This window comes from Apium graveolens, chromosome 1, assembly GCF_009905375.1.
Source record: "Apium graveolens cultivar Ventura chromosome 1, ASM990537v1, whole genome shotgun sequence".
Taxonomy (NCBI): Eukaryota; Viridiplantae; Streptophyta; class Magnoliopsida; order Apiales; family Apiaceae; genus Apium; species Apium graveolens.
The window spans coordinates 82,955,788-83,027,876 of NC_133647.1; positions in this window are offsets into that span (position 1 = coordinate 82,955,788).

Genomic DNA, 72,089 nt, shown 5'->3' on the forward strand with positions numbered 1-72,089 from the left:
ATTCAACCCCCTTCTACAGTATGTGTGACCTAACAAGTGGTATCAGAACAATCTGTTAACACACAAACAGTTTAAGATCCAAAAACAATCATGTTTGAAGAAGAACAAACTCCAACCAAGCCCATCAAAACTGAAGAACCTCCAAAGACTCAAATCCATAGTCGATATGAGACTATTAGAGTTCCCATACTGAAACCATCCGAATATCCCATATGGAAGGTGAGGATGTTTATGTTTCTGGAAGCTACTGATCCAGAATATCTTGACAGAATCAATGAAGGACCACACAAGCCAACCAAACTCTCTATTGTAGTTGCAAGTGAACCAGCAAAGTTTGTACCAAATGAGAAGAGTGATTACACTGCTGAAGATATCTCATCAATTGCTAAGGATGCTAAGGTACGACACTTGCTGCATAGTGCCATTGATAATGTAATGTCAAACAGGGTAATTAATGAAGGGTTTTTAGCACATAAACGCAACGAAAACATAAATTTAAATCTTAAAAAAAACGAAACCCTCCTTAGGATCCATGCAAAAAATAATATTTAATTCGTAGTTCAGTATGTTTACCTTAAGAAGCTTTATATTAATGGAAAGATGGAGGTCTTTAATGGCGATCCAAAAATGATGAACGGAGATCCTTAGCAGCTGCTCCTCAAGTGTGAAGCACTCCACCGGTATCCACCAAGAAAATAATGTTATGAAAGAGGAGGAGATAGAGAGAATTAGGGTTTTGTAAATCTTTTTGGTTGAGGCAAAATTAGGGTCTATAATAGTATATTTATAGGCAAAATTTTTAGCTAAAATTTTTCCCATAAAATATCATTATTATTAACCCTTTATTATTGTCACTAATAATTAAAACACCTTTTAATTATTAATCCTTTTTTTAAACACTTTAGAAATAATTCTCTCACTTGATTTAATTTCCAAAAATTAAATTCTTAATTAATAATATTAAGAACTTTTTCTTAATTAATTTATAATCAATTAAATCTCATTTAATCAATTATTAAATTTGCCAATTAATTATTTATTTCATAAATAAATAATTATCAGCCATTATTAATTAATTTCTCCACCATTAAATCATTCTCTTTTATGGTGTGACCCTATAGGTTCAATATTAAGCCGGTAGTAGAAATAAATAATAATAAAACTATTTTATCATTATTTATATAAATTATCTAATTCATTAAATATGATTAATTAATTAATCATATTTATTCTACATCGTGAGGGATACTTCTCAGCATATCGCGACTATCCGGATAATACGAATTCACTACTTAGAATACCAATAACCTATTCAGTGAGTAGTTACCGTACAATTAATTCCTTCTATCCTGCAATGTCACGATTAAATACAAGGCATGGAACTTGTGTCAAGCCTATCTTATTTAATCACTTGCTTTCCCATTCACTATGCTTAGTTCTATTTAATGTAAATTCGAAACTCCTTTCTAATTTCATTCACTCTGGCCAGAGATTCCTGAACTGACATAAGTGGATCAACATTGAACATTCTCTTCCTACACTGGAAGGGGTAGATCCTTTATTGATCATACACTATCTTCGTGTACAAATTCCTATACCCAGTAGAGCCCTTATAATTGTCCCTTGAGACTAAGAACTAAACCAAAGCATAGTTCAGTGTACACAAGATGACTATGATGACCTCAAGTCTAAGGATACTTGTACAACTATCACTATGTGAACAACTGCTGACACGTGAGTGAACTCCATCAGTTGTTCAGCTGTGTGAGTCATGTTCAGTGAACTTATTCTATAATAAGCACCTACATACTAGCTATAGTGTCACCACACAAATGTCTATGAGAACAGACATCCTTTATAATGAAGCAAGCATTGTATGTACCGATCTTTGCGGATTATTAATTACCAGTTAGTAATCCTACGACCAGAAACTATATAAGTTTAGAGTTATCATCTTTTAGGTCTCATTATTATGATCTCATCACAATCCATGAAAAGCTTTACTCTAAACTGTGGTATATCTTATTTAAACATTTAAATAGATAGAGCCCGCAATAAAAACAAACAAGTCTTTTATTAATATCAATGAAATCAAAACATATTACATAAAAGTTATTCCTAAATCCTTATACATGATTGGACTTAAGACATATCTCTTTCAATCTCCCACTTGTACTAAAGCCAATCACTTTGGTATCTAATACCCATCTTGTCTTTATGACGATCAAAGTGACTCTGAGAAAGTGGCTTTGTGAGTGGGTCTGCTATGTTGTTATGTGTGTCAACTCTCTCGACGTTGACATCTCCTCTATTTTCAACTCAGATTCACCACCAAAAACAAGAAAAATGTCCTGAGTCCTTCGCAAGTACTTAAGGATGTTTTTCACTGCTTTCCAGTAGTCTTCACCTGGATTGGACTGATATCTGCTCGTCACACTAATTGAATATGCAACATCAGGCCTTGTACACAACATCGCGTACATGATAGATCCCATTGCTGAAGCATAAGGAATCTTACTCATACGCTCTCTTTCCTCAGGTGTCTTAGGAGACATTTTTTCGGAAAGGGACACACTATAGCTCATCGGTATGAGACCTCTTTTGGAGTTTTCCATGCTAAACCTTTTAAGCACTTTCTGTACCCTGGGTAAGACCTATCATTATTCTAGATCTATCTCTATAGATCTTCATACCGAGAATATAGGATGCTTCTTCCAAGTCCTTCATGGTGAAGTTCTTTGATAGCCATACTTTGACTGATTGTAGCATCGGTATATCATTTCCTATAAGAAGTATGTCTTCCACATACAATACAAGAAATGTTACCGCTCCCCCACTAACCTTCTTGTAGACACATGGTTCATCTATGTTTTTGATAAAACCAAACTCTTTGATTGTCTCATCAAAACGGATGTTCCATCTACGAGAAGCTTGCCTTAAACCATATATGGTTCACAGCAGCTTACACACTAGGTGTTCATTTCCCTTGGAAAGAAAACCCTCTGGCTGTGCCATATACACTTTCTCCTCAAGTTCCCATTGAGGAAGGCCGTTTTCACGTCCATTTGCCAGATCTCATAGTCGTAGTAAGCAGCAATCGCAAGCAAAATTCGAATTGATTTTAACAGGGCTACAGGCGAAAAAGTTTCATCAAAGTCAATCCCTTGCCTTTGTTTGAATCCTTTTGCCACGAGCCTGGCCTTATAGGTCTCCACCTGGCCATCTACTCCAATCTTTCTTTTGTATACCCACTTGCACCCAATAGGCTTAACACCTTCAAGCGCCTCAACCAGAGTCCATACTTGGTTGGTATACATAGATTCCATTTCGGATTTCATGGCACTATACCATTTCTCTGAGTCAACACTACTCATAGCTTCATTATAGGTCACAAGGTCGCCATCATCAATGATTGTCAACCCGTAGTCATTCTCAATGAAAATGCCATAATACGTCTCAGGTTGGCGAGACACTCTCCCTGTCCTACGAATGGGTTGTTTCACAGAAGGTTGTTCAGTTTGAACAGGTTTTTCCACTTGATCCGTAGTAGTTTGTGCTTCTTGAACTTCATCAAGTTCAATTTTGCTCCCACTGTTTCCTTCAAGGATAAACTCCTTTTCCAAGAAGGTAGCATGTCTGGAGACAAACACCCGATGATCGGTGTAAAAGTAATACTCCAAAGTCTCTTTAGGATATCCCACAGAATTACATTTTACGGATCGAGATTTCAGCTTATCTGGGTCAACTTTCTTGACCTAAGCTGGACATCCCCAAATCTTAACGTATTTAAGACTCGGTTTTCTTTCTTTCCATATATCATATGGTGTTTGAGGAACAGATTTGGAAGGCACCTTATTCAGTAAATATGCTGAGGTTTCCAATGCATAACCCCATAGGAATACTGGAAGATTCGCATAGCTCATCATGGACCGAACCATGTCTAACAAAGTTCAATTTCTCCTGTCAGATACCCCATTTAACTGTGGAGTATATGGAGGAGTCCACTGGGAGACTATACCATTTTTTTTGAGATAATCTAGAAACTCTCCATTCAAGTATTCACCACCTCGATCTGATCGAAGAGTTATAATACTGTGTTTGGTTTGTTTCTCCACTTCATGTTTATATTCTTTGAACTTTTCAGAGGCTTCAGACTTGTGTTTCATCAAATACACATATCCGAATCTAGATCTATCATCTATGCAAGTAATGAAGTACGAAAATCCACCCATGGCTTGCGTAGACATTGGTCCACATACATCTGTGTGTACCAATCCTAGCAAATCTGCAACCCTCTCTCCATGTCCACTAAATGGAGATTTGGTCATTTTACCTAATAGACAAGACTCGCATGTAGGATATGATTGAAAATCAAAGGGGTCAAGTAACCCTTCCTTATGCAATGTCCGCAGTCTATTTTCACTAATATGACCTAGCCTACAGTGCCATAAATAGGTCAGATTTTCATCATCTCGTTTTTTTTTATTAGTTTGTTCAATCTGAAGTAAATCATGCTCTACGTCACATACATACAGACCATTATTTAAAATGCCACGTCCAAAAAGAATATTATCTCTAAAGATAGAACATTCATTATTCTTAATAATAAATGAAAAACCATCCACATCCAACATAGGAATAGAAACAATATTCCTCACAATAGAGGGAACGTAATAACAATTATTCAAATTAAAAATCTTGTTCGTAGGCATATATAAACTAAATGATCCTACAGATATGGCCGCAACCCTTGCTCCATTGCCCATACGTAGAATCACCTCATCTTTTTCAAGAGTCCTACTTCCCTTTAGTCCTTGCAACGAATTGCAAATATGAGAACCACAGGAGGTATCTAATACCCAAGTAGAAATTTGACCTAGTGACATATTAACTTCGAACATGAACATGCCTAAATCAGAAGCGGTAGTCTTACTACCCTTCTTCTTCTTCAATTCTGCAAGGTAAACCTTGCAGTTCCTCTTCCAGTGCCCCAACTTGTTACAGTGAAAACAAACAGCTAAATTAGGACCAGTCAACTTGTGAGCATCTAGTATGCTCCGGAGTGATAGTGCAGAAGACATGGCGAATATAGTAAATCTGTAAATGATAAACACATAACAACACTTAGCAAATATTCAATTTCATTTCAAAATACTATATTAATCGGGTCTTTATTCATAAGTGTCTCCCACTAGTTTATCTAATTTTTTCAACCCCCTAAGTGAAAATTAAGCATTCATAATGCTAGTGGAAATAGGGATCCTACATTCCATCACACAACCTCGGCTGTGGCACGAAACGTCATGTGATGTTCAATAGGCAGACAACTTTTGTCAATTACATCTTATGTTGTTCCCTAATATAAGTTTAGCCTCTTGAATAATTGAGTCACGGCTGTGGCACGACAAACTCAATATTCTAAGTCAAGTCTAACCCAACATTTCGTATAATTGAATCAGTCTCCAACGGCCCATGGTTGTAGCACGTACCTACCTTTAGATTCTAATTCAATGTACACATCTCTATGTAATAGACAAGTCTTTCTTATTTCGAAATCAAAGCCCTCGGCTGTAGCACGAAACGACAGTGATTTAAAAATAAGAACCACTTTCTACCATGTTGGAAGGCTATGACCGACACAAGCCCGTTGTGTCATTGGCCAATTACTACTTGATATTATTTAATTTTAGAGGGATTATATTACGTTACAATCATAATCATATTATAAAGAGATTTTTCCTTTTAAATTAAATATTTCAAATCAATAATCAATAATCAGATGATTCCCAGATCGGGTGGAGCATTGTCAAGATGCATCACTTAATAACCCTTTCTTACAGATAGAAATCTGTTGTTGACAGAATCATCCTTTCTCTCAATATTGAAAATTCATATTCAATTACGTGTTTCATAAACACAAGAATCTCATGATCGTATTCATAATATTTATTGTTAAGGCAAGAAATGATTCATATTCTAGATTTTCTAGAGCACGCCTTATATTGATTTAAGTTCACCTAAATCTATCATCGCATGGTAAACATAGGCATATATCTCATATATAAAATTAAATAAACAAGTAAATATAAAGTGCAATAAAGTAAATGTGTTTGGTTATGGCCCCATCCTATGTGATCTTTATCAAGCTCATGATAAAGATCAAGGTCAATCTAATATGGTGACGGAAATAAATACAACTACTTATTACATAAGTCTTCTTCTTTGTTTAGACTTCTTGTATGCCTCGTCTTCTTTTTTGTATCACCTCTATTGGATAGCCTTCTTGAGTCTTCAATTACATTACATTATTGAAAGTAAAACTAATCTAATGAACTTACAAGAATAACTCGAGTTACATTCGAGATTTATGATTACAAAGATTGACGACATACAAGTCGTATTTAAAACCAAAACCAAAACCATTACACTAAGGTCGAATGGCCATAACCATCCACCATGCTCATACAACACATAAAAGCATGTTAAAACACATAATCTGATCTTAACATATCATATTATCCATGATCTAATCATAAAAAGAAAATATGACAAAAATCAGAAAAATCAGAATCATATCAGAAAAACAAGAATCACTATTTACGGGCAGTAAACGACGTCAAACGCCTTACAGACAAGTCGTTGATTGTGTTTGCTATCAGTTTTGTTCAGACACTCGTTTACCTATGGAATATGGTATTCATTTGCGTAAATCGGACACCAGACCCAGATTTCAGCAAATCTGCAGCAGCCAATTCAGAATCTGTATCTAATATGATTCTCATAATTAGAACAAACATAAATCATGTATATATCAGTATATATACAGATTACATAATCATCTTATTATTATACAACTCACATGAATATCATATATTCAAAACCATACATATATAAGAATATTATATCAACATCAAATCATGGTGAATCACGTACATGCTCATTTATCGAAAATAGTTAAACACATAAACGAATTAAAAACTTTTCGCAAGTAGCTCTGATGCCATTGAAGGGTTTTTAGCACATAAACGCAACGAAAACGTAAATTTAAATCTTAAAAAAATTAAACCCTCCGCAGGATCCATGCGAAAAATAATATTTAATTCGTAGTTCAGTATGTTTACCTTAAGAAGCTTTACGTTAATGGAAAGATGGAGGTCTTTAATGACGATCCAAAAACGATGAACGGAGATCCTTAGCAGCTGCTCCTCAAGTGTGAAGCACTCCACCGGTATCCACCAAGAAAACAATGTAATGAAGGAGGAGGAGATGGAGAGAATTAGGGTTTTGTAAATCTTTTTGGTTGAGGCAAAAATAGGGTCTATAATAGTATATTTATAGGCAAAAATTTTAGCTGAAAATTTTCCCATAAAATATTATTATTATTAACCCTTTAATATTCTCACTAATCATTAAAACACCTTTTAATTATTAATCCTTTTTAAACACTTTAGAAATAATTCTCTCACTTGATTTAATTTCCAAAAATTAAATTCTTAATTAATAATATTAAAAACTTTTTCTTAATTAATTTATAATCAATTAAATCTCATTTAATCAACTATTAAATTTGCCAATTCATTATTTATTTCATAAATAAATAATTATCAGCCATTATTAATTAATTTCTCCACCATTAAATCATTCTCTTTTATGGTGTGACCCTATAGGTTCAATATTAAGCCGGTAGTAGAAATAAATAATAATAAAACTATTTTATCATTATTTATATAAATTCTCTAATTCATTAAATATGATTAATTAATTAATCATATTTATTCTACATCGTGAGGGATACTTCTTAACATATCGCGACTATCCGGATAATTCGAATTCACTGCTTAGAATACCAAGAACTTATTCAGTGAGTAGTTACCGTACAATTAATTCCTTCTACCCTGCAATATCACGATTAAATACAAGACATGGAACTTGTGTCAATTCTATCATATTTAATCACTTGCTTTCCCATTCACTATGTTTAGTTCTATTTAATGTAAATTAGAAACTCCTTTCTAATTTCATTCACTCTGGCCAGAGATTCCTGAACTAACATAAGTGGATCAGCATTGAACATTCTCTTCCTACACTGGAAGGGGTAGATCCTTTATTGATCATACACTATTTTTGTGTATAAATTCCTATACCCAGTAGAGCCCTTATAATTGTCCCTTGAGACTAAGAACTAAACCAAAGCATAGTTCAGTGTACACAAGATGACTATAATGACCTCAAGTCTAAGGATACTTGTACAACTATCACTATGTGAACAACTGCTGACACGTGAGTGAACTCCATCAGTTGTTCAGCTGTGTGAGTCATGTTCAGTGAACTTATTCTATAATAAGCACCTACATACTAGCTATAGTGTCACCACACAAATGTCTATGAGAACAGACATCCTTCATAATGAAGCAAGCATAGTATGTACCAATCTTTGCGGATTATTAATTACCAGTTAGTAATCCTATGACCAGAAACTATATAAGTTTAGAGCTATCATCTTTTAGGTCTCATTATTATGATCTCATCACAATCCATAAAAAGCTTTACTCTAAATTGTGGTATATCTTATTTAAACATTTAAATAGATAGAGCCCGCAATAAAAACAAACAAGTCTTTTATTAATATCAATGAAATCGAAACATATTACATAAAAGTTATTCCTAAATCCTCATACATGATTGGACTTAGGACATATCTCTTTCAATCTCCCACTTGTACTAAAGCCAATCACTCTGGTATCTAATACCCATCTTGTCTTTATGAAGATCAAAGTGACTCTGAGAAAGTGGCTTTGTGAGTGGGTCTGCTACGTTGTTATGTGTGTCAACTCTCTCGACGTTGACATCTCCTCTATTTTCAACTCAGATTCACCACCAAAAACAAGAAAAATGTCCCGAGTCCTTCGCAAGTACTTAAGGATGTTTTTCACTGCTTTCCAGTGGTCTTCACTTGGATTGGACTGATATCTGCTCGTCACACTAATTGAATATGCAACATCAGGCCTTGTACACAACATCGCGTACATGATAGATCCTATTGCTGAAGCATAAAGAATCTTACTTATACGCTCTCTTTCCTCAGGTGTCTTAGGAAACATTTTTTCAGAAAGGGACACTCCACAGCTCATCGGTATGAGACCACTTTTGGAGTTTTCCATGCTAAACCTTTTAAGCACTTTCTGTACCCTGGGTAAGACCTATCATTCTTCTAGATCTATCTCTATAGATCTTCATACCGAGAATGTAGGATGCTTCTCCCAAGTCCTTCATGGTGAAGTTCTTTGATAGCCATACTTTGACTGATTGTAGCATCGGTATATCATTTCCTATAAGAAGTATGTCTTCCACATACAATACAAGAAATGTTACCGCGCCCCCACTAACCTTCTTGTAGACACATGGTTCATCTATGTTTTTGATAAAACCAAACTCTTTGATTGTCTCATCAAAACGGATGTTCCATCTACGAGAAGCTTGCCTTAAACCATATATGGTTCGCAGCAGCTTACACACTAGGTGTTCATTTCCCTTGGAAAGAAAACCCTCTGGCTGTGCCATATACACTTTCTCCTCAAGTTCCCATTGAGGAAGACCGTTTTCACGTCCATTTGCCAGATCTCATAGTCGTAGTAAGCAGCAATCGCAAGCAAAATTCAAATTGATTTTAACAGGGCTATAGTCAAAAAAGTTTCATCAAAGTCAATCCCTTGCCTTTGTTTGAATCCTTTTGCCACGAGCCTGGCCTTATAGGTCTCCACCTGGCCATCTACTCCAATCTTTCTTTTGTATACCCACTTGCACCCAATAGGCTTAACATCTTCAGGCGCCTCAACCAGAGTCCATACTTGGTTGGTATACATAGATTCCATTTCGGATTCCATGGCACTATGCCATTTCTCTGAGTCAACACTACTAATAGCCTCATTATAGGTCACAGGATCGTCATCATCAATGATTGACAACTCATTGTCATTCTCAATGACAAGGCCATAATACCTCTCAGGTTGGCGAGACACTCTCCCTGTCCTACGAATGGGTTGTTCCACAGAAGGTTGTTCAGTCTGAACAGGTGTTTCCACTTGATCCGTAGTAGTTTGTGCTTCTTGAACTTCATCAAGTTCAATTTTGCTCCCACTGTTTCCTTCAAGGATAAACTCCTTTTCCAAGAAGGTAGCATGTCTGGAGACAAACACCCGATGATCGGTGTAAAAGTAATACCCCAAAGTCTCTTTAGGATATCCCACAAAATTACATTTTACGGATCGAGATTCCAGCTTATCTGGGTCAACTTTCTTGACCTAAGCTGGACATCCCCAAATCTTAACGTGTTTAAGACTCGGTTTTCTTTCTTTCCATATCTCATATGGTGTTTGAGGAACAGATTTGGAAGGCACCTTATTCGGTAAATATGCTGAGGTTTTCAATGCATAACCCCATAGGAATACTGGAAGATTCGCATAGCTCATCATGGACCGAACCATGTCTAACAAAGTTCGATTTCTCCTTTCAGATACCCCATTTAACTGTGGAGTATATGGAGGAGTCCACTGGGAGACTATACCATTTTTTTGAGATAATCTAGAAACTCTCCATTCAAGTATTCACCACCTCGATCTGATCGAAGAGTTATAATCTGTGTTTGGTTTGTTTCTCCACTTCATGTTTATATTCTTTGAACTTTTCAGAGGCTTGAGACTTGTGTTTCATCAAATACACATATCCAAATCTAGATCTATCATCTATGCAAGTAATGAAGTATGAAAATCCACGCATGGCTTGCGTAGACATTGGTCCACATACATCTGTGTGTACCAATCCTAGCAAATCTGCAACCCTCTCTCCATGTCCACTAAATGGAGATTTAGTCATTTTACCCAATAGACAAGACTCGCATGTAGGATATGATTCAAAATCAAAGGGGTCAAGTAACCCTTCCTTATGCAATGTCCGCAGTCTATTTTCACTAATATGACCTAGCCTACAGTGCCATAAATAGGTCAAATTTTCATCATCTCGTTTTCTTTTATTAGTTTGTTCAATCTGAAGTAAATCATGTTCTACGTCACATACATACAAACCATTATTTAAAATGCCACGTCCAAAAAGAATATTATCTCTAAGGATAGAACATTCATTATTCTTAATAATAAATGAAAAACCATCCACATCCAATATAGGAATAGAAACAATATTCCTCACAATAGAGGGAACGTAATAACAATTATTCAAAATAATAATCTTGCCCGTAGGCATATATAAACTAAATGATCCTACAGATATGGCCGCAACCCTTGCTCCATTGCCCATACATAGAATCACCTCATCTTTTTCAAGAGTCCTACTTCCCTTTAGTCCTTGCAACGAATTGCAAATATGAGAACCACAGGCGGTATCTAATACCCAAGTAGAAATTTGACCTAGTGACATATTAACTTCGAACATGAACATGCCTAAATCAGAAGCGGTAGTCTTACTACCCTTCTTCTTCTTCAATTCTGCAAGGTAAACCTTGCAGTTCCTCTTCCAGTTCCCCAACTTGTTACAGTGAAAACAAACAGCTAAATTAGGACCAGTCAACTTGTGAGCATCTAGTATGCTCCGGAGTGATAGTGCAGAACACATGACGTATATAGTAAATCTGTAAATGATAAACACATAACAACACTTAGCAAATATTCAATTTCATTTCAAAATACTATATGAATCGGGTCTTAATTCATAAGTGTCTCCCACTAGTTTATTTAATTTTTTCAACCCCCTAAGTGAAAATTAAGCATTCATAATGCTAGTGGGAATAAGGATCCTACATTCCATCACAAAACCTCGGCTGTGGCACGAAACGTCATGTGATGTTCAATAGGCAGACAACTTTTGTCAATTACATCTTATGTTGTTCCCTAATATAAGTTTAGCCTCTTGAATAATTGAGTCACGGCTGTGGCACGACAAACTCAATATTCTAAGTCAAGTCTAACCCAACATTTCGTATAATTGAATCAGTCTCCAACGGCCCATGGCTGTAGCACGTACCGACCTTTAGATTCTAATTCAATGTACACATCTCTATGTAATAGACAAGTATTTCTTATTTCGAAATCAAAGCCCTCGGCTGTAGCACGAAATGACAGTGATTTAAAAATAAGAACCACTTTCTACCATGTTGGAAGGCTATGACCGACACAAGCCCGTTGTGTCATTGGCCAATTACTACTTGATATTATTTAATTTTAGAGGGATTATATTACGTTACAATCATAATCATATTATAAAGAGATTTTTCCTTTTAAATTAAATATTTCAAATCAATAATCGATAATCAGATGATTCCCAGATCGGGTGGAGCATTGTCAAGATGCGTCACTTAATAACCCTTTCTTACAGATAGAAATCTGTTGTTGACAGAATCATCCTTTCTCTCAATATTGAAAATTCATATTCAATTACGTGTTTCATAAACACAAGAATCTCATGATCGTATTCATAATATTTATTGTTAAGGCAAGAAACGATTCATATTCTAGATTTTTTAGAGCACGCCTTATATTGATTTAAGTTCACCTAAATCTATCATCGCATGGTAAACATAGGCATATATCTCATATATAAAATTAAATAAACAAGTAAATGTAAAGTGCAATAAAGTAAATGTGTTTGGTTATGGCCCCATCCTATTTGATCTTTGTCAAGCTCATGATAAAGATCAAGGTCAATCTAATATGGTGATGGAAATAAATACAACTACTTATTACATAAGTCTTCTTCTTTGTTTAGACTTCTTGTATGCCTCGTCTTCTTCTTTGTATCACCTCTATTGGATAGCCTTCTTGAGTCTTCAATTACATTACATTATTGAAAGTAAAACTAATCTAATGAACTTACAAGAATAACTCGAGTTACATTCAAGATTTATGATTACAAAGATTGACGACATACAAGTCGTATTTAAAACCAAAACCAAATCCATTACACTAAGGTCGAAAGGCCATAACCATCCACCATGCTCATACAACACATAAAAGCATGTTAAAACACATAATCTGATCTTAACATATCATATTATCCATGATCTAATCATAAAAAGAAAATATGACAAAAATCAGAAAAATCAGAATCATATCAGAAAAACAAGAATCACTGTTTAAGGGCAGTAAACGACGTCAAACGCCTTACAGACAAGTCGTTGATAGCTTATGCTATCAGTTTTGTTCGGACGCTCGTTTACCTATGGAATATGGTATTCATTTGCGTAAATCGGACGCCAGACCCAGATTTCAGCAAATCCGCAGCAGCCAATTCAGAATCCGTATCTAATATGATTCTCATAATTAGAACAAACATAAATCATGTATATATCAGTATATATACAGATTACATAATCATCTTATGATTATACAACTCACATGAATATCATATATTCAAAACCATACATATATAAGAATATTATATCAACATCAAATCATGGTGAATCACGTACATGCTCATTTATCGAAAATAGTTAAACACATAAACGAATTAAAAACTTTTCGCAAGTAGCTCTGAGGCCATTGAAGGGTTTTTAGCACATAAACGCAACGAAAACGTAAATTTAAATCTTAAAAAAAATTAAACCCTCCGCAGGATCCATGCGAAAAATAATATTTAATTCGTAGTTCAGTATGTTTACCTTAAGAAGCTTTACGTTAAAGGAAAGATGGAGATCTTTAATGATGATCCAAAAATGATGAACGGAGATCCTTAGCAGCTGCTCCTCAAGTGTGAAGCACTCCACCGGTATCCACCAAGAAAACGATGTAATGTAGGAGGAGGAGATGGAGAGAATTAGGGTTTTGTAAATCTTTTTGGTTGAGGCAAAAATAGGGTCTATAATAGTATATTTATAGGCAAAATTTTTAGCTGAAAATTTTCCCATAAAATATCATTATTATTAACCCTTTATTATTCTCACTAATAATTAAAACACCTTTTAATTATTAATCCTTTTTTTAAACACTTTAGAAATAATTCTCTCACTTGATTTAATTTCCAAAAATTAAATTCTTAATTAATAATATTAAGAACTTTTTCTTAATTAATTTATAATCAATTAAATCTCATTTAATCAATTATTAAATTTTCCAATTAATTATTTATTTCATAAATAAATAATTATCAGCCATTATTAATTAATTTCTCCATCATTAAATCATTCTCTTTTATGGTGTGACCCTATAGGTTCAATATTAAACCGGTAGTAGAAATAAATAATAATAAAACTATTTTATCATTATTTATATAAATTCTCTAATTCATTAAATATGATTAATTAATTAATCATATTTATTCTACATCGTGAGGGATACTTCTCAGCATATCGCGACTATCCGGATAATTCGAATTCACTGCTTAGAATACCAAGAACCTATTCAGTGAGTAGTTACCGTACAATTAATTCCTTCTACCCTGCAATATCACGATTAAATACAAGACATGGAACTTGTGTCAAGCCTATCTTATTTAATCACTTGCTTTCCCATTCACTATGCTTAGTTCTATTTAATGTAAATTAGAAACTCCTTTCTAATTTCATTCACTCTGGCCAGAGATTCCTGAACTAACATAAGTGGATCAGCATTGAACATTCTCTTCCTACACTGGAAGGGGTAGATCCTTTATTGATCATACACTATCTTCGTGTACAAATTCCTATACCCAGTAGAGCCCTTATAATTGTCCCTTGAGACTAAGAACTAAACCAAAGCATAGTTCAGTGTACACAAGATGACTATGATGACCTCAAGTCTAAGGATACTTGTACAACTATCACTATGTGAACAACTGCTGACACGTGAGTGAACTCCATCAGTTGTTCAGCTGTGTGAGTCATGTTCAATGAACTTATTCTATATAAGCACCTACATACTAGCTATAGTGTCACCACACAAATGTCTATGAGAACAGACATCCTTCATAATGAAGCAAGCATAGTATGTACCGATCTTAGCGGATTATTAATTACCAGTTAGTAATCCTACGACCAGGAACTATTTAAGTTTAGAGTTATCATCTTTTAGGTCTCATTATTGTGATCTCATCACAATCCATAAAAAGCTTTACTCTAAACTGTGGAATATCTTATTTAAACATTTAAATAGATAGAGCCCGCAATAAAAACAAAACAAGTCTTTTATTAATATCAATGAAATCAAAACAGATTACATAAAAGTTATTCCTAAATCCTCATACATGATTGGACTTCAGACATATCTCTTTCAATTAACTGCAAGACTGTAAAGGAGATATGGGATGCCTTGGAGACAAGGTTCCAGGGAACTGATTCAATTAAGAAAAACAGGAAGACTATACTCACTCAAGAGTATGAACACTTTGACTCAAAGCCCGATGAGTCATTAACTGGTTTATATGACAGATTTGTCAAACTCTTGAATGATTTGTCACTAGTTGACAAGGAATATGATCTTGAAGATTCAAATCTTAAATTCCTGTTATCTCTTCCTGAATGTTAGGATTTGAAGGCCACCACTATAAGAGATAATTATGCTCTTGAAGAAACAACTCTTGATGAAATTTATGGGATGCTCAAGACTCATGAACTTGAGATGGAACAAAGAAGCAAGAGGAATGGAAGAAAGTCAAGGACAGTTGCTCTTAAGGCTGAGGAGGAATTCCCCAAAGCAGCTGCCTCAAGGAAAGGCAAGGGAAAAGCTCTCATCACAAAGTCTGATACTGAATCATCAAGTTCTGATACTGATGATGACTCAGAAACTGAAAGCTTACCTGAGATGGATCCTGATGAAGAGATGATGAAGCTGTGTGCTCTTATAGTGAAAGGAATCACAAGGATTACATATAGGAAATTCAGAAAGGGAAAGAAGTTTTCCAGGAAAGGTGCAAGTTCTGATAAGAAGAGTTTCAGAAAATCTGAAGGGAAAGGAGGAAAGTCTGACAGAGGAGATTACACAAATGTCAAATGCTACAACTATGGTGAGAAAGGCCACATATCTCCTGATTACAAGAAAGTGAGGAGTGAAAAAGGAAAGGCTCTTGTCACAAAGAAGAAAAGCTGGACAGACACTTCAGATTCTAAAAGTGAGGTGAACTATGCCTTGATGGCAAATGCTGATAGCAGTTCTGATGCTGCTGAGTTAAAGGGAAACGGGAAAAACATCCTAGTTCTGGACAGTGGATGTTCAGGACATATGACTGGAAATAAAGCCCTGCTATCAGACTTTGTGGAGAAAGCTGGCCCAAGTGTTTCTTATGGAGATGGCAACATGGGAAAAACTTTGGGATATGGCAATATCAATCTGGGGAATGTCATAATTGAAAAAGTAGCTCTGGTCTTAGGACTTAAACACAATCTGCTCAGTGTTAGTCAAATCTGTGACATAGGTTATCATGTAGATTTTTTGAAGAACACTGTGAAGTTGTAAGCAAATCTACAGGAAAAGTTGTTCTGAAAGGATACAGGCATGGTAACATTTATGAAGCCAAGCTTTTAACAAATACTGACGGTTCTGCAATCTGTCTGTTAAGTAGAGCATCAATTGAAGAAAGCTGGAATTGGCACAAGAAACTCTCTCATTTAAATTTCAATAATATAAATGAACTAGTCAAGAAAGATCTCGTGAGAGGTTTTCCAAAATCAATATTTGCTCCTGATGGTCTTTATGATTCCTGTCAAAAGGCAAAACAAAGAAAATCTTCATTCAAGAGCAAGACTGAATCTTCAATTCTTGAGCTTTATCACCTACTATATGTTGATCTATTTGGTCCAGTGAATGTCATGTCTATTGCAAAGAAGAAATATGATATGGTCATAGTGGATGAGTTCACCAGATACACATGGTTGTATTTCTTGCATACAAAAAGTGAAACTGCATCTATTTTGATTGATCATGTCAAGCAACTGGATACATTGGTCAAAGATTCTATGAAGATCATAAGAAGTGATAATGACACTGAGTTCAAGAATTTGATCATGGAAGTGTTCTGCAAAGACCATGGAATAAAGGAGGAATTTTCTTCTCCTGGAACTCCACAACAAAATGGAGTTGTTGAAAGAAAGAATAGAACTCTTATTGAAGCTTCACAAACTATGCTTGATAAAGCAAAGTTGCCAACCTTCTTTTGGGCTGAAGCTGTGCAGACTGCTTGTTTACTCAGAATGCAACACTCATTAACAAGCATGGAAAAATACCATATGAGATGGTGAAGAAAAAGAAGCCAAATATGAAGTATTTTCATGTATTTGGATGTAAGTGTTTTATTCTTAAGACTCATCCTGAACAGCTATCCAAATTTGATCTAAAAGCTGTTGAAGGAATTTTTGTTGGATATCCACTTTCCACAAAAGCCTTCAGAGTCTACGGTTTAAGAATAAGGGTTGTCATGGAATCTATCAATGTCTCTTTTGATGATAAGAAGATTACAGGACTTGAAGATTTCAATGATCATGATCAGCTGAGATTTGAGAATGAAGTTTTAAATTCTGATACTGTAAATCCTGACGGTCTAAATCCTGACAGTCTAAATCCTGATACTGCAAACTCTGATGGATTAAACTCTGATATTATTGAAACTGTGGTGACTATGCCAAAGGAAGATGCACCTGTGCAGGGGGGCATATTGAAGATACAACCACATCTCAAGAAGCATCAGAACCTACAACAAGCTCTTCAAGTTGTGATTCATCAAGTTCTGATGGGCCAAGTTCTTATAATTCTGGAAACTCAAATTCTGAAGGATCCAACTCAAAGAGCATAATTTCAGGGGGAGCATCAGAAAATATTGATGAAGACAACATGGATCATGGGGGAGCATCCAGTTCTAGAGAAAATCTTCCATCTGCAAGGAAGTGGACTAAAGCACATACACCTGACTTAATTAATGGAAATCCTGATGCAGGTGTCAGAACTAGAACAGCTACATCAAATGAATGTCTTTATCACTCTTTTCTCTCTCAGACTGAACCAAAGAAAGTGGAAGAAGCACTTCAAGATGCTGATTGGGTGCAAGCAATGCAGGAAGAGTTAAATGAATTTGAAAGAAATAATGTCTGGACCCTAGTGCCAAGACCAAAGAACAGATCTGTTGTTGGTACAAAGTGGGTGGTCAGAAACAAAACTGATAGTGATGGCATAATTACAAGGAATAAAGCAAGGCTGGTTGCAAAAGGATATTCTCAACAGGAGGGAATTGATTATGATAAAACATTTGCACCAGTTGCTAGATTGGAAGCCATAAGGATATTTTTGGCTTATGTTGCTCACAAAAAGTTTACAGTCTTTCAAATGGATGTAAAAAGTGCTTTTCTTAATGGAGAATTGGAAGAAGAAGTATATGTTGAACAACCTCCAGGTTTTGTAGATTCAAAATTTCCTAATCATGTCTACAGACTTGACAAAGCACTTTATGGCCTTAAGCAAGCTCCAAGAGCATGGTATGAGACATTAGCTCAGTTTCTTCTGGAAAGTGGATTTAACAGAGGGACTATTGACAAAACATTGTTTTATCTCAACCATGGAAATGACTTACTTTTCGTGCAGATATATGTTGATGATATCATTTTTGGTTCTACAAATGACAGATTTTGTAAAAAGTTTGCCAAGCTGATGCAGTCAAGGTATCAAATGAGTATGATAGGAGAACTCAGCTATTTTCTGGGCCTTCAAGTGAAGCAGAATGAAGAAGGAACTTTTATTTGTCAATCTAAGTACACCAGAAATTTGTTGAAGAAATTTGGAATGCAAGATTGTTCAAGTGCATCCACTCCTATGGCCACTGCAACAAAATTGGATAAGGATACTGGTGTATCAGTAGATATTACTGATTACAGAGGTATGATTGGCTCACTACTCTATCTAACTGCAAGTAGACCTGATATCATGTATGCTACCTGTCTTTGTGCAAGATTTCAAGCAGATCCAAGAGAACCTCACTTAACAGCTATGAAAAGAATTTTCAAATACCTTAAGGGTACAGCTGATCTGGGATTGTGGTATCCTAGAGAATCAGACTTTAAGCTAATAGGTTACTCAGATACAAATTTTGCAGGATGCAAAATTGACAGGAAAAGCACAAGTGGAAGCTGCCAATTTCTTGGAGGCAGATTAGTTTCTTGGTTTAGCAAGAAACAGAAGTCAATTTCCACATCAACTGCAGAAGCAGAGTACATTGCTGTAGGAAGCTGTTGTGCACAGATTCTGTGGATGAAGAATCAGTTACTGGATTATGGGTTAATATATTTTAAAATCCCTATTTACTGTGATAATCAAAGTGCTATTGCTATGACAGGTAATCCAGTTCAACACTCAATGACAAAGCACATCAGCATTAGGTACCACTTCATAAGGGAACATGTGGATGAAGGTACAGTGGAATTGCATTTTGTTCCAACAGATCAACAACTAGCAGATATCTTCACAAAACCACTATGTGAAGCAACCTTTATAAGATTGGTAAATAAACTTGGAATGGTTCCAGGTTCTTTTTCTAAATCTGCTTAGTTTATGTTCTGATACATCAGACTTTATGATCAGTATTTACAGATATTACTGTCTTTGTGAATTCTGTGCCTAAATTGCAAATTTTGCTTAAATGCTGATTGTTGTCTGATGTGAATTTCTAGACCCTGATAGTGATATGAATTATTTCTGTGACTATTCAATCCAATGAGGATAAATTTGCTAAATACTGAACTAGTAGTCTTTAATATACTAAAGATCCCATGTCTGAAGTAATCGTTTATATGGGAATCTCTTAACACAAGTAAATTCTGATATTGAGCTTAGTTAAGTTTACTTTGTGTATCTTATTACTAAGTCAAAAACTAGACTAGTGCTTCTTATTTGTTAAGTTCTGATGTTAGTAAATCTGGTGAATGAACTAAGTGCTGATAAGCCTCACTTATCAAAAGAAAAAGAAAAGAAAAGAAATAAAAATCAGGTACTCCTTTGAGATCTAGAGTAAAAATGTGGAAGGGAAGACCCAAGTGCATTGCTGGTATTAGTAATATGCACTAGAAAAGCAACATAAATTTTTTCTTGGTGACTTTTCACACTCTATGATTACTGGAGAAATACTCTGATAATAACATAAATTCTGATAAGCAGTTGTGACTCACTTACACTGAAAAGCCACTGTAAAAAGGAATTTCAAAAGATGCATAAAATGAGCACAAAAACAGTTGTGGTGAACTCATGCATGAACTCATTCTATAGTAGACTTTAGAATAATGACAGATTTTAAGCAAAGTTCTTAGTTATGCCTTATTTCTAAGATGTACTGAAGTGAATCAGACTTTACTCTTTGTCTGATATTTAGCTTAATGCACATACATACACTCCATATGAATGATGAAAAATATTGTAGTGATAAATGTTATTTTGGATGAACTGTTTAAGTGTTAGTTGCATAAATTTCGAGGACAAGTTCTGATGGAAGTTCTGATGGTTAAGTTTTGATGTACCTATATCAGTATTTGTGTGAAGAATAACAGGAATAAACATTCACTTTTCGAGTTAAGAAGCCATATTCTGATGACTTTTAATTCCTGATGATAATCAAGTTCTGATGCTGGCATGCTAGTATTTATTTACTTGGTTTATTTTTGGTCATTACCTCAACGGTCATTTTTTTTTCAGAATATTGGTTTATGAGAGATAAAGAAGTAATAATCATTTATTTATTGGAACAATTTTTTTTTCAAACTGAACGTGCAAAGTAATAATTGCTTATTTACCGTGCCCATTAACTTTTGCCTTAACTGCTGCATGTCTGACAGGTGTAAAGGTCTATTCCATTTCTTATTAACTGCTGTCACGTGGGGTGTCTAAGTAAAAGAGATAAAAGACTTTTAAATCTTTTATTTTCATTTTCATTCTACTCTCTCTCTTTTCTTATTCTCTCTCACTTTTTCTGACGGTTTCTCTACAGACATTTTATCAAACACCTTACAGGCAATTTTATTTCTCACTTATTTCTCATGGCACCCAAGGATTTAATTGTTGATGGAGCTAAGTTTGTACTAAACAACTATGCTGCAATCTTGAACAAGGTTGAAGCTCCATCAGATTTGCACTTTGTGCAAGATTTCTTAGCAAATAGTGAGATTGGGTATGCTTTGACCCAACCTCAAACTATTTCAAGCCAACAAGTTCGGACGTTTTGGCGGACTGGGCAATTTGAAGATGGTGGTGCTACTGGTACTCCAAGCATCATATTTGAAGTAAATGATGTTGAACATGTGGTTACTCCTGGAGTAGTTCGCAAAGCTCTCCACTTACCAGAAGGCTGTGCATTCTCAACAGTGGACGACCCTGTTCTACAGCAGCTCATGGCCAGTTTGGGCTATGAGAAAAGTTTGGGAAAGCTTGGACAATTGAAAAGAGCAAATATCAGGAAGGAATGGAGCTTTTTCTTCGATTGTATCACTAAGGCATTCTCCAATAAGTGCTCCAACTTTGATGATATTCCCATTATCATTCAACAAATCGGGTATGCTCTTATTCATCAAACTCACTTTGATTTTACAAGTGCAGTGCTAGGTTTTATAGGGGATAGGATGACAGAGGATAGGAAAGTAGTATATTTTGCTAGATTTTGTCAGCTTATATATAATTTTTGTTGTGCAAATGAATCCCAACCTAACACTGATTTAATTCCACCCTTTAAGCTTGCAAAAAGGGCTTTTAATGATTTGTTAAATGCTGACATTATGAAACAAGTGGTTAGACCCTTACAAATACCTCAGTCTGTCAAACAGATCCTGGTAAATGCTGATCCTCAAACCTACACATCTGTTTACCCTGATGTTCAACCCACCACCACATCCCAGCCACCACAACAACCATCAAAACATACCACAACTACACCTCAAACTTCTCAACCTCAACCTACTCAACCCTCCATCAGGACATATTTCAAACCATCACAGACATCTCAACCTTCACCATCAGTACATCCTGTGAGGCCTTCATCTTCAAAACCGAAGAGGACAAAGACTGTACCTCAGACACAACAGAAGAGAAGGAGGATTATTCTGAGAGATGAGTCAGATAGTGAGGAACAGGTTCCAATGTCAAAACCTGTTGTTGTAGAAGCTGAGAAGGTCTCTTCTCAGAAGGATACTGAAATTGGGAGTTCTAGGCCCCTAAAAAGGCTTAGAAAGCTAAATTCTGATGATGAAGCTCCCAAAGTCTCTAGTTCTGCAAAGAGACTTAAAAAGCGAAGAGCCAGGAGGGCTGTCAGTGAATCATCATACTCTGAAGAAACTCTAGAAGAAGAAGCTAAGGAAGGGGTTCAGGAATCTCTGATCCCAATAGAACCAATTTTGATTGAATCCCTTCCTTCTACACAGGCGGAATTTGCTGAAGCTACTGAATCTACACCTCCTGTATCTCCTGTCAATGATCTAGTACATACTGATGACCCAGGTACAAGTGCTGAGATTGATATTCATAACTTGATTGTGCCTGAGGTTTTGTACTTAGAAGCTTCACCAACTCAGATCACTCCACCAACAACACCAATTCTTGATGCTGATTTTAATCCAGAATTGCCTACAACACCTTCTCTGCATCTAGATACTGAAGTTCAGATTTTAGGTGAGCATCAGAATATGGATGTTGATCATAACTTAGTTGGAGATCAGCACTTAGAGGATGATGTTGAAGCCTCAATAGCCTCTCTTACTGTTCTTTTATCAGAGGATGCTGACTCTGTAAGTTCTGATGCTGATAATGATGAAATTACCGGTAAAGCTGCTGTCACTGTAGGTGCTGATGCAGCTGGTCCATCTGGACATGCACCTCAACAAACTCCAAACAAAGCTGAATTAATCAAGAAGTTTGTTAGAGAAGAGGCACCAGTACCTTGGAGTGAAACTCCTAGAGGAAGGGAGTGGACTAAGGAATGGAATAAAGTTGATTTTGTTCTTTCTTCAACCATACTTGCTGATCACTTGACCAAAGTTGATAAGATGTTACTCAATGATGATTTCAAGACACAGCTCAGAGTTACTGCACTAAGTACAAGGCACCTTCAAGGTCAACAATCTGTAACTCAGGCCAAGGTAGACAAGATTCAAGAATCCATAAATCAGCAAGATATGCTTGTCAAGCTGGACAAGAAAAGCTTTTTCAAACCTACCTTTGACAAAGTTTAGTACATTGAGAAAACTCAGGAGAAGCAACAGGCTCAGATTGATGAAATTTTGAAGAATCAAGCTTCTCATCAAAATCAACTCAATGAGATCCAATCCTCAGTGGAATTGCTTCTCTCTCTTCTTTTACCTTCTGATGCCAAAAAGGGGGAGAAAGTAATTAAGTCCAAATGCAAAACTGTTAAGACACTAAAGGGAAAGGATGATGAAAAAGATGACCAGGGAAACTATGGAATGGGTGGAGGTCATGGTCAAGGTAAAGGTTTTTCATCAAGTAAAGCTGGAACTACAAGTCAAAGAACAAGTTCTGATACTGGGAGAAGAATAAGTTCTGATACTGGTAAAAGAATAAGTTCTGATAAACATCTGGAACTTGATGAGGAAATTTCAAGACAGTTATTTCTAAAAGAAAATCCAGGAATGGACTTTGAGAGTCTAAAGGAAGAAGAAGCTAGACTTAAGTTAGAAAAAGTCAACTCCAAATCTGAAGCTTCTGTTGTTGAAAAGAAACTTCCTAAGGCTAAAGGCATTGTGATAAAAGAAAGGACAAATCCCGAGGCAACTAAAACCAAATCACAAGTGGAGATAGATCCATGGTCCAAGGGCAAAGAAAAAGTTGATGAACCTGTAAAGGTTTATGTGCCATTTGTGGATGAAGAAATATCTGATGAAGATGCTAGTCTTACTCTGATAAAAAGGAAGATTTCTCAAACAACCTCTGACATGGCTCATGTTGTTCAGAGTCAAGATATAGTAAGTTCTGATATGACAGTGAAGCAAGCAACCTCTAACATAGCTCAAGTTGGCTTGATATCAGAAGATAAGGAAAAGGAAACCTCTGACATTGCTCATGTTAAACCTTCAAAGTTACTCCTACCAGGATTCACCAAAGCTAAACAGACTCAATCTTTGAAGACTACAACAAGTAGTTTTGAAGCAAGAGTTGTTACAGGAAAAGTAGCCAAAGATAAATCTGGATTGGGTAGTGCTGATGAAAGAAGAATACAGAACACAACCAATGATCCAACTTCTTTAAGTGAACCAGGTGTTGGAGCTACTCCTGAAAGATTGAATCAGCTTGAATCTGTACAGATGGTTTACCATACATTTTTAAAAGAACACATCTTGTTATATTTTATGACTGATGGAAGGGTATACCATATTAGGCAGAATGCTATACCACTGAAGTATTTTGAGGAAATAAAACATGTTCTATTCTTACTTCAAGTAAAGAATAGATTAACAGATGGTGCTGCAAATTATTTGAAGACTCAAATTCAAAGACAGAAGAAGCTTTACTCTGTAAAGTCTGACAACACATACTGTCCCAAGTACAGAGTTTACAAAGGTGATATTGTCGAGATGAAGCCTAACTCTGCTAAGATTATAACTACTTTTATGGGTTATAAGGCTGTGAAATTCAATCTTGAGCCTGACAAGGCATATTTAATCAGACTAGATCAGGACATAATGAAAGCTAGAATAAATTATCTCAGGGCTGCTATATTTCAAATTGGTAAAGATATAGTTGAATTAAAGAATGCTAAAAGGAGGATGGTTAATGAACTGGAGTATGCTGAGAGATGTTTGTTAAAGAACTATCTCAGAACAACTCCTGATATCAAAGAGATAAGTAATTGAAGCTAAGTCAAAGATCTACAACTGCTTAAATTCTGATGTGTATACAGACTGAAGTTGTTATCAGACCTTGAGGATGGTAAAGCTGCAAGGACTGTAAGTTGTAGTTATCTAGTCAAATTTTCATTCATTTGTACTTAATGTTTTTGACATCATCAAATATCTGTTAAACTTGTATATTATGCTAATTTACATGTTGGGGGAGATTGTTAGATATATTTGATAATGTCATGACTAATATGATTTGTGTTTAGTTTTCAGATCTTACTTAACAGGACAAATCAGTACTTAACTGGAAATCAGTACTTATACTGAAGTCAGAACTTAAGTTGTCAGAACTTAAGTTATCAGGAGATATTTATCAGGAGATAATATCAGGACTTAAGGAGACTTTCAGATAAGGAAGGCGGCTGATTGAAAGGAAAGAAGATCAAGACAAATGCAAGAAGAGATATGCATGAAGAAGGAATTTTATGAAGAATAGAATACTTGGAAGAAAAGAAGATATCTAATTTTATATTTTAGGATACAGAATCATATTCAATATCAATTAGAGATTATCTTGTAACTGTGTAGTATATAAACACGGACATAGGGTTTACACTATATGTGTTATCATAATCGTATTTATTATTTATTGTAAACCTAGCAGCTCTCGTGATAAGTTGTTCATCACTGAGAGAGGACAGTTCCATATTGTAACAGAGTTTATTGTGTTGAATAAAATATGTTTTATGTTACTTGTGTTCTTATATTCAATTTGATTTTGATAAACACTGTATTCAACCCCTTCTACAGTGTGTGTGACCTAACATACTCTTTCCGAATTAATAGTTAAGGCTATTGATTTGATAAAAATAGTGGGAGATATATTTTGTGTATATATATATAAATAATCACTTGAACATAATTTAATGATCATCTGTAGACTAAGTCATTTTATGCATTTTAATATTATAGATATCAAATGACAAATAACACAAATAACTTCTCTATGTAATAGTCCTTGAGAAGGACAAGCTGACATGAAATAATTTCCTTAATTGACTTGGGAACTTGAGGATTGTCCTCAGGTTCAAGGATGTCACTCAAACCTCTCCCTTATTTCTTCTAGCTGAGAATGAAACATGTGCCGAACAAAATGCTGACCATAAGTAAATTGATTAGGTAATTGATGTTTCATGTCTCATGCTTGTAATTATGAGTGCAGAGCTTTAGAAGCAACAAGAGCATAATAATGCTTATGATATGATAGAGCACCTTCAAAGGATGTTTGAAAGATAGGCTCGTCAGAAAGATTTGACAATAAAAAGGCACCATACTTTGCGTTAATGGGAGAACGATATCCAGTTGGACCACATGTTCAAAAGATGATAGGTATATGTACCTTGATATTTTGGGTTTCAAGAATAGTCTAGAGACTCGGTTTGATTTGATCAAACAATCTTTGAACAACTTATATTCTTAGTTTGTTAAGAACAAAAGGAATGAGATAGACAGAACACTCACTGAGTTGTTTGGCATATTTAGAACTGTTGAAAATAACACGGTAAAGGCATAAATTACGTCCATATTGATGATGTACACATGGAATGCAAATGGGAAAGGAAAGTGGAGAGGCAAGGTGAATATTTAATCTTATTCGGTGTCAAATTAAAGTCCAATCCCAAAGGGCTTTTGAAGCCTAATAGTGGTGTTGCTAAAGGAGATGATTGTCATTTCTGTGGAAATAACTGGATGAATGGAAGTTAAATTGTCGAGTTATTTGGAAGATATAAAGAAGAAGACTAGAAATGGTCAAGCTTCCGGTATAGGGTTAGAATTGGAGCAAAAGTTGTTGCTCTAGTTGAAGGAACTCGATACCTAATTTTGCCCATAAGGCGAGATTGAGAACTTGATAAATTGTTATTACGTGTCTGCCTTTAGCGGATACATTAAGTCAATTTCTTGTCTGGACAAGAAAGATTTTCATTTTAATTAAATAAACAATAGTTGTTTATTCTATTTCAATGATAAGACTTATAATGTTGCACAATTAGTTAACAATTTATATGTTCTAAGTTGACTCAAATCAAACATTACCTCTAGCATTGTCGTTAAGCCATATTAATGAGAAACGCATTTTTGAGTTACATATAGATGAATACTTGGATAGGTTTGATTTTGAATCATACGGAAGATGCAAACTTTGTCTCATTGGCAAAATGACTAAAGTTTCTTTTACCTGATCAGGTGAAAGGGCCACCGAACGATTAGGACTTATACATAATGATGTATATGGTCGAATACGTATGATGGCAAGGGGCGGCTTATACTACTTCATAATATTTACTGATGATTTTAGTAAATATGGATATGTGGTTCTTATGAAGAACAAATCCGATTCTTTTAAAATGTTCAAAGAATATAAGGCCGAAGTAGAAAAGCAAACAAGAGAAAAGTATAACAGTTTTACGATCAGATTGTGGAGGAGAATACTTAAACCTCAATTTCAAGAGTTTCTTGAAGGAGTGTGATAGTGTATCATAACTTACTCCTTCTGGAACACCTCAATGAAATAGAGATTCTGAGAGGAGAAATCGTACCTTATTGGACATAGTGCGATCGATGATGAGTCAAGCCGATCTTCCATTCAGTTTCTATGGTTATGCTCTAGAAACGGCTGCATATACACTTAACCGAGTTCCGACTAAAGCGGTTCAAAATACTTTGTATGAGATATAGAGTGATAAATGTCAAAGCATGTCATTTATGAAAATTCAGGGACGTGAAGCGTTTGTAAAACATTTAGCCTCTGACAAGCTTGGACCAAAATTAGATAAATGTTATTTTATGGGATACCCAAGTGAGACTAGGGTATAGTTTTATAATCCTTCCAGGAATAAAGTGTTTGTTGCTCGGGTCACTGTATTTCTTGAGGGAGAACTACTTTCTAAGAAAATCAGTGGGAGGATAATACATCTCGATGAAGATCGAGAACCACATGATAACATTGAACCAGAGTTAGAATTAGATCAGGATGTAAATCAAAATGTTGAAAGTAATCATGTCCAAGAAACACAGGTTATTCGTAGATCTAGTAGGATTCACCATGAGCCCGGAAGAAATTATGAATTTATTTTGACTCAAGATGGTGATGTGATGCTCACGAATAATGATAAGCCTCTCACCTACCAAGATGCTATGAACAGTTCAGACTCCGACAGAAGGCTATAGGAAATGAAATCTGAGATGGAATCCATGTATCAAATAAAGTACTAACTTTAGTTGATCCAGTCGAAGGGGTAAAACCTATAGGGTGCAAGTGGGTTTTCAAGAAGTAAACTGACATGGATGGTAAATTATAGACCTATAAGACGCGAATAATGGTAAAAGTTTCAAACAAATTCATGGTATAGATTATGATGAGACTTTTTCACCGGTTACTATGGTCAAGTCCATCAGGATTTTGTTAGCAATAGGTTCTTACTTTGACTATGAGATTTGGCAAATGGATGTCAAAACTGCTTTCTTATATGAGAGCTTGAACATGATGTATATATGATACAACCTGAGGGTTTTGTCGATTCAAAGTTTGCTAAGATAGTTTGTAAGTTGCTTCTATCTATTTATAGATTGAAGCAAGCCTCAAGGAGAATTAATATTCATTTTGATGAAACGGTCAAAGGTTTTGGTTTTATTCAAAATGAATATGAATCATGTATTTACAAGAAGCTTAGTGGGAGCCATGGGACATCCCTAGAATTACATGTAGATGATATATAACAAATAAGGAATGGCATACCTTCTCTACAGGATGTTAAGACTTGGTTGAGAAATAGTTTCTCGATGAAATTCATAGGAGATGCTACCTATATATTAGGGATCAAGGTCTATAGAGATAGATTGAAAAGATTAATCGACCTAGTTGGAGTACATACATTGACAAAATATTGCATCATTTTAGGATGCGGGAGATAAAGAAAGGATATGTTTCGATGTCTCATGGGATAGTGATCTCAAAAGATAATTGCTCCTTAAATCATTAGATAATAAGGGTCGTTTGGGAAAGAGATGCGTCAACAATTGGATCTATATTGTGTACAATGATATGTATTTATCCTGATGTTTCGTATACTTTGAGCATGACAAACAGATACCAGTCTAATCTAGGTGAGGGTCTTACTAAGTACTTAAAGAGGACTAAAGATTTGTTTTCGGTGTATGGAGAAGATAGGGAACTGGTTGTAAAGGGTTACACTGATACTAGTTTCTGAACCTAATTTTTGGTCAGACAAGGATGATTACGAGTTTATGTTTGTTTTGTGTTTTGTCTAAATATAATCGATGTTAGCTTGAATAGTTCACAGCAAGAACATTGATGATTCTATGGAAGCCGAATATATTGATATTTTTTGAAACAACCATGGAGACTGTTTAGGCATGTCCCTAGGAAATATCACCTTATTAATGAGATTAATGATTAAGGAAATATAAATGTAAAGTGCATAGTAATGATAGTGTTACAGACCCACTGACTAAGGCTTTGTCACAGCAAAAGTACATTGGTCATACTAGTTCCATGAGTATTAGATACATGGGTGATTGGCTCTAGTGCAAGTGGGAGATTGTTAGTGTTTGTGCCCTAGAGACAACACCATGATGTTTTAGTTTAAGACATTAGGATTATTAATGTTTCTGTTCTATCGATTATTCTCTTTATAATTTATTAATTCTTAATTTACTGCGATATAAATGTTAGATTAATAAATGTCCTTGGAATATGATATGCAATTTTATATCTCTAAGTACATGACTTAGAAATGATATTATGAAAATATTATCAATATTCCTAAAGGTCCCTAGTCGAGTATTATTATTAAGGGACAATAATAATACATTAAGACCGGTGTGTTTGTTGACTAATGACCACATTTCATTGATCATAGGTATAGTGATACTAAAGTCAAAAACACAGGCAGATGTATATGTACATGGTGCCAGACAGAACCAATGTGAGATTCTACATGTCTGTTGCGTCATAAGTAATTCTCACTGTGATAATGATGTAATGGTCCTTGAACCTGAAGTCATTATATTTCTATACGAGAATTAATATACATTGATTCCATTAAAAGTTATCCTTGACCGGATAATGATAAAAGTTGACATTGGGTATATTATGAATCGTATGAGAAATATGAATGATCTAGATGGGATTTAACCCTCTTATTTTAGGAGTGATATTATTGGCCTCTTGTGTGAGCTAGACTATGAAATGTGTGGCCACGCTCAAATGTTGATTTGATATGATAGTCTACTCATTGATCAAGGAAACCTAGATTAAATATTCATGAGGATGACACATTACATACCTCTAGTTTAATCTATAATATTTAGTTAAAGGGATTATATTACATTGTACATTATTCACGAAAGGTTTAATCGATCACCGATTCAATTATTATTACTTGGGTAGCAACGATGTATTACTAGATGCTGCTCATTGTTTACGATTTTAAATTAGATTGAAAATTCGTTGCCAACGTAATAGTAACTTATAGGGTCACACACTAAGAATACTTAAAGATTATTTAATTTGAATTGCATTTAAATTATATTATAGTAATTTGAATTATTTATGATATTAATTAGTATGACTTAATTAATTAGATAAATATTGATATTCGAATTTAATAATATTAAATATGAAATTTATTTGTTAAATAATTAAGTGAGACTTAATTATAATACAAATAGGAATTTCAAATTAATAATAACTCCTAATTAGTTAAGAGTTATAATTCATTTTTCTACTCTCTATATAATATCTCTTGCGTGGCTGATTTTTTGGTGTGCAAGACTTTTACTAAAACCCTAGCCACCAAGAGAGAAGATGGAGAGAGCAAGAAGAAACAAGTTTGTGCTAGTACACATCCAATCCTTGAGTTCAAGCATTCGTGTGGATACCGATAGAGCGTAGATCGCGAGAGTGGGAAGCGTGGTGATTGAACAAGCTTTGGATCTCCATTAGTCAACCAATTGGTAAAGCTTCTTAAGGTAAACAATCTGATCTACGGATTAAATATATGTTTTTCGCATGGATCTTGCGGTGGGTTTCGAAAATTCTAATTTTTTACGTTTTTAATTACTGTTTCCATTGCGTTTATGTGCTCGAAACCCAACGGCAACACCCCTCGAGGATTTATATACGAATATATATTTCTCTGAATATCTTGTGTTCCTTATTTTATCATTCGAAACACTATTCTTCTCAAGAACACGAAACCACTAACCGAGCACTAAATCTTTTATCCACTAAAGATTAGAAAGAATTTTTTATTTAGTGATTATTGTATTCAACCCCCCCCCCTTCTACGATAATTCGGGACCTAACACTTTCAACCACCCCATTTTGTTGAAGTGTTCTAGAAGCTGAGGATTCTTGAACAATGCCTTTGCTTTTGCAAAATTCATTCAATGTTGCATTTCTGAATTCTGTTCCTGTTATTCCCTAAAAATACAACAAGAATTACAGAAGGGGGGTTAAATGTAATTCTGGCCTCTTTTTGAGATTTATAAAAATGTTTTAACTCAATATATATATATATAAGTGTTTTGATTTGCAAAGTGCGAAATAAAGAATTAAGTAAATCAAACACAAAGTAATAAAAACACAAGTCTTTAAAACTTTCTGGTGGATTTAAATGTATCCACCAGATATATTTATCGATTTGAGAACTCTGTGAAGCTCAAATTGGCTCACAGCTGCTTTACAAATTGAACAAACAAACTACTGAGAAATTCTTGACAAATATAGCTTTTTCTATTTCTCTTCTAAATGTGCTTGCTTAGTTTGATAGTTGTTGTTCTACTTGCTACACTTGGTTTATATATCACCAAGTTTACATGGTAATAAGAGAGGATAATAAAACAAAACATATCAAGTCTAACTCCATGCTACTTTATTACTCTATCCCAGCATCTTTGAATATCTTCATAATATCATGGAAATGGCAATGCTTCTTTGTTCTCAAATTCCTGCTAAACAGACTGCCACATTCCTTTTGTAAACACTCGACGCATGGGATTGTGTTGTCACTGTCAACAGATATTTGAATTTGATCATCCGTCGGGTAGCTATTTGACACTTGACTCCATTTCATTTATGCATAATTACAAAACATCTCATATTTACAATTAATCCACCAATTATGCATATCTACTAGTAGTCAACATGACTCATATGCTCCTACAGAATCTACACAAAGTTGTTTGCAGAAATGTGCTACAATACGTATTATTACATAAGCTATTCACTCAATGGATATCAAATCATCATCCGTCCGGACTATATTGAATCATCTGCCAGGACTATATTTGATCATCCGTCGAGTGCTACAAAATTCACTAAGTTAAATCTACTAAGGTGTTTTGATTAATTTATCATCAAGTTCATAACATATTCCTAACAATCTCCCCCAATTTATGTCTACTGGAGTTGTAGCCATAAATTAAGAGAAACTTGATGATAACAAAGCACCCTAAAACTACAACTTGAAAATAATAGATAAAACTGATAAGTGCTGCAATATTTATTGAAAATTGAACAATGCAAAGTATACAAAGAATAGATCACAATCATTATCAAGGTGCTCCTCTAGTCTGAGCAGATAAGTCTATTTCCTTGATTGTCTAGGTTTCTTCCCAAGCCTTATGTTGTTCTCTTCTATCTGGTTTTGGAGTTGTCTGTGGAATTCAAGTTCATCAGCTTTTAAGAGATCTAGCATTCCTTGCATTTCCAATAAAGTCTCATTGCTAGAGATACTCAATTGGTCCACCAATCTGAAAAATCTTATAACTCCCTTTTCATCCATGAATTCCATCAACCAATAAGGCCTCAAATGCACTCTCTTTCCTATGAAGGGAATAGATAGAGTTTTTGGAAGTGCATATTTGGCTCTATTACTCCTCAGCTCCACAATCTTCTTTAGAACTAATCTTCTAGCAGTAACATGGTACCCAAATTCTTTTTGAATGATGAGTAGATCTTTATTAGAACATATTGTCTTTCTAGGAGGATCCTGTGGAATGGCCATATGATCTCTTTTCCTCCCTTGTATTTGAATACCAGTCTTTCAGGGAGATGTCTGTGAGCATCAATTCCTCTAACTTCTTCCAATTCATCTAAGTAGAGGTTAATGTCAGAAAATTCTTTGATGTCACAGATGTACATTATATCTCCTTTGTTGACTGTGGATTTAGATTTGACTAGGGTCTTGGATTTGAGAATCACTGGTTTCACTTTCTTGCTAGCTCTTGTCTTTTTCTTCTTTTTCTTGAAGATAGGAAAGCTTAGCTCAGGAATAGGCAAGCTATCCCAGTCCACTGGCTCATCCTTTGGAATTATGGGCTTACCATGTATATTCCCAGTTGGATCTACCACCTTAAATTCTTTAAATACCACTGAGGGTTTTGATGTTTGAGTTGTGGTTGTGGACTTTTTAGGAATATTATCTTCCATTTCTTCATCATTAAAGTCCAATTTTCTCTTGGAATGGAGCTTGTATCGGAATCTTCTTTTCTGCTGTGGTTCTTCTTGCACTTTCTGATCCTTAGGTTCAGCAATTCAAGTTAGTTGTACAGGAATTTCTTTTATGGTTTTTACAGCTTGAAGCTTGGCCAAGATAGCAGCTTGCTTATTCTTTTGTTTAAGCTTTTTAGCATCCAGAGCAGCTTACTTCTTTTCTTGCCTGATTCTTTCTTTCTCTTCCTTCTTAACTTCCACAAACATGGGGTATCCAGCCATCACACAAATTTCCTTACCATATCTGTGAATCTTGGTTAATCTTCTTCTGAGTGTTGAATCAGCTGGATCTTTGTAGAAGGCAATTAACCTAGAAAACAACTTATTCTCGTCTGGCCTAGGTGTCTTATACACAGTATCCATAGGATTCTTGTCTGAAAACTTTGAATAGTTTCTTTTAGGCTTCATGATGAAATCTGCTTTTGGAAATTTGATGGAAGATGTTTGGCTTTTTTCCAGATAATTCATACTCATTTCATTCACGGAAATGTTCTTGACTTGAGAGTGATGAATGAATGTTTTGTCTGGCTTCTAAATTGGCCCAAACTTTTGTTGAATTTCTACATCTATCTTTCTCCATTTTTCTTTCAACTCCTTCTCAGCTGCTGCTACATCAATCTTTAACAGTTTGTCATCTATGTTTAGTTTTGTTGCTGCCAGATTTATGATGTCAATATTGTCCATGGCTGGTGGCTTTGTGAAAGCAATTGCTGGCACAATTACTTTGCTGACTTGGATGTTTAGCACTTTCTGCTCCCCCTCACTCCTTGATTCCTCTTGATTGATTGGGACAATATAGCTTTCTTTCTCCCCTTTTTTGTTATCAGCAAGTAGAGTAGAGGAAGAAGTTTGTGCTGCCACTAGCTTTTGAAGCAAGTCTATTTGTTGTGCTTGATGTAGATGTATAGCTGTTAGAGAAGCTTTCATAGCAGTCATTCTTTTATCCAAAGAATCCATCTTGGTTGCAAGATCAATGTTCTTCCTTACCTGTCTTTTAATATCAATCATTATAGCTTCTAGAAGTTTGGCATCTAATCTTTCAGAAATATCCCTCTTTACTTGATTGATCTCTGTCTTGATAGAAGTGATATCCTGGTTGTGTTGGAGGCCTTGGATTTGATGTAGTTGTAGAGAATTTAGATGTGCCTGTAAGAGCTTCCTGGTGCCTGCATCTGTTGTAGATTGAATAGCATTGTGTATTTCCTAAATTTGATGAATGAGAGTGACCTTGAAATGTTGAAGATCACAGTCTTTGGAGAATGCCCATGAAGGAAGGCCAGATCTAGGGCTGGTGCATGCTTCTCCCCCTATGTTCATGAGCTCCTCACTTTCACCATCATTTCCAAAGAAATCAGCAGATTCCCCAGTCACATAGTCAACATCATCATCAGCTCTAGGTGGCATAACTGTGATGGCATCCTTAGCTCTTTGCATTGACTGGGTGGTGTGCACCAAGTTCAACATCATTTCTGCATTTTCATTGCCATGTCCAGCCAAAATTTAATATGTTGTGACATGATGAGTAAATGCCTCATCATCCAAAGAGATGGAACCTATAACAGCTTGATTATGCTGAGATAGTTTCTCTATGTCTGCATCATAGGCATGCATTGACTCACTAGCAATGATGTCCATCCTTATCTCTCATGTACCTGCATTTCTCTCTCTTTTTGCATCAAGGGCTCCCCTTGGCTTCCCACCCTCACATCCTCACCTTCACCATCAAAGGTGGGACTCCTCTAACTCACTTTTGCCAGTCCTGAAGAAATGGAATTCATTTGATCACTCTTATTCTCTCCTTTTTCCTGGGAGTAACCCAGCCTCTCACTCAATTCACTCCATTCCCTCAGTCCTAAGTGTGATTGTATTACTACTAAGTTTTCTGCACTTGTGAGAATTGAAGAAATTTTAAGTTGTGCAGAGACACCCGACGGATGAGGAATATCCGTCGGGATAGTAGTTTGGCTATCCGACGGATGACTGCTGTTAGGCTTATCCGCCGGGATACAATCACTACTCGACAGATGATGAATATCCATCGGGATAGAAGAAATGAATGAGTTAGGAGTGGAGACTATTGTAGACTCTATGCAGATTGATGATAATTTTGGCACAGATGTCTCAACAGACTCAGAAAGAAATGGCAAGTGAGCGAACAAATCATCTAAAAGATAATGCTCACTTGCTTGAATTTTTGGATTCTCCAAGAGAGTTAAAGATGGAGAATTTGGAAGTGATGTATTTATCATGTCAACATCCAGTGAGTGTGTGGGAGAATTTGGTGTATCAGGTGCTTCAATTATAAGAGATTTTGGCTGTGACTCCACATTTATTGGAGCCACATCAATCTGACTTTGAGATGGTGCAGTGACTAGGTCTTTAGCACCAGTTTGCACTATGTGTGCCATGTACATCCCCAAGGGTTTTTTATCTTTTCTTTCTAGAATAAGTTTGTGGTGAGCTAGTGTCCCTACCCCTCTTGGCATGTGCTCCTGGTTGGGAGCTTGTTTCAATAGTGACATCCTTTTGGGAGGATGAAACTAGTAATGAGCTTATTTCCTTATTAACAACCATAGTTTGTTGGGAAACTGTGGTGTGGCTAGGTTTGGGTACTCTCTTTTCACCAGCCTTATCCTTAGGGTTTCTTTAATTTTCACCCTGTCCCTCACATTTCTCACCCATCTTCACACTCCCCTCTTTTTGTTTAGTGGATTTTGCAACTGGTTTCTTTTGAAAGAAACCAGAGGGGGCTTTCTTAGATTTGGATTTTGAAGCTTGTGATTTAGTAGCTTGGGTAGGCATCTGTTTGGTCATTGACACTGATGCCATTGCTACAGTTAAAGGCAAAGAAATGTGTGAGGTTGGAAGAGTGGAGACAGTAGAAATTACCTCACTTACCTGAGGTCCCTCTATTACTGAAAAATAGAAGAGGGGCACCTCTTTGTGGTGGTCTGCTTTATTAAGATCTGCAATTATTCTTCTTTCTTGAACCCAACAATTCAGCTTATTGGTTGGGTTCTCAATCACAATGTTCTTAATGAGATGGTTAGCAAGCATCATGAAAAATCTAGCATAATAGACACTTTTACCTCTCTTATTGAGTTCTCCTACCTTAAAGCCTAACTCAGTAACTAGCATGTAAAGCATGTTAAGTATGGATATGTTGATAGAATCAAAGTTACTAATTTTACCAGAAAACATTTTAGTTACCACATCACACAGATAACTCCATTCTTTCCTAATACCCAACCTTCTAATTTCACTTAATTTAGAGGTAGTGAGTGCATAGCCCATGGAATTTAGCATGTTAACTATATCAGTGTCTGTGTATGGAGAAGTAACAGTATTATCAAAAATTCTAAACAATGCTTTGACAATATCACTATTAATGCAAAACTACTTACCTTTAAGAGTGAAAGTGATGGTCTTGTCAGTTGAGTTGTACACTGCAGTTGTCCATATCTCCTCTACAACCTCACAGTAGATAGTGGGAGATTCCAGTATAGCATAGTTGAGTTTACAACCTTTCACGAAATCCATCATTTTGTGGTAATTTCCAGACTGTTGAATCTCCTTATTTCCTAGAGTTGTGAAGTTTTTCTTTTCATAGATGTACCCAGTTTGAGACATGATTTTAACGACTGGTGCCATTGTTAGAGATTTGGAAATTTGCAGAGAAAGTAATTGATTTTGAGGAAGAAAGTAGTTAGAGCAATTGAATCTTGAGAATGATAAAAGAGTAGAACAAAAATGAATTCTGCTTTTATACTATCTCATAAATAAACTGTCAAAAATAATAAAGTAAAATAAAGTGACCAATAAAAAATTCCCAAAATAGCCGTTTAGAAATAAATAAACTATAAAAATTCCTTCAATTATCCGTCGTGTTATGCTTACAAACGGTAAGTATACCCGATGGATAATGTTCAGAAATTTAACGGCTAGGATTGAGACAATTCGACGGATGAAGATAAATCAGTTATCCGTCGAGTTATAAAATACTCCAAAACTCGATGGATAATGAGCATCCGCCGGGATGTAAATTTTGACTTAGCCAAAATTTCATCTAAAGCAGAAAAATCAATTAAATTTCTGGTTGCTTTACAACTTGCAAAATATCTAAAATACTTCAAGAATAATTCAGCATACCTAACTCACTTACTAACCTTGAAAAGGTGGATTCATCAAGTGGCTTGGTAAATATGTCAGCAAGCTGTTTTTCATTTGGAACAAAGTACAGTTCCACAATACCATTCATCATATATTCCCTTATGTAGTGGTACTTGATGTCTATGTGCTTTGTTCTTGAATACTACACTGGATTTTCAATGATGGCAATTACACTGATGTTATCACAGAAAATGGGAATTCTATCCACTTGTAGACCATAGTCCAATAATTGGTTTTTCATCCACAGAATCTGTGCACAACAACTACCAGCAGCAATATATTTAGCTTCAGCTCTAGAAGTAGAAACTAAATTTTGCTTTTGATTGAACCAGGAGACAAGCTTGTTCCCTAAAAATTGACAGGTTGATGTTGTACTTTTTCTATCTATTCTACAACATGCATAATTTGCATCTGAATAACCAGTTAGATCAAAACCAGAATCTCTAGGGTACCAAATGCCAAGTTTTGGTGTTCCCTTGAGATATCTGAAAATTCTCTTAATAGCTACTAAGTGAGATTCTCTAGGATCAGCCTGAAATCTAGCACAAAGACAAGTAGCAAACATTATATCTAGCCTACTAGCTGTTAAGTACAGAAGTGAGCCAACTATGCCCCTATAGCTTGAAATATCCACATACTTTTCAATAGTGTTTAATTCAAGCTTAGTAGCAGTGGCCATGGAAGTTTTTGCAGATGTGCAATCCATTAGATTAAACTTCTTTAAAATATCATTAATGTATTTAGTTTGACTAATGAATATTCCATCACTAACTTGCTTAACTTGTAAACCAAGAGAGTAAGTTAGTTCTCCCATCATGCTCATTTCATACTTACTTTGCATCAATTAGGAAAACTTTTTGCAAAGTTTTTCATCTGTATAGCTAAAAATAATATCATTTACATAAATTTGAACAAGTATAATAGAGCCATTAACATTTCTAAAGAATAAAGGTTTATCAACAGTACCTCTTATGAAGTGGTTTTCCAAAAGAAACTTTGATAAAGTGTCATACCAGGCCCTATGTGCTTGCTTCAGTCCATAAAGTGCTTTCAAAAGATAGTAGACATGATTTGGGAAATTTAGATCTTCAAAAATAGGAGGCTGACTAACATAGACTTCCTCCTCCAAATCTCCATTTAGAAAAGCACTTTTGACATCCATTTGATAGACTTTAAAATTGGCATGAGCTGCATAGGCTAAGAAAATTCTGATGGCTTCAAGTCTTGCAACAGGAGCAAAAGTTTTATCAAAATCTATTTATTCTTATTGACAATAGACCTTAGCAACCAATCTAGATTTGTTCCTGACTACTATGCCATTTTCATCCATCTTGTGTCTGAATACCCACCCATTTGGTGTTAATTAAATTCTTTCCTTTAGGCTTGGGTACTAGCTTCCATACCTTGTTCCTTTCAAATTGGTTGAGCTCCTCCTACATAGCTAAAATCCAATCAGGATCCAACAAAGCTTCTTCTACCTTCTTTGGTTCTTCCTTACATAGGAAGCTTCTATATAGACATTCTTCTTGAGTTGCTCTCCTTGTTTGAACTATAGAAGATGCATCACCAATGATGAGCTCAAAAGGGTGATCTTTAGTCCATTTTCTTTATTGAGGTAGATTAGCTCTAGATGAAGAGGCTTCATTGTTGTCTTGATGTGTGACTGAGTTTTGATTTATAGAAACTCCCCCTAAGTTTGTGAATCTTTGATTTGAGAAAAGGGAGCTTTCTCTAAGTGATCTATTCTGACTTTCAGCTTCTCTTAATGACCCGATGGATGGTGCACTTTTTGTTCCGACGGATAAAGCTGATTGTCTCCCGACAGATAAGGAAGATTGTCTCCTGACGGATGAAGCATTTTGCAACTCGAGAGATTTTGAATTATGTGCTTCATTAGTTGTAGATTTTTCTACATTATCCTTATTCACTGTTTCTTGATCACTTTTATCATCACTGTCATCCCTAACCATTTCCATATTATCAAACTTGAGGCTTTTATGAGAATCTTCATCTTGCAATCCTTCAATCTTTTTATCATCAAAAACAACATGTATTGATTCCATAACAATATGGGTTCTAAGATTGTAGACTCTATATGCTTTTCCCACAGCATCCAACAAAAATTCCTTCATCTGCTTTAGCATCAAACTTCCCATTTTGATCAATTTGATTTCTCAAGATAAAACATTTGCAGCCAAAGACATGAAGAAAATTTAGAGTTGGTTTCTTGTTCTTGAACAATTGGTAGGGTATCATACACTTTGCTTGATTAATCAAAGAAATATTCTGAGTGTAGCAGGTAGTATTCACAGCTTCAGCCCAAAAATATATTGGTAACTTTGATTCTTCAAGCATTGTCCTTGCAGCTTCAATAAGAGATATGTTCTTTCTTTCCACTACTCCATTTTGTTGTGGAGTTCTTGCTGCACAAAACTCATGCATATCCCATTCTCTTCACAAAATAATCTCATCACAGAATTCTTGAACTCAGTTCCATTGTCACTCTTGATTCTTCTTACTTTAAAATCAGGATGATTGTTGACTTGCCTTATGTGATTGATAATGATTTCACTAGCTTCATCTTTAGACTTCAAGAAATATTTCCAAGAGAACTTTGAGAAATCATCTACAATTACTAGGCAAAATCTTTTCCTTGAAATGGACAACACATTGACTGGTCCAAATAGATCCATGTGTAGCAAATTGCAAAGGTTCTTCAATTATTGAATCAAGCTTCTTTCTGAATGATGCTTTGATCTACTTTCCTTTTTGACAGGCATCACACAATCCATCCTTAGAAAACTCCACTTGAGAAATGCCTCTAACCAGTTCTTTCTAGACAAGCTCATTCATGGTCTTGAAGTTTAGATGGGATAGCTTCTTGTGCCATAGCCAACTTTCATCTTGACTTGCTTTACTGAGAAGACAAGTGACAGATTCTGCATTAGATGAGTTGAAGTTAGCTAAGTACACATTTCCTTTTCTCACTCCAGTGAGAACCACTTTGTTGCTTCTTTTGTTTGTCACAACACAGGCTTCTGAATTGAAGGTTACTGAATTGCCTTTATCACAAAGCTGGATGATACTCAACAAATTGTGCTTGAGACCATCCATTAGGGCAACCTCTTCAATGATGACATTGTCTTTTGAAATCAAGCCATATCCCACAGTATAACCATTGTTGTCATCTCCAAAAGTAATACTTGGGCCATCTCTCTCCTTAAACTCTGTGAGCAGGGTAGAATCTCCAGTCATGTGCCTTGAACAACCACTATCCAGGTACCAAAGATTCTTTCTGTTTTCCTGCACACATCAAAATCAAATCAGGTTGATTTTGGTACCCAAGTTTCCTTGGGTCTTTCCTTGTTAGCTTTCTTCTTTGGTTTCTTAGGTTTGATCTCATTTGACTTGGGAATTTCTGATTCATCCTTAGTCATTTGAGTTGAACCTTTGAAACCAATCATTAAAACAGAATTATCATGCATATTTTAATTAGCAGGAAAAGGCATGCTGTTTGCAAACATGTTATTCTAGTAAGGCATGCTAAATGGCATTTGAGGCATACTAAATGCAGCATAATAAGGATTAGGTGCAAATGGTATATTAGCAAATTGTGCATTCATATTCTGAGCAGATATAGCATTCATAGGCATAGAAGGCATGGAATTCATGTTGGGAAAAGAAGAGGGTACAGATATAGGAGTAGGCATGGCAAGTTTGCAATTAACAGAAAAATGATTAACACTACCACATTTAACACATATTTTTCTTGGAGCATACTTATCAGGTGTGTAGTTGTTATGTTTGTTAATCCCTACTTTCCCATTTCTATTGTTTTTCTTTTTAGTTTCTGTTTTAACCTCAATCTTTTCCAATATGTCATTCAATTGCTTGATGGACAGATGCTTCTTCACTTAACTTGATTCTCCTGAAACAAAGTTAATAGAAACTGATCCATATTTTTCATTCAACTTGGCAAGCTTGGCTTTGCTCACAGTTTGCTCACAGCCGACGGATGTGGCTCTTTGTCACTCGACGAATAATCCTTTTGATTATGCGACGGATGAATCTCATCATCCGTCGAGTCCACATCTGTTAGCAATCCTTCAACCAAATTGGATTCCAGCTTCTCCTTACTCTTTTTCCAGGCTGCATCACAAAAGGACTCAATACCTTGAACTTTAGTGATTTGAGCATGGACATCTTTGGATGATTTCCATGCTTTAATCACTTCATGTTCTCGTTCAAGCTGCTTTTTTAAAATCTCTTCTTTCTTCAAGGGCTCAGTTAATTCATCCTTAGCAATCTTACACTCAGTTCTCAATTTTTCAAATTCAATAAACTGAGACTCTAGCACATTATTCCTTTCACTTAAAAAAAAAATTTGTTTTCTTTAATTTTAGCATTTTCCTTAGTGAGGGACATAAGTGTAACACACAAGTGATATAATTCTGTAGATATATCATTGATTGCATCATTACACTCAACTTTAGATAAATGTGCCAGGTTAGTGGTGATTACCTGATTACTTGAAGAACTTGCTTCTGTTTCATCAGACTTGGCCATCAGGGCTAGATTGACATAGCTCACATCCACATCTTCATCCAATCCATCAGCTGCCCAGTCATTTTCCTATGTAATGAAAGCCCTTTCCTTTTACTTGAGCAACTCAAAATATTTTTGTTTGTAGTCAACAGGCTCAAAATTCTTTTTGCTGGAATATGACTTTCTACACTCACTGGCAAAATGCCCTGCCAAGCTGTTAGGCACAAAGCATACGCTAATAATTCACACAAGTATACGCGTTCGCAAGTAATATAGAATAATTTCTAGTTCGTTCCCACAGAGACTCAGACTAATTATGTTTAATTAACACTTACTCACCAATGTATAATTACTTCTCAATGTCAAGACAATAAGAACTTAAGGTTGATTAACTAATTATTAACTACGAAAATAAGACACTTAAATTAACACTTAAATTAACAATATTATACACACATGAGATCATAACTTCATTACTACTTCCTTCAATAGTCATTGTTATTACCCTTAGCATGTAACGGTGATGACATTAATCGAACAACATGAAACTGATAAAAGCCAACTTTTGTTGCACCAGTACCACTCTACCAAGCATCCACAATTAAGATAGAAGTTGAATAGGCATCAATTATGTTGAGACCCTATATGTCTACAGAATTTGACAACATAACGATTTAAGCGCAAGTTATTCATTATGATTACACAGCGCAAGTAAAACGTTTAGAGTTACCCACTAATCATGCATACAATACATGAACCTATGCTAGCATGGCAAGTTCTAAATCTCAAGATTCACTGTCGCTTAACAAGAGATTAACAGGCTATCTTATATGTTCGCGACGCACATAAGACGAATAAGCACAACCTATGCTAGATATCATACAACCATCACATACCAAGGTATTAAACAATTAACTAAAGAAATCTATAGTAAATCTGCTACGGACCCATGATCACGATTAGCCCATGATAGAACTCATTGTCACCATGGGTTCATATGAAAACATGATAATAACACGATAATATAAACTAATAAAAATACTTATTAAAACCAGAGTACGTCACAAGAACATTAAGGTTCAAAGTAAAGAAAACTAGCATCCACTGTTACAACGAATAAAAGAATCTTAAGATAACGTATGCTTCCTCTTCTTCGTTGTGGTGTGCTAAAATGGTCTTCTTAATCTTCTCTCCTTGCTCCTTGCTTGCTTGATACTTGTTCCTTGTTGCTTGTTATTATGAAACGTCTCCCAAGATTGCTTATATAAGAATCCACAAGAAATAGCGCCGTCAGAAGCCCACTAGAAGTCTAATTAGAAAATCCAGAATTAATTATTTTGACCCCAGGTGGCCGCCCCAGATCCCAAGCGGGCGCCTGCACCTCCAGGCGGTCACCCCACATCCCAGGCGGGCGCCTGGACAGCTTCTGGAAAATTCCAATTTCTGGTCCTGATTTTGCTGATTTCTTCGCACAACTCCCCGCAACTGATTCCAAGTACTTCCCTAGGCTTATTTTGATGAAATCCCCCTAAATTCGCAAGTTATACCCTAAAATGCAAAATACTAGAAAAACGCATCAAATACACAAAATACTTGATTTTAAGACATCAATTCAAGCCAATATAAGGCGTTTAAGTGGTACAGAATGCCACTTATCACACCCCCAAACTTAAATCAATGCTTGTCCTCAAGCGTCACAGACTCAAAAACAAAATAAAAACATGCATGAATGCAAACTACATGAAATGCAGCGATCCCCATCGCGATGACTAAACCAACCAACACATAACATCTCAACAAATGCAATTAGGCGACTAAAGATCAATCAAATCACGCAAGCTAACATACAACTAGAAACGTGGTGTGTGCGAATGCTTAACAGATATGCTTCAAAACTAGATCAATTATCATAACTCAATTATCCTCAAGGCAATCACAAGATTATACAAAAAATATATTCTCGACACAAAATAACTTATAACACTTCAAGATCAATGGAGCTTATTACGGAATCATGCTTTTATTTAACACAATAAACAAATGCTTATTTGATCGTGCAATAAGTGAGGTCCACAAAAGACTTATGCAATGGCATCCATTTAGCGAGCGTTAGGTTAGCAGATCCTAGACTATAAAAGCCTTAGGTCACTAGGTACAAAGTCCCCTAAGAACTTAATAATTCGAATACCAAAGAGCTCACTCATGATCAATTATGCGTTAAACCATATTTTTTTCTCTTTTTTTTACTTCTTATTTTTTTATTTTTTTTCTTCCCTTTTTTTTCAATTTATGAGCAAGTGCGTTTCGCTCCATCTTGCTCAACCCTAGACTACTCGCATACAATACGATCCGTCTACTGGCCATTTGACGCCTAGCCACGACTAGCAATGAATTCCAATTTTTACTCCAATTTTATCTTTTCATGCCTTATATCATTAAGAGCCTATCATATATTCTAAGCATAAGCAATAGATTAACCTCAAAAACCATCAAACCATGACAACAATCTAGTCCTTAAGCATACTCTAAGACTTAGTGAAATACAAGTGTTTCTAGCATGCATGTCAACCTAACAAGATTCAACATCCCCCTAACGCTATCACTACACTCGCATCAATATCACATATCAATTGGTAAAGCAACACAAAAGGGATCATGGAATATGCATGAGCTACATGACATGATAAATAAAGCTATAAAAAAACTATATGGAAAAAATATGCAACTATATGAACTAAACTATCATGAATATGCAACTACATGACACACACACAAATATGTTCCTTAACTACTACCCCCAAACTTAAAATCTTCACTGTCCCCAGTGAAGGTAATAAAAAGTAACACAGGGTATACCTACTCAGAGAAATCATCATCACCCTCAGAGGGTGGAGTGTTAGGAGGCGGATAAGCAGAGTCCTCACCAAAGATGGGCCACCGGATGTCATCTCCAAGGCCTCTGAAAGCAGTCCCAAGTGCTAGGGTGAGCTCCTGCGCAAACCTACTCTGCGACTCGTACATCGCATCCATCATCGTGGATAGCCTTTTGTACTGGACATCAGCCATCCCTGAACCATCACCTCACTGGGCTCTAGAAGAACCTGCCTCACCATGAGCCTGACTGGGCCTAACCATCATGGCACCAGCTGCTGGACGTCCTCCTGGAAGATGATATCCCAAACCATGCTCCTCGGGCTGTCCACCCGTCCACTCCTGTATCGCATTCAGCATCGATGAATCAATAGGAGCGCCAGGCATCTGTAGCTACTCATAAAAAGGCCAATGGACTCCAACTGCCTTGCACAGCTTCGTGACAACAGAGGCATAAGGGATGTTGTTATGTGTCCTCCCCCTCAAAAACTTCAAAATCCTTTGGTAGATGAACTCACCAAGGTCCACATAAAACTCCTCATTCAAAATCCCCCGTAACAACCTATCTCTCTCAACTGTAACCTCATGTGCATGTGAAGAAGGCAAAATATTAGCACAAATAAAGGCATTCCATGCACGGACATACCTGTTCATCGTAACAACCGGAAAAGAACGATACTCATTAGATCCCGTCTTAAACTTCCACACCGTGCCCGGCTGACAGAGAGTAGAAATAATCAAATCTGAGTCCAAATCCTCGGGAATCTTCATGTTCCAATTCTCAACCTGAGGCTTCCTTTTTCGCTACCCAATGACACTGCGAATCGCCTCAGGCTGATAATCAACCGTAAGCCCACGAACAACAGAATACCCATTCTTGTCAGCCTTGGCGTTCACATAGAACTCGCGAACAACACTCATCGGGACCGCCTCAGGCGACTCACAAAAAGTGATCCAACCCTTCTCTGCAATCATCGACAATAACTCACCATCCCTCCCCGATGGTAAAAATCCCCTCTTCTTCAAAATCGATTTAGTCAGAAGCCTAGCATACTCCTCCTCAGCAGCCCTATCCACCAATCGGGGCCTCGCAGCAGTACCCCTTGAAGAATCAGCAGTCGGAATAGTGCTGCTGTTATCGACAGTTCGAGATCTCTTTGGGGCCATTGAAACTGAGAATAAGAGTTTGAGAGTTGTGTTTTGTGTGTAGAAAAGGGTTTGTAAGTTGAAAGTATATGGAAGTGTAAATGGAGAGGTTGTGTGTATATATAGGGTAGGATTTAGGTTTAGAAATTGATTAGGAGTGGGGTTTGTGGCTTGTTTGTAGGAGATAATTCGTGGGTTAATGGGGTTACGGCTGTGGAATTGTTTTTGTGTTTTATTTTATGTTTTTTTATAAGGCTGAATTTTTTTTCAAACAGTATGTCTCCAGGCGGTCGCCTGGAACCAGCAGGCGGGCGCCTTCTAGCAAGCGGCCGCCTGGAACCTACAGGCGGCGCCTAGAACCTGCAGGCGGGCGCCTGGAACCTGCAGGCGGGCGCCTGGTAGGTTCCTGGAAATTTTTTTTTCTGATTTTTTTGGATTTTTTAGATAGAGTACTTACTTCTAAAGGTTCCTATAGTCTCACATCTTGAGTTGCCTCCCAAGAAGCGCTTCTTTTACGTCATTAGCTTGATGTAGAGTAGTTCGATCAAGTTGACAATAAAACGGCACTAACCACTTCCTGGTTTTCCGTGTCCCCATAATAGTGCTTCAATCTCTGACCATTAACTTTGAATGCTTGGCCCGGATCATTCCTAAAAATTTCTAATGCTCCGTGTGGAAACACAATTTTGACGATAAATGGTCCAGACCACCTTGATTTCAACTTTCCAGGAAAAAGTCGGAGACGAGAGTTGAATAAAAGAACTTGTTGCCCCGGCATAAATAACTTAGGAGATAACTTCCTGTCGTGCCACCTTTTCATTTTTTCCTTGTACATTTTGTTGTTTTCGTACGCTTATAGTCGAAATTCATCAAGTTCATTTAACTGAAGCATTTGCTTCTTCCCAGCTGCATCTAGATCAACATTTAACTTCTTAAGTGCCCAATAAGCCTTATGCTCAAGCTCCGCAGGTAAATGACATCCCTTACCATAGACAAGTTGAAACGGGGACATCCCAAGTGGAGTCTTGTATGCTGTTCTATAAGCCCAAACAGCTTCATCGAGCTTCAAAGATCAATATTTCCTTGACGGATAAACAACTTTCTCTAGAATGCGCTTGATCTCTCTATTAGACACTTCAGCTTGACCATTAGTTTGCGGATGTTAGGCAGTAGCAATACGATGATTCACATTGGAGCGCTGCATCATAGAAGTGAATTTACGATTACAGAAATCCGACCCCTCATCACTTATGATAACTCCTGGTATTCCAAACCTTGTGAATATCTGCTTATGAAGAAAACTCAACACTACCTTTGTATCATTCATCGGTAGAGCCTTGACTTCTACCCATTTCGAGACATAATCGACTTCCAGCAAGATGTACTAATTATTGCAGGATGAGATAAATGGTCCCATAAAATCGATTCCCCATACATTGAAGACCTTAACTTCAAGCATCACATTTAAAGGCATCTCATCCTTCCTAGTAAGATTCCCAACTCTTTGGCAACGATCACACCTTAAAAAGAACTGATGTGCATCCTTAAACAACGTATGCCAGAAAAAACCTGCTTGAAGAATACGAGCTGCTGTCTTTTCACCACCATAATGTCCACCATAAACTGTGGAATGACAGTCTCGTAATATCCCCTCCGTCTCATGAAATGGAATACATCTCCTCATGATCTGGTCAGCTCCTTGTCTAAACAAATATGGTTCATCCCACATGTACCACTTCACCTCATGCAGAAACTTCTTCTTTTGAGACGCATTCATATTAGGAGGCATTATATTGCTGATAAGATAGTTCACAATGTCTGCGAACCATGGCTCTTCCTCCTGAACTGCGAACAACTGCTCATCCGGAAAAGATTCATTGATCAATGTCTTATCATATGAAGTAGATTCGGGATTCTCCAGTCTAGAGAGATGGTCAGCTACTTGATTTTCAGTACCTATCTCTTGCTCAAATTCCTGTAGCAAGAGCACCCAACGAATAAGTCTAGGCTTCGAATCCTTCTTTAAGACCAGATAGTGAATGGCAGCGTGATCAGTGAATACTGTCACCTTTGTCCCATGTAGATAAGATCGAAATTTTTCGAAACCAAAAACTATAGCCAAGAGCTCCTTCTTAGTAGTGGTGTAGTTCATTTGAGCTCCATTAAGCGTCTTACTAGCATAGTAGACCACATGAAAAATATTATTCTTTTGCTACCCAAGAACTGCTCTCATTGCATAATCACTTGCATCGTACATCATCTCAAAAGGTTATGTCCAATCAGGTGCCGTAATAACTGGTGCAGTTATTAAACTCTTCTTGAAAGTCTCGAATACTGCCAAGTATTCATCATCAAATTTGAAAGGCACATCTTTCTCGAGCAAGTTGCACAATGGCTTAGATATCTTAGAGAAGTCCTTGATGAAACGCCGATAAAAACCCGCATGACCAAGAAAACTACGGATTCCTTTCACAGAAATAGGTGGAAGAAGATTTTTCAATGACTCCCACCTTGGCTTTATCCACCTCAGGACCTTTACGAGAGACTTTGTGCCCAAGAATGATGCCTTGTTGCACCATGAAGTGACATTTTTCCCAATTGAGCACCAAATTAGTTTCCACACACCTTTTGAGCACCAAACGAAGATTATTCAAGCATTCATTAAACGAATGTCCAAAGATGGCAAAGTCGTCCATGAACACTTCGACATTATTTCCAATTATATCAGAGAATATTGCCATCATGCATCTCTAAAATGTGGCAGGTGCACCACATAAGCCAAAAGAAACTCTGCGAAAAGCAAACGTGCCAAATAGATAAGTGAAAGTAGTCTTTTCTTGATCTTCTGGTTCAATGCAAATCTGATTGTAACCCGAATAGCCATCCAGAAGAAAATAATACTCATGACCAGCCAACTTGTCAAGCATCTGATCAATAAATGGAAGAGAGAAGTAATCCTTCCTCGTGGCTTTATTCAACTTTCTATAGTCCATGCATACCCTCCATCCTGTGACTGTTCGAGTGGGGATGAGCTCGTTCTTCTCATTTTCTACCACAGTAATACCTCCTTTCTTAGGTACACATTGCACAGGGCTCACCCAAGAACTGTCAGAAATAGGATATATGATTCCTGTATCCAGCCACTTTAAAATTTCCTTCTTCACCACTTCTTTCATGATAGGATTCAGTCTCCGTTGTTGCTCAACAGTTGGCTTGCTACCTTCCTCTAGCGGAATTTTATGCATGCAGTATAAAGGGTTGATCTCTTTTATATCTGCTATAGTCCATCCGATGGCCGATTTGAATTCTCTTAAGATCCTCAAGAGCATGTCCTCATTGCTACCTGAAAGGTTAGATGAAATAATAACAGGCAAAGTAGATGCATCACCTAAAAAAGTATACCTCAAGTGTTCAGGCAATGGTTTAAGCTCCAAAGTAGGTGCTTCCTCAATAGATGGTTTGAGCTTTCCCTCAGCATTCTTGAGATCAGTATTACCAAGAGATTCTAATGGCATATCTAGATTTCGCTTCCAAGAAGAAGCATTTAGATATTGTAGTTGCTCATTGCCTTCCTCATCTTCACTCTCAAATTCCCCCAATAAGGCTTTTTCTAAGGCATCAGACCTTAGCACATGATCAAGTTCTGAAGTTACTATAGAATCAATCAAATCCACCTTAAAGCACTCCTCATCTTCTGTAGGGAATTTTATCGCATTGAATACATTGAATGTTACATCCTGATGTTGCACCCGCAGAGTAAGTTCACCTTTTTGCACATCTATCAAGGTACGGCCTGTCGCCAAGAAAGGTCTTCCCAAGATTATGGGAATCTTCTTATCTCCCTCGAAATCCAGAATGACAAGATCTGCAGGAAAGATGAGCTTATCCACCTTTACTAACACGTCCTCCACGTTGCCTCGTGGGTACGTAATAGAACGATTAGCCAATTGTAGAGACATATAGGTGGGCTTTGGATCAGGCAAATTCAGCTTTTTGAAGATAGACAACGGCATCGGATTGATGCTTACTCCCAAATCGCAAAGGTACTTGTCGAATGACAACTTGTCAATGGTGCAAGGAATGGTGAAGCTACCTGGATCTTTAAGCTTTGGAGGTAATTTTTATTGCAGCACTGCACTGCACTCTTCCATTAGAGCAACGGTATCAAGATCATCCAGTTTCACCTTCCTTGAAAGAATACCTTTCATAAATTTTGCATAACTAGGCATTTGATCCAAAGCCTCCGCGAAAGGTATGTTGATGTGAAGTTTCTTGAACACCTCCAGAAACTTACCAAATTGCTTATCCTGCTTTTGTTTTTGCAATCGTTTAGGAAAAGATGGTGGAGGATAGAGCTATTTCTCCCCTGTATTACCCTCAGGTAGAGTGTGTTCAATAGTAGTCTTCCTTGGTTCCCCCTCTTTCTCCTTTTGCTTCTCTTCTCCATCTTCAACTTCAGCTTCTCCATCTTTTGATTTTTCAGCTTCAGCAACTTTTCTAGACCTTAAGGTAATAGCTTTGACTTGCTCTTTAGCTTCCTTCCTGCCTGGAACTTCAATATCACTGGGAAGTGTGTCAGGTTGACGATTGAGCACGACATTGGCTATTTGACCGATTTGATTCTCCAAGGTCTTCATAGAAACAACCTAACTTTTGCACAACAGCTTTAGCTCCTCGAAATCAGCACTAGAAGGTGGAGCAGCACCTCCTTGTTGAGGATATGATTGCCTTTGAGCATATTGCTGAGGTTGTTGGAATCCGGGTGGATTAAACTGCTGACTTATAACTTGCTGATACGGTTGCTGAACAACATTTTGAGTATTGCTCCAGCTGAAATTTGGATGATTTCTGTTATTAGGATGATAAGTAGCTGGCACAGGCTGTTGCGGTCGCTGATAATTGTTCACATACTGAACAGATTCATTAACAAGAGAACACTGATCTGTAGTATGAGAGCCTACACAAAGCTCACAGACCATAGCTATCTGATTGACTCCATAGTTGGCTAAAGAATCGACCTTCATAGACAGCGATGGGAGCTGCGCTGCAATAACTGTAGCTGCATCAACTTCTAGAATGCCTGCTACCTTCCCAGGCATCATCCTTTGGGTTGGGTTTTGATGCTCGTTTGCAGCCATAGTTTTAATAAGATTATAGGCCTCAGTATAGCTTTTGGCCCACAAGGCACCTCCAGCAGCTGCATCGAGCATGGGCCGAGATTGGGGCCCCAAACCATTGTAGAACCCAGTGATCACCATCCAGTCAGGCATACCATGATGTGGACACTTTCTCAACATCTCCTTATAGCGCTCCCAAGCTTTGCACATAGATTCTGTTGGTTGCTGCACAAACTGAGTAAGAGCACTCCTCATAGCCGCAGTCTTGGCCATTGGATAAAACTTCACTAGAAACTTTTGCGCAAGATCTTCCCAAGTAGTGTAGACCCAGCTGGTAAAGAATGTAACCAGTCCTTCGCTTTATCCCTTAGAGAGAATGGTAAAAGCCTCAGCTTGATAGCCTCATCAGTAACACCATTATATTTGAAGGTACTACAGATCTCGACAAAATTCCAGATATGCATGTTGGGATCTTCAGTCACAGCACCTCCGAAAGAAACAGAATTCTGCACCATCTGAATAGTGCCCGGCTTGATTTCAAAAGTATTGGCCTAAATAGCTGGATGAATGATGTTTGACTGAATGTCATCAATTTTAGGCCGAGAAAAGTCCATAAGACATGGATTTACTGGAACTATACGATCACCCATGATTACCGGTTCTTTCTTTACACTCTCTTTATCCGAATCTTCAAAATCTATCTTCTCTGGAATATCAAGAACTGAATCTGTCTCCTTAGCCGTATCTAGAGTCCTCTTTCAAGTGCGAGAATGTGTTTGCATAAACGCTCGCTAGAGTACCCGAAACATAACCGGAAATAATAAGTAACAAGTCTTAATCAATGAGTCCTAATGACCACTGATGGCAAGTATATAAACTAAACAAATTAACACCAAGTCCCCGGCAGCGGCGCCAAAAACTTGTTAGGCACAAAGCATGCGTTAATAATTCACGTAAGTATACGCGTTCGCACGTAATATAGAATAATTTCTAGTTCGTTCCCACAAAGACTCAGACTAATTATGTTTAATTAACACTTACTCACCAATGTATGATTACTTCTCGATGTCAAGACAATAACACTTAAGGTTGATTAACTAATTATTAACTACGAAAATTAGACACATAAATTAACACTTGAATTAACAATATTAAACACACATGAGATCATAACTTCATTACTACTTCCTTAAATAGTCATTGTTATTACCCTTAGCATGTAACGGTGATGACATTCATCGAACAACATGAAACTGATAAAATCCAACTTTCGTTGCACCAGTACCACTCTACCAAGCATCCACAATTAAGATAGAAGTTGAATAGGCATCAATTATGTTGAGACCCTATATGTCTACAGAATTTGACAACATAACGATTTAAGCGCAAGTTATTCATTATGATTACACAGGGCAAGTAAAACGGTTAGAGTTACCCACTAATCATGCATACAATATATGAACCCATGCTAGCATGGCAAGTTCTAAATCTCAAGATTCATTATCGCTTCACAAGAGATTAACAGGCTATCTTATACGTCCGCGACGCACATAAGACGAATAAGCACAACCTATGCTAGATATCATACAACCATCACATACCAAGGTATTAAACAATTAACTAAAGAAATCCATAGTAAATTCGCTACGACCCCATGATCACGATTAGCCCATGATAGAACTCATCGTCACCATGGGTTCATATAAAAACATGATAATAACACGACAATATAAACTAATAAAATACTTATTAAAACCAGAGTACGTCACAAGAGTATTAAGGTTCAAAGTAAAAAAAACTAGCATCCACTGTTATAATGAATAAAAGAATCACAAGATAACGTATGCTTCCTCTTATTCGTTGTGGTGTGCTAAAACGGTCTTCTTAATCTTCTCTCCTTGCTCCTTGCTTGCTTGATACTTGTTCCTTGTTGCTTATTATTGTGAAATGTCTCCCAAGATTGCTTATATAAGAATCCACAAGAAACAGCGCCATCAGAAGCCCACTAGAAGTCTAATTATAAAATCCAAAATTAATTATTCCGACCCCAGGCGGCCACCCCAGGTCCCAAGCGAGCGCCTGTACCTCCAGGCGGTCGCCCCACATCCCAGGCGGGCGCCTGGACAACTTCTGGAAAATTCCAATTTATGGTCCTGATTATTCTGATTTCTTCGCACAACTCCCCGCAACTGATTCCAAGTACTTCCCTAGGCTTATTTCGATGAAATCCCCCTAAATTCACAAGTTATACCCTAAAATGCAAAACACTAGAAAAACGCATCAAATACATAAAATACTTGATTTCAAGATATCAATTCAAGCCAATATAAGTCGTTCTAAGTGGTATAAAATGCCACTTATCACACAAGCCACATTGGAAATATTTGAATTTAGATTTATCCTCCAAGTTTCTACTTGGCTTGGCTGCTACAAAGTTCTTTTTGAACTTGAGCTTGGTAAATCTTCTGGAAATGAATGCTAAATGTTCATCAATATCATCCATGTCATCTTGGCTCAAATGATCTTCATTTTCAGCTACATCTTTCCTTTTTCCCTTGTTCTCACAGACCTTTGAAGTAGACTCAACAACTTCTACCTTCATCCCTTTCTCTTTCTCTAACTCAGAAACCAGTGCTATGGACCCTCCTTTCTTCCTTCACTTCTTCATCCTCTCATCTTGCTCTATTTCAAGCTCATAAATCTTCAGGATGCCATACAGTCTCTCCAAGGTAAACTCCTTGTAATCCTGAGAATTTCTCAATGAGACTGTCATTGGTTTCCAATCCTTTGGAAGAGATCTAAGGAACTTCAGGTTAGAGTCTTTTGTCTAAAAGACTCTTCCATGCAACTTTAGAGCATTTAGTAGTTTTTGAAATCTACTAAAAATGTTAGTGAGAGACTCACTGTCTTCATAATGAAAGTGCTCATATTGCTAAATTAGCAGCTACATCTTATTATCCCTTACTTGCTCACTACCATCACAAATAATCTGGATAGTATCCCAAACCTCCTTGGTTGTTTTGCAGTTAATGATGTTATCAAACATGTCACCATCAACTCCATTGAACAATATATTCATGGCCTTCTTTTCTTTCCTGACTTGCTCAATATCAGGGTCTGACCATTCATGCATTGGCTTGGGAACAGATGGTTCATTGCCAGTTGCAGCTCTCATTGGTACACGAGGACCTCTCTTTATGCACTCCACAGAGGCCTCATCTTGAGAAAGAAGATGTAGATGCATTTTCACCTTCCAGTGGTGATAATTATCTTTGTCCAGAAAAAGAATTTTAACTCCAACATCCTTCTTGTTCATCTTGTTATTTGTTGTGATCTTTACACTCTTTGTACTTCGAGAGCTAACTCTAATACCAATTGTTATTCCCTAACAATACAAAAATAATTACAGAAGGGGGGTTGAATGTAATTCTGGCCTCTTTTTGAGATTTATAAAAATGTTCTAACTCAATATATATATAAGTGTTTTAATTTGCAAAGTGCGGAATAAAGAATTAAGTAAATCAAACACAAAGTAATAAAAACACAAGTCTTTAAAAATTTCTGGTAGATTTGAATGTATCCACCAGATATATATATATATATATATATATATATCGATTTGAGAACTCTGTGAAGCTCAAATTGGCTCACAGCTGCTTTACAAGTTGAACAAACAAACTACAGAGAAATTCTTGACAGATACAGCTTTTTCTATTTCTCTTCTAAATGTGCTTGCTTAGTTTGATAGTTGTTGTTGTTGTTCTACTTGCTACACTTGGTTTATATATCACCAAGTTTACATGGTAATAAGACAGGATAATAAAACAAAACTTATCAAGTCTAACTCCATGCTACTTCATTACTCTATTCCAGCATATTTGAATATCTTCATAATAGCATGGAAATGGTAATGCTTCTTTGTTCTCAATTTCCTGCTAAACAAGCTGCCACATTCCTTTTGCAAACACTCGATGCATGTGACTGTGTTGTCACTGTCAACAGATATTTGAATTTGATCATCCGTCGGGTACATGCTTGTTATCCATCGGGTAGCTTTGTTGATCATCCGTCGGGTCACTTTGTTGATCATCCGTCGGGTAGCTATTTGACACTTGACTCCATTTCATTTATGCATAATTACAAAACATCTCATATTTACAATTAATCCACCAATTATGCATATCTACTAGTAGTCAACATGACTCATATGCTCCTACAGAATCTACACAAAGTTGTTTGCAGAAATGTGCTACAATACTTATTATTACATAAGCTACTCACTCGATGGATATCAAATCATCATCCGTCGGGACTATATTGAATCATCCGTCTGGACTATATTTGATCATCCGTCGAGTGCTAAAAAATTCACTAAGTTAAATCTAGTAAGGTGTTTTGATTAATTTATCATCAAGTTCACAACATATTCTTAACAGTTCCATTATCACTTCTCAATCTCTTTACACAGTTTTGATCTTCAGCTTGTTTCTCTATCTTCTTTATGTGCTCAATTATGATGTGAGGAGTCTTATCCTTAGAGTGCATGAACTCTACCCAAGTTTACCTTGAGAAATCATCCACCATTATAAGTGCATATTTGTTCCTTGAAATTGATAGACATTTAGTGGCCCAAACAAGTCCATGTGAATAAATTACAAATGTGCACTTATAGATATCACAACTTTTGACTTGTGACTTAATCTTTTCATTTTTCCTTTCTGATAGGCTTCACAAACTTCAACTTGAGAAAACTCCAAATTAGGCATGTCTCTTACTAACTCCTTTTTGACCAAGGTGTTAATTCCTTGAAATTCAACTGAGACAATTTTTTATGCCATAGTTTACTTTGTTCTTCTGATGCCTTGGTGTAGAAACAACAAATTCCATCCTTATTTGCTGAGTCTAAGTCTACTACAAGTAAGCTTCCTTTTCTTGCTTCTTTCAGAGCAATTTCACTAGTTTTCTTGCTGATAAAAGTGCATTCTTCTTTTTTAAATAAAACTTCAAATCCTCTTTCTGCAAATTGGCTAACATTGAGAAGATTCACTTCAAGACCAGCTACTAGTGCTACATCATCAATGACAATATTTCCAGAAACAATCTTGCCATATCCCATTATGAATCCTTTCTTGTTGACTCCAAAGGTCACCAAAGGGCCAGCCTTCACCTCAAACTATGATAGCAGGGCCTTATCGCCTGTCATATGTCTGGAACATCCACTGTCTATGATCCATATGACCTTCTTCATTTTTACCTGTATACAATGAGTTTTAAATATGTTTAGCAACCCAAGCAGTGTTGGGCACTTTCTTCTTGTTAACTGATTTAGCAAAAGTAGAATGAGTTGTTTCAGATAAAATAGAATTCATTGATTGTTTTGCATTTTCCCTGTCTGTTGTAGACCTAATTTTTGTTTTTTTGAGGTCTACTCTCAGCTTGTGGCAGCTTTTCATCACTTTTAAGTTGCAAGGGATGCAATCAAACTAGTCACAGAATGAGTAGGGATCATTTGCATCTGCTTCATTGTATTTGCAGGCTCCTTCAACTGGCTTGCTAACAACCTTTTTACAAAGGTGAGTTAGGTTATTCACAGAGCCACATTTCTCACATTTCTTTCTTGGATCATCTGCAACATAAGAAAAATTGTTGCTTTTGTTTATCCCAATTTTCCCATTTCTATTATTCTTCTTCTTTCTTGCATCTTCAGTTTTGGTTTCTTTGACATGTGTCTTGGAACCTTGGTTTTCCATGAGATTCTCTTCAGCTTTGAAAGATTGAGTTGCTTCTGCATTTTTGTTCTCATTGTCTTCATCAGCAATTTCTTGCTTGATTATCAACTCTTCTTCAGTGAAGTTAACTTCACATGCCTTGAATATAGGTGAAACAACCTTTTTCAGCATTGCTGGAATATTTTCATTTTTCGTTGCTTTTCCTTTGTCACCTATATAACTCTTCTTGTTGTTTAAGTCATCATAATCAAGACCAATAACAATATTTGCACATGGTTTTTTTTCTCATGGTATTGTCAAACCAACTCAGATGCATTCTTAAAGGACTTCAACTTCGCTTCATTCTTTTCCAGCTTCTCCCTTAGCACTGCTTCAATCTCACTTGCACACTTGAGCTTGTTCTTCAGATATGCATTCTCTTGTCTCACAGCTTCAAGCTCTACCAACAACAATTCAGCTTCTTATTTCTCATTTTCAAGCTTCTTATTTATCATTGTCAGTCTGCTAACTTCTTCATTAGCAGCAACCATACTTGTATGAATGTGAAACATTTTTGTGCTCATCTTCTGTACAGTTTCCTTATATTGACTCACATTTAAATCAATGGTAGTAAGAGTTGGTACCTGTGATTTTGATGAGAATAATTCTCCTTGCTCCAAGGCTATTAGTACATAATTTCCAACTTCTTCATCTTCATCAATATCAGAGTCATCCCAACTCTTTCTGTCTGCAATATAAGCTTCACTTTGTTATTTCTTCAGAAGAGCTTCATACTTTGCTTCCAGTTCAAGATAAGCTTGGTCTTTCTTTGCTTTCTTGGGTTTCCTGCATTTTGTAGCAAAATGTCCTAGTTCATCTCAGTTGAAGCACCTTATCTTTGATCTGTCAACAGATCCAGTTTTGTAACCATTTTTGCTATCAGATGTGTACTTCCCTTTTCCTTTCCAACTGATGTCTTTGTTGAATGATTTTCCTTTACCCTTGAAGAATCTTGGCTTCTTTACTCTAATTTTAGAGAACTTTCTTGCCAGATGGGCCATTGACTGATCAAGCTCATCAAGTTCATCTAGGGTGTAGAACTCATCTTCTTCCAATTCCAGAATGACTTGTTCATGTGAATCATTGTTTCTTTGCTCACTTACTGAGGTAACTGGAATCTGGGATCTTGGCTCATCATTAGAGGTCTGGCTCTCATTGACAATTAGAGCACTTGAACCATCTAAACATGCCCTTGACCAGTTATTAATGATTTCCTTTGAATCATCTCTAATTCATATATTTTTAGGATTCCATATAGAACTTCCAGTGTTATTCTGCTCAAGTCTCTCCCTTCTCTGATTGCTAAAATTTTCTATTCCAAATGATCAGGGAGTGTAAGCAAAAACTTCAAGTTCACTTTTTTCAGCTTCATAGTATATTTCATGCAGCTGCAAGTCATTTATCAGCTTGTTAAACCTTTCAAACACATCAATGATACTTCCTTTTGGCTTAACCATGAAACCTTCATATTGTGAAATCAGTATCCTTCTTTGATTAGATCTAACTTCCTCAATTCCTTTACAGAGTATTTCAATCTTTTCCCAGATCTGCTTAGCAGTGTCATAGTTGACAATGTTATTGTACATTACATTGTCAAGTGACTCTACCAATATTAGCTGCAAGCCACTATTTAGGGAAAAATTTTCTTTCTCAGGCTCAGTGTACTCAGAAGGGTCTTTTGGAGCATAATGAGCTGGAATGACCATATCACCATCTTTCGATTCCTCAACTCTAACCATAAGAGTGAAGGGCCCATTTTTGAGAATATGAATGTAGGGATTTTGATGCTACTGATTTTCTGTGTATTCAATCTTCCAAGATCTTGAATCTGTTTACTTTCAGATTTTGCTCTGATCTACTTCTTAGGTAATGAATTACACACAGAAGGGGGGGGATGAATGTGTTTTTATATTTTTCTACTTTTCTTGAAATATGTATGGTTGTGAACAAAGTAAATCAAATTCTGTAGTAATGTGTTAAGACTGAAATTAAACATGCAACAATGAATAACACAGATCTTTCAAAACTCACTTAATTTTATCTTAAAATTAAGAATGTTTTTCTACAAAATTTCTAGGCTCTTTATTGATAAAGAGCTTAGCTTCTTTCTTGAGAGAATACAAGAATTTCCTGATCTAATTGTTATAACTAACAGAGGACCGTTGTTAACTTTATATGATAGTTAACTACTGGTTTACACAGTGTACAATAAGAGATGTTATTCACTTTAGTAAACTGTCACTTATCATTCCATTTTAGGAAATTTATATCTTCCATTTCTGTCTTAGCATATCTTTGCATACTGTGTTAACTTTGATCTTCCTTTGTCAGTTAATCTTCACCCTTGATCTTGCACACTCTTCAAGCTGCTTTTTGTAGACTTGTCAATCCAACTGGTTGGATTGTTTGTTGATTGTTAATCTTGGATATTGAACTGGTCTACACTTTTGTACTTTGAGTTTTACCTCGAGATCTCCATTTTGGTATATAAAGAACTTGACATCTCGATAAGTATATTAGCTTATTGAGATCTCTCATTACTCTATAGTTGATTTGACTTGTAGAAGTCTCTGAGTTCTCTATAAGAGAATTTATCTTGTCAAGATCTCTCCACTTCATGTCTTCACTTTGGCTTATAGACATCTCTGAGTTCTCTAGTGACTAATTGACTTGTTGATATCTCAGAGTTCTCTAGTGATAATTGACTTGTCGATATCTCACAGTTTTCTAGTGATAATTAACTTATCGATATCTTAGAGTTCTCTAATGATATTTGACTTGTTGATAACTCTGAGTTCTCTAGTGAATTTTGACTTGTCGATATCTCTGAGTTCTCTAGTGAAATTTGACTTGTCGATAACTCAGAGTTCTCTAGTAAATTTTGACTTGTCGATAAATCTGAGTTCTTTAGTGAAGAAATGACTTGTCGATATCTCCAATCTTCATGTCTTCAATTTGGCTTATCGATATCTTTGAGTTCTCTAGTAGTTTTCCTAAGTTCTCTATAAGTCATTCTGGAGTTCTCGAATGACTTCTCTATAACACTAAATTTGTGACTTGTAGAGATCTTGACTTAGAATATTTTTCTCAAAATAGATTTATTCAACTCCAAGCTTCTTCATAATTCTTCTGAGGCATGATCATCTTGATCTTCTTCCAGATATGATTCTTAGGCTTGATACAATTTACAGAAAAAGACTACAGTCTGCTCTTTGACATTTTTACAGACTTTAAGTGTTACAATACAAAATGTAAACTAAGATTATAATACAAAGTACTTTGGGTTGTCAATTTGACTTAGTCTTGTTATTGTACAGGCATGTCTTGCACAACACCCCACTTCTACGATACTTCGGGACCTAACAGGATTTATACCGAATTCGAGCAAATATTATATATTTTCTTGTCCTGATTGAATAGTCTGTGATATCTCAGATCCTTGAAAAATAGTGTCTAATAACATAAAGTGTAATTTTTATTTAAATTACGTTGATAATTATTATCCTAAAAATTTAGATTTTTTTACTGGCTAGCAAATCTCTACATAAATTTAACAGAAAATTATTAAAATGCGCAAATTACATATATAGTCAATAACACATGATCATTGAATAAATTTTTTAAATTATATGACAAAAAAGTTTTATTCCGATTATTTTATGTTTGTTCCATCTATTACTTATTATTTTTTTCATGATGTATACTAACTAAAATGACATGTCATTCTTTGTTAATTTTGGTATTTCTATCACTCTCACTAATTCAACGACTTTTTTCCCGAAAATACTCACATTTCTCAACTTTCTAACTCTCCATATTCAACTAGATGTTAATAACTAGGTTAAAATTTTAAAACAAAACATAAGCAAAGACAAGAGATATTTTCATCGACTTTACATTCTAGGTTACAAATTATTAAAATTAATTACAAATTATTCAATTAAATCGATTATTTACAATTAATTATTCGATATGAATAATTATTACAACTCTGATCGTATAAATAGACGAACGCTCGAATAATATTCCAACTTATCGAACTAGTACTCGTATAAATATGAGTTACTCACATTATTCGGTTAATTATCGAATTATTAATCATATTATTCAATACATTTAATTTTATCTATTAATTAATTACTTAATTATTAAATAATAGATAAATAAATAAATAATTAGATAAATAAATAAATAATTAAATAAATAATCAAAATCAAATTTCTAAATTAATAAAATAATTCAGAAATTATTAATAATGTTTTTCAGATTTTAAAACTAATTCTTAACTGATTTTTGGAATTATTGAAAACTGATTTTAATTTTATAAAATATAATTAAATAATTAAATAATCAGAAACAGAGAACAGAGAACTGGAATTCGATTTTCAGGATCAAACCCGGATCGTTTCCTGGGTCGAAACAGGGTCGACTCGGGTCAACGAAGAATAGTCGTGATGGCTGCCCAGAACCCGGCGTCGTCGAGCTTTTTCGTCCAAAGTCCGACGACCCAATTCACGATCCCAGAACGTCGTTACTTTGCGTTTTTAATGCCAACAGATTTACCCCAACTGCAGCTCTCCTTCTGCCACAACAACGTCGTCCAAACACTCGTCCTCCTCCATCTCCGGCCAATTTTCGATCTTCTCCGATGAAGTTCATCGGAAAAACGTTTCTTACCAAATCGTAAACCAAACTCAATGATTTATATACGGAATTGAAGCTACTGAGTTCCAGAATCGATTCCCATAATCAACAACAATCAAAATCATCTATAATTTATCAAAAATGAATTCAAAAATTACTAAAAACCAAGAACTCGGGAACTATCTTCCCGGGGTTATACAAACCAATTAATCATGCCAAATCATTCCTAAACTCAATATAAAGCTAACTGGATCATCAAATCAATCAAACAATTCCTAAATCACAAACGCCTAATTCGAGCATAAACCCTAAAAAAACGAATTGAAAATCAAGTCAACCACACATGAAATTGACGATATGAATAGAAAGTAGAGATCAAGAGGGTCATTTTGGTTACTCATATGATCAATTTGGTTAACAGAATCACCTTCAAATCTGTGGTTTAATTTCTGCCCTGTTCTTCACCAACAAGTTTTCTTGATTTTTTTTGATTTTTAATAAATAATTAATGAATAATTAATAATAAAACAAGTATTTATACTAATAAAAATAATACCCCTAAATAAAATTAAGGGGATAATTACATATCTAATAAAAATATTTGGCCCCAATTTTTATAATTTTTGGGTATCAATTCTGAATTTTTAATTATCCAATAAATACAAAATAAATGCCAAAAATTACCAAAAATTGTGAATATTACAAAATACAAAGAAAAATGATGTTTGATAATTTCACGATCATATAAAAATAAAAATGTGATTTTTGTGTGGTTTTTGACTCCCAAAGGGGCCCGAAAAAGTCATTTTTCGCGAAAAAGGTAAATTTGTAAAATGTCTAGGGGTTCAGAATAGCGATATGGTATAAGTAATTTTTTGCAAAATAGGGCCAATGATTTTGTTTGAAATACGGGCTTTTAAAACACTGTTTGAGTTGTATGGAATTTGATATAAAATCTATAACTTATAATAAAACACTCAATAAAACCCAAAACACATTCTGATAAAAACAGACAACACGTAACACATAGCAGTTAGGGTTTTACGACTCAACACACTTAATCACATAATAATACACATAATTATCTTTATTAGAATATAATACAAGCATAATTTCTCGGTCGTTACATTCTCCCCCCTTAATAGGATTATGTCCTCAGAATTACGCTACCAAAATAATTGAGGGTACTTCTCTAACATATCACTCTCAAGCTCCCAGGTTGACTCTTCAACCACGGAATTTCTCCACAAAACTCTCACTAATGTTACAGACTTATTCCTTAATACTCTCTCTTGTCGATCTACAATTCTTACCGGCTGTTCTATATACGACAAATCTTCCTGAAGCTCTATCGGCTCATACTCTATTACATGCCTTGTATATGGGTTATACTTCTTAAGCATTGACACATGGAATACATTATGAATATGCTGCATATGGGGTGGTAAAGCTAGCTCATATGCAACTTTTCCGACTCTCTTCAGAATTTCAAATGGACCAACGTTACGAGGCTTTAGCTTTCCCTTATTGGCAAACCTAGTCAATCCCTTCCATGGTGATGCCTTTAACAGTACATGCTCTCCTTCTTGATAATCCACCTTCCTTCTGGCTGGATATGCATATTTTCACTGTCACATCTGTGTTGCTTCGAGTCACTTTCGAATAAGTTCTACTTTTTTCTTGGTCTGCTAAATCAGTTCTGGACCTAGAATTTTACGCTCTCCAACTTTATCCCAACATGTAGGTGATCTATATTTTCTTCCATCTAAAGCATCATAAGGTGGCATTCCGATACTCGCATGGTAGTTGTTGTTGTAAAAGAATTCCACTAGCGGTAAGTGCGCATCCTAATTGCCTTTAAAATCTATCACGCAAACACGTAACATATCTTCAATTGTCTAAATAGTCCTTTCACTCTGCCCATCCATTTGTGGATGATAAGCGGTGCTCATGTTTAACTTGGTTCCTAGACATTCCTAGAATTATCTCCAAAACCTCAAATTAAAACAAGGATCTCGATTCGATACAATGGACACAGGTACTCCATGACGCATCACGATTTCTTTGAGATATAAATGTACTAACTTGTTAAGTGAAAACCTTTCGTTGATTGGAAGGAAATGTGCTGACTTTGTTAATCTATCGATGATAACCCAAATCGCATCGTGATTTTCCCTGGTCCTTAGAAGTCCCACTATGAAATCATTGCTAAGTGCTCCCATTTCCATTCTGGAATATCTAGTGGTTCTAGTAATCCGTTCGGCCGTTGATGTTCAGCTTTGACTCTTTAGCACGTATAACACTTACTGACCCATTCCGCTATCTCTCTCTTCATATTTGGCCACCAAAAGTTTCCCTTCAGATCTCTATACATCTTGGTGCTTCCTGGATGAATTGAATATCTTGAGCTGTGAGCGTCTTGAAAAATTTCCGCTTTCAATTCTGGTACGTTAGGTATCCAGATTCTCGAAGCTACTCAAAAAATTCCCTTGTCATCTGTCTGGCTGGTAATTTCTTCTCCTGACAAATTGTCAATTTCGTGATTCATTACTTCTTCGTAACACCTTCTTGTTTTCTCCAATAATTCTGGCTGAAAAGTCATGGCATAAATCATTTTCATGGAACTTTCTGGAACACGAACTTCAATTTCCAATTCATCAAATTCTTTGATCAACTCTTCTGAAGATGTTAACAAATTCAATCTTTCTTTTCGACTCAATGCATCTGCTACCACATTCGCTTTGCCTGGATGATAATTGATTGATACGTTGTAATCTTTGATTAGCTCTAGCCAACGTCGTTATCGCATGTTGAGTTCTTTCTGTGTGAAAATATACTTCAGACTTTTATGATCTGTGTAGATTTCATACTTCTCGCCATAAAGGTAGTATCTCCAGAGTTTCAGTGCGAATACAATTGCTGCTAGCTCCAGATCATGCGTCAGATATTTTTGCTCATAAGGCTTTAGCTGTCTAGAAGCGTATGCGATTACGTCGCCATGTTGCATCAAAACACATCCGAGTCCTCCATAAGAAGTGTCACTGTAAATAACAAAGTCTCCTTGATCATCAGGTAAAACAACTACATGTGCGGTTACCAGTCGATTCTTCAATTTTTGGAAACTTTCTTCGCATTTATCATTCCATTCGAATTTTTCATTCTTTCAGGTCAACTTGGTCAATGGCGTGGCTATCTTTGCAAAATCTTTAACAAACTTTCTGTAATAACCTGCTAATCCCAAGAAACTTCTGACTTTCGTCAGAGTCTTTGGTCTTTCCCAGTTTAAAATAGCTTTAATCTTCGCTGGATCGACTTGAATTCCTTCAACACTAATGATATGTCCTAGAAATTGCACTTCCTTTAACCAAAATTCGCATTTCAAAAATTTCGCACAAAGTCGTTCCTTTCTCAACATTTCCAATTTATTTTCAGGTGCTCTGCATGTTCTTCTTCCGTCTTCAAATAGATCAAGATATCATCAATAAATACAATAAGAAACTTATCCATATACTTCTTAAATACTCGGTTCATCAAATCCATGAATGTTGCTGGTGCATTGGTTAGTCCAAACGCCATCACAAGAAATTCGCAATGTCCATATCTCATTCAGAATGCAGTCTTTGGAATATTTTCTGCCTTGATCTTCAATTGGTGATAACCTGATCTTAAATCGATTTTCGAAAACCATGTCGCTCCTTTCAGTTGATCAAATAATTCATCAATTTGGGGCAAAGGATATTTGTTCTTGATAGTTAACTTGTTCAGCTCACGCTAATCGATACATAGTCGCATGCTACCGTCCTTCTTTTTCACGAACAACACTGGTGCACCCCATGGGGATACACTGGGCCTTATGATTCCTTTGTCAACAAGATCCTGCAATTACTTTGCTAATTCTTTCATTTTAACAGGCGTCATTCGGTACGGAGCTTTTGAAATTGGTTCAGTCCCTGGTACCAAATCAATAGTAATTCGATTTCTCGATCCGAAGTTAGTCCTGGAAGTTCATTTGGAAAGACATCGGAAAACTCACAAACTACAGGAATATCCTCAATCTTGGGGCTTTCTTTTTCTGTATCCAACACAAAGGCTAAGTAAGCTTGACATCCTTGACGTAACAATCCCCTCGTGTGCATCATTGTTAAGAATCTCTGCTTTTACCTTTCACCTTTGAAACATTACCGTTGCATTTTCTTCGGTTCGTAGTTTACCTTCTTGTTTGTGCAATCGATCTGAGCATTATTACTGGCTAACCAATCCATTCCTAAAATAACATCAAATTCTCCTAACTTGAAAGGTATCAAGTCAACTGAGAAATGATGTCCCGCTATTTCGATATCACAACTTGGATACACTCGATCTACCGCAATCTGATCGTCATTTGCTAACTTTATGACTAACACTTCATCTAACCACTGAACCTCACAATATATCTTAGAAATAAAATCTTCAGAAATAAAAGACCTCGTAGCTCCAGAATCTATCAGTACTTGAGCATTTACAGAATTCAAAAGAAGCGTACCTACAACCATATTTGGACTCTGTATCGCTTCTTTCATTAACATGTTGAAAGTCCTTGCCCTGGGTTGATTCTGTGGTGGTGGTGGTGGAGATAATGCTAAAACCCTTGGAATGCTGGCAGTCATTTTTGCTCCTCTATAGTCCTTGGCAATGTGCCATTTTCTTCCGCATTAGAAACAAGTGACTTCTTCCTTCCCCATCGGACATTGTCCAGAGTAATGTCCCTTCTGTTTGCACTTAAACACGTGACATTTGGCTTGTTACAAATCCCAGTATGCTTCTTCCCACATATTCTGCAATCAGGTATAGGTGGTCAGATAAGTCTTTGTTGGTTTGGAGCTGGGAGTCGGTTACCCGTCCTCTGGTTACCCTGCTATGTCCTTCTGAAATTCACATTTCCCCGAGCTTGGAATCCCGGCTTTTTATTAGAGCGGTTCTGAAAACTTCTTGGTCTTTTTTCTTTCTGAGATGTTTCACTCTCTCCTTCAATAATCATGGTCTTCTGAACAATGGCTGTATAAGTTGTCAGCTCGAACACTGCTACCCTGCTATAGATCCATGGCTTCAATCCATGTTGAAACCTCTTGGCTCACTTTTCATCAGTATTCACCTGCTCGGGAACAAATCTGGCCAATTCAGTGAACTTAGCTTCATAATCCGCGACCGACAAATTACCATGCTTCAACTCCAAAAACTTAATCTCCATCTGATTCTTCATGTAACGAGGAAAATACTTTTCCAGAAAAAGATTGGTAAATCTATCCCAAGTCAATACACTTTCTCCCTCCAAAGCTTTCTTCGATTCCCACCAGTAATTGGCGTCACCTTTCAGAAAGTAACTAGCGAAATCCGTCTTTTGATCTTCCTCAACTTTAACCAACGCAAAGGTCTTCTCTATTTCTTTTAACCAAGCTCTCGCCTTTGTAGGATCTGCGGAACCTTCGAATTCTGGAGGATTCACCGATTGGAATTGCTTGAAATTAACTACCGGTGCTGCTGCTGGTGCTTGTTGCTCTGGATGAACGACTTGTTGTAACATTTACTGTTGAAATTGCTGTTGTTGCTGCAGCATCTGTTGCTGCATCATCATCATCTGTTGTTGCATAAGGTGGAATATTTGATCTATTTGACTAATTGTTCTGACCCTCGGTCTTGCCATTAGACGACTCGGTTCTTCTTTTTCTTTTAGGTGTCATACTTTTGATAATAAAACAATTGGTTATTTTAATAATAGTTTATCAAACAGGTGATATAAATAAAGAAACAATGTGTATGGTATTAAGTTGATATTGGAAATAAAAACAATTTAATGTTTAAGTAAATCATTTTGATATAATTGAAAATTTTGTAAAAGTAAATGATACAACATGGTTGTATATAAAAACAACATTTTAAAATAATGCAATGGTAAAACGGTAAAATAAATGTAATAAGGATAACCAGAAGTCAAACTGGATGACAATGGCATTGTTACGAGGGACAAGGCCAAACTGGATACTAGGTTATTATCTGGAAGCAGTATCTGACAGAAAGCACCAGTGACGAGACTTGAGGATATTATGTCATATCAGGCACCTGATGCACATTCTACCTGGAATTGGACTCTGGTAAGTGTGTACAAGTGCACTCCTGGTTGGTGAGTCAAAAGAGGAAGTCAATGCAAAATAGTTCATGGACTTTGCAATAGCAGATCAATTGGACTCTGTATATCTCTTCTTTACAAGCTCACTTCAGGTTGGTATGAACTAGTATACTACTCAAGAAATCGTCAAGGACATGGTATGACACTCTAACTGAAGTTACAGTTTAATATGAACTAAGAGAGTCATCATATTAATAACTTTCTTATCACTAGGCACAAACATATTAAGTTATATATGCAGTGATATCATGACAATGTTATATGTTGGTCTACTAACAAAAACTTGTGCAAGATTATTTGCTAAGTAATTGCAGAGTAGGTATGGAGGAGCGTGTTGGAAAGGTTGTAATTCTTTTTGGAATTACTTTAAGCAAACCATTAGAATAATTCTTTTAGGAGCTCAAGCAAGCCAAAAGAACAATTCTTTTAGGAGCACAAATAAACCAAAAGAATGATGGCAATATAAGTAAGTTAAGGATCTTTTGAAGATGCAAAATTTGGAAGATTCTAAACATACCAAGACTACTTACCAACAGAAACCACTAAAGCTTGATTAGTGTAACTCAGGTAACAATGACAACCTATAGAGGTATGACAAGCTCACTCTTTTAGTCAAATGCTAGTAGACAACATGTAATGTTCTCAAGATGCCAATGTGCATGGTTCCAAGTGGTTCCTAGAGAATCCAATCTTATAGCTATTAACAAGATTATTACATATCTTAAGGGACTACCAACTATTGGAGTAAAGTACCCTAAAGATATTGTGCTTAACGTATTTGGCTATATAGATATAGATTACGCAGGTTGTAAGAAAGATAGGAGAAGCAACTCTGAAGATGTCAACTTAAGTGACTATAGAAGCATCTCAGAAAGCTGTCAACTTCGTGGCAGAAGATTGATTTCTTGCTATGATAAGAAATAACCTCAAATCCAACAACTCTGTGAACACTTTATGACAAGGCACCTTGACACCAGGTATCATTTCTTTCGAGAGCATGTCTTTTAGTCAAAGAGTCACTTACAGAAATATTTACTAAATCACTTGATAAAGATAATTTTTCAAGACTGGTTTCTAAGTGTGGGATATCATTCATTGCATATTAGCTGGAAATCCTATCTCTAAGGAATTCTTCATATAAGTTCACAAGTAATCTTCGATATTTAAAGGACTTGGAAATTATCAGTAATCCAGTACCTCGTACTTAGTGCTACTATCTTGATTATCAGGATTACAATGTCATATACATTTGTGGTAGTTAAGTATTATAGCATTAAGTTTGAATACTATTTTAATTGATTTAAATTATGACTGTAGTCAATTCCATTCCATATCAGTCTCATAATTTGAATTGTGTTAAAATAATATGCAGCATAGTTATTTGTATCATGTACGAATAATTGTGGTACTTTTAGTATTAGTGATATTATTTAGAATTTTTGTTCTAAGTAATCAATGCTTATTTCTAAAATCACTGATATTGAAAGTTGAAGTATTTTCTAAGTCATGAGTATAAAACTCTCAATATTTTATATGCTTAGAAAGTATTTCTAAAATTACTAATTATCTAGAGAGTGATTGTCATGTATATAAGTCATATATTCTATTGGTGATTATTCAAGGATAATTATTAAAATATTTAAGTGCTAGTATCTAACTCATAGATATTTAGTATTTATTTATTTCGTATTTATTTTTGGTAGTTTGGATTGTGGAAATTGAAGTAATTCAATGATTTTATTTTCTCCATAATTCAAACTAACTTAAAATAAATAAGCAGCATGATTGATTATAACTAAATTTTTCAATATTTGATATCTAGTATATTGATTGTAACTTATATGTTATAAGTTAATTATGAGATTTTGGTTTTAGTGAATTTAGCAATGTTTATATCTCAAGAATTCACTGAAATCAGAATATGATTGTAGCATGATTAATTGTGTGTAATTTCTTGACTTATATCAGTTAATGATATTTAGTTAAGAGTTTAACAATGAACTAATTTTGAAGTATTAGTATTTGTGACATTACTTAGAACTCCTCTAAGTAATCTGTCACACCCTCAACTTAAACAGCAAAATAAATATAGCTATTACAACATTTTAAGGAAAGAATACACAACCAACTCCAAGATCTTACAGTTTAGGGTTTGGAACAGCCCAACACTACCAACTATTACATCTGATTACAATTACCGAGTCCTCACACAAACTATTATTACTTATTCCACCTGAGCTCGAACATAAGCATCAGCATCACAGGTCTTACGGGCAGTCTGCTGGAATCTAACCATAGCTGCTAGCTGTAATATCAGGGTAAAGCAAGAAGTGAGCCAAATGCTCAACAAGTGCTAACAGTACGATACAAACATAAATCGAGATATACCTTTAAGAATGACAATAGAAAGACATAACCAATGATAACGAGAGATAAATCTATGTGAGATGGCATCATTTTGCTTGTATCAAAAATTTTAAAATCATGTCTTAATCAAAATCATTTTATGACGCTACGGATTACAGCCGGTGATCAGCCGCGAAGTAATCCCGAACCTCGCTGGGTTCTAAAACATTAACGGGAATCCCTAGGCAACTTTTAAGCCTAATATAAGTGTGGAAAGGACTCGCGTCTCAGTCCAGATCCACTATTCAAGGAAAACATTTATCCCCCTTTGGGACTGAAAACCCATATTTATTTATTTCAAAAACTGATGCCGAATTATAACAAAATCTCTTTTAACAGTAAACACATTTTTTTTTATTAAGGGATTATAGATCAACTCGAAACACGGGAAATATGGTACTAAATCTAAGGGCCATGATTCACAAAACTATACTCTATTAGGGTATCTGAATGATTTTCATGTATCAAAGTTTGGACAAGGGAATTTAGTGAGGCTATTGGATATTATAGAAGGAAGTGCCAAATTGGGCTTAAAATAATGGATTCTCGTCAAGGTACAGGTGTTGGATCATTAAGAAGATAAGCTTCATGAATACTATGGGGGTTAAGGTACGAAGAAATGATTCTTTAGCTCAGGATATATCAGAGTTGTCAAGCTTTAGGATAAGAAAGAGGGGTATCAATCAATGAGGGATCACTTTGATAAGTTTCTGACTTTCAGGGTTCAAGGTAAGGTTCTATAGGGATTCAAGTATCAGGATGAGATATCAATACTTAGGAATCATCATCATGTTAATCAAGAGGATCAATCAAGTAATATATCAACTCTTCATTTTATCATGGCATTTAACTATCATGAAAAGGCTTTTAAACTACTTGCAATACATACTCGAGGGTTCATGGCATTTCTATATAATTCAAAGATAAACGAAAGATACGGTTGATTTAAAACATATCAAATGACTCAGGATAATTGCATTGATATATATGAACTATTTACAGTAAATACGAAGGTCAAGTTGAATCACTTGCCTTGAGAAAGGCTGGTCTGGTCTGACTGGGAGGAGCAACAACTGGAGCTTCACTCGACCTTTATGGCAAGTTTTCCCTCGTCTCGAGATCCTGCATAAATAATAATCCTCATTATAATATATTATCATTAACTTAACCTATTTACAACCCGAAATTAAACACGGATGACACTTAGGCCTATACGCACTTAATTTTATATTCACTTTTAAATTACAAAAGTACACACATAGCCACATATTCACATATCATATATTAACACCAAATAACACCATACATACCATAATGCAACACTAGGCTTGGATGATCTCGACTCACATCTTAAGTCACTTGGTCGCTAACTAGACAAGGTCTTCTAATTTTGGCTTCCTAACTCGATGTGCCTTTTCTAAATTATCCAAAACCTATTGACCCTCACTTGTGCCTTTTGCTCTACTGACCTTATACTATCTTACAACTATGGTGGTCGACCTAATACTCACTTCTAAGTGTTCTAAAACTATGTGATAAGTGAAAGTTCTCACTGGTACAAATTTCAGAATGACAACTATAGTTTCTTGAGTGCATTAGACACTCTTAAACTACAAATTTTCCTTCAAAACTTTTACACAAGACTCTCTTGACCTAAGGGCATCTCACAAACTTGATGTGGCTCAAGGGCCTGGCTTGGGCCTTCTTGGGCCTAAGCTAAAAGGCCAAGGTTCCCCTGTTTTTCTGGGCAGAAAATGCCCTGACTTGAATTAACTTGTGACACATGGTTCTAACTCATATCCTATGAACTATGGCTGGAAACACTTCTCTCACACTCCCTCTAACGAAGGCCCAATAGGGCCTAATGAGGGCCTACCCATGACATGGTCAA